This window comes from Somniosus microcephalus, chromosome 6 (assembly GCF_052327205.1).
Source record: "Somniosus microcephalus isolate GS21.2 chromosome 6, FLI_Smic_1.0, whole genome shotgun sequence".
NCBI classification, from domain to species: domain Eukaryota; kingdom Metazoa; phylum Chordata; class Chondrichthyes; order Squaliformes; family Somniosidae; genus Somniosus; species Somniosus microcephalus.
In genome coordinates, this window is record NC_140992.1 from 265,055,326 (window position 1) to 265,127,414 (window position 72,089).

General features: G+C 46.5%; 1 long non-coding RNA gene across 1 annotated transcript; it reads right to left on the bottom strand.

Annotated features, from left to right (window-relative positions):
* Positions 1 to 5,954: 5,954 nt before the first annotated feature.
* Positions 5,955 to 45,023, bottom strand: LOC147116714 (uncharacterized). Its single transcript, XR_015078618.1, has 3 exons — positions 44,967 to 45,023; positions 40,777 to 40,865; positions 5,955 to 6,164 (listed from the first exon to the last, which is right to left on the bottom strand). It is a non-coding gene; the product is annotated as an uncharacterized LOC147116714 (long non-coding RNA).
* Positions 45,024 to 72,089: the final 27,066 nt, after the last annotated feature.

Below are 72,089 nucleotides of genomic sequence, written 5' to 3' on the forward strand. Positions count from 1 at the left end.
ATAGATGCTCCATCTGTGAATCAAAAGGCCAAAACCGGCCACTTCAAACTGTCTGGGAAAAGGAGCTGCCATCAATCTCTGTCAATCCGCAGCCTGGCCGGGGCTGCTTAACCCTTCAGCATTGTGGAGCCAGTCAATGCGCAGACATGTATCACTGCGGCAGCTCCGAGTAAATCATGGTGACCTTTTGAATCCTGCTTTGAAATAACTTATCACTGGAGGGAAGAAACAAAAAAAAAAGCTGCAGCGAGAAGAGCAGAGCAATCGGCAATATTTACTCCTCCAAATGACGGAAATAATTGAAGAAATAAAAATTTGAGCTGGGAAATGCATTTATAATTGCATTTTATTTTCAGAGGTCACTCTGCACTTTCTTAAAAGATCTTTTGCAATCTCAACAGGGAGAGTTGTGGGGGTTGACTTACATCATAGAATGATACAGCACAGAAGGAGGCCGTTCGGTCCATCGTGCCTGTGCCGGCTCTTTGAAAGAGTGATCCAATTAGTCCCACTTCCCCCCCCCCGCCTGCTCTTTCCCCAGAGCCCTGCAAATTCTTTCCTTTCCAAGTACATATCCAATTCCCTGTGGAAAGTTACTATTGAATCTGCTCCCTCCACCCTTTCAGGTAGTGCATTCCAGATCATAACAACTCGCTGGATAAAAAATATTCTCCTTATCTCCCACCCCTCCGCCCCCATGATTCCTTTGCCAATTATCTCAAATCTGGGTCTTCTGTTTACTGATCCCCCTGCCAGTGGAGCAGTTTCTCCTTATTTGCTCTATTAAAACCCCTCATAATTTTGAACACCTCTATTAAATTTCCCCTTAAATTTCTCTGCTCTAAGGAGAACAATCCCAGCTTCTCTCGTCTCGCTACATAACTGAAATGGTGCAGCGTGTTTCCACGTTTGGGGAAAAAACTACTGGGTTGAAATTTTTTTGCATCTTTTGTGTGCAGGTGTGCATCAAATTGTTGTCTGCACTTTTGTTAACCTGCTTAGCATAGAGGCGATAGTGAGAAAATAATGCACAGAGGAATTTTAATGCATAGGATTACATAGGATATACGGCACAGAAACAGGCCATTGGGCCCAACCAGTCCATGCCGACGTTCATGCTCCACTCGAGCCTCCTCCCGTCTTTCCTCATCTCACTCCATCAGCCTATCCTTCTATTCTTTTCTCCCTCATATGTTTATCCAACTTCCCCTAAAATGCATCTATACTATTCGCTTCAACCACTCCCTGTGGTAGCGAGTTCCACATTCTCACCAATCTTTGGGTAAAGAAGTTTCTTCGGAATTCCCTATTGGATTTCTTGGTGACTATCTTATATTGATGGCCTCTAGTTATGCTCTTTCCCGCAAGTGGAAACATTCTCTCTGTATCCACTCTATCAAAACCTTTCATAATTTTAAAGACCTCTATTAGGTCACCCCTCAGCCTTAATTTTTCAAGGGAAAAGAGACCCAGCCTGTTCACCCTTTCCTGATAGGTATACCCTCGCATTTCTGGTACCATCCTTGTAAATCTTCTCTGCACCCTCTCCAGCACCTCTATATCCATTTTATAATATGATGACCAGAATTGTACGCAGTACTCCAAGTGTGGTCTAACCAAGGTTCGATACAAGTTTAGCATAACTTCACTACTTTTCAATTCTATCCCTCTAGAAATAGACCCTAGTGCTTGGTTTGCTTTTATGGCCTTGTTAACCTGTGTCGTTACTTTTAGTAATTTGTGTATTTTTACTCTGAGATCCCTTTGTTCCTCTACCCAACCTAGACTCGCACCCTCCAAGTAATAAGTGATTCTTCCTAACAAAATGTAATACCTCACATTAATCAGTGTTGAACTTCATTTGCCAATTACAGGAAACTCTTTGGTATCCGGCACCGACGGGACCGGGATGGTGCCGGTTGATTAAAAATTCCAGATAACGGAGAGGGCTATCTACCGAGGCTATATTTAACAAACAAAAATAAAAAATCAAGAAATGTGCAGTATACAGTAATTGGGTACTCACCTACAGAATGTTGTGTTAAATGGATGGTGGAAGATGCTTGATTAAGTACAGTACTGCTAGTTGAGGGTAATCCATAACTCTTTAATCGGAAGAGACTACCGGCAGCGTGGGAGAGTCAGACTCCTGTTATTGAAGTGTTCGGACTTCCAACAGCGCCAAGAAGCCGAGCAGTGGCAGTTTGGAGAACTACCCCCACTGACTAACTCGGCCACTGCGGGAGACTCGGACTCGGACTCGGCAACATTGCCGGTTATTGAGGTGTTGTTTTCGGAGTATGAATTTTGCCAGTTAATAGAGAATTCCGAATATTTAGGTGCCGTTTAAATGAGAGTTTCCTGTATATGCCCATTCTGCAAGTTTATTAATATCCTCCTGTAATTTGTTGCAGTCCTCCTCAGTATTGACTATCCCCCCAATTTGGTGTCATCTGCAAATTTAGAAATTGTGTTTTTGATTCCAAAGTCTAAATCGTTAATGTAAACTGTGAACAGCAGTGGTCCCAGCACTGATCCTTGTGGAACACCACTACCCACCTTCTGCCACTGTGAATAGCTACCCTTTACCCCTACTCTCTGCTTTCTGCCTTGAAGCCAGCTAGCTATCCATTCTGCTACTTGTCCCCTGACTCCGCATTCCCTGACCTTGTTCATCAGTCTATTATGGGATACCTTATCGAAGGCCTTTTGAAAATCTAGATAAATTACATCTACTGCATTGCCCTTGTCTACTCTCCCTGTTACCTCTTCAAAAAATTCAATGAAGTTGGCCAAGCAAGACTATCCCTTTTGAAAGCCATGCTGACTATTCATTACTATGTTTTTTGTTTCTAGCTGTTCTTCTATTTCCTCCTTTAGTAGGGATTCCATTATTTTTCCTACCAATGATGTTAAGCTGACTGGTCTATAATTCCCTGGACATGTTCTATCCCCCTTCTTAAATATCGGTATTACTTTAGCTATCCGCCAGTCCTTTGGCACTACACCTTTTTCTAACAAATTATTAAATATGTGCAGTAATGTCCCTGCCAAATTCTTTAAAAATGTGTGGATGCAATCCATCTGGACCAGGGGTTTTATCCTCTTTAAGTTTGATTAGTTTATGTAATATATCCCCTCTTTTTATTTTAAATGCACATATCTCATTGCTAATCTCATTATCCAATGTCATGTCCACCTGTTCTATCTCCCTGGTAAATACTAAAGCAAAATAATGATTTAGTATTTATGCCATCTCTCTATCGTTACCTGTGGTATTGCCCTGTCTGTCCCTTAATGGCCCTATTCCCATCCCAACCTTCCATTTTTTATTGATGTGCCTGTAAAATATTTTACTTTTTTGTTTTATGTTCCTTGACAATTTAATTTCATAGTTCCTCTTTGCCTTCCTAATTGTTTTTTTGACTTCTCTCTTAATCTTTTCATATTGTCCCTTATTGTGTACTCCCCTGCTGTCTATGTACTTAATGTATGCCTCTTTCCTTACTCTCAATTGTTCCCTTAAGGCTTTATTCATCCATGGAGTCTCATTAGTTTTTCGTTTGTTCTTTCCTTTTAACAGAACATATTGTTCCTGCACTCTGTTGAACACCATTTTAAATGTTTTCCATTGCTGTTCTGCATCATTGTTTGCAAATGTTATTGCCCATTTTATTTTCCCAGTTCTATTCTCAGCCCCTCAAAATCAGTTTTTCTCCAATCTATTACCCTGGGTTTTCATCATACTTCTGTCCTTCTCAATTATCATCTTAAAGCGTATTATATTATGGTCACTATTGCCTAGATGTTCCCCTACCTTTACTTCTCTTATCTGCTCTGGTTTATTCCCCATTACTAGATCCAATAGTGAATCCTCCCTTGTTGGGCTTTTTACCTATTGGGTTAAATAGGAGTCCTGTACACATTGTAGGAACTCCATTCCCTTATCCCCTTTAGCTACCTCTTCTGTCCAATTAATATCGGGGTAGTTGAAATCCCCCATGATTATTGTTCTATGTTTTTTTACTAATTTCCCTCATTTGTCTGCATATTTCTTCCTCCACTTCCCTTCCACTATTAGGTGGTGTGTAGACTACACCTATTAGTGTGATTGACCCTTTATTATCTTTTATCTCTATCCATATGAATTCTATTTTTGTCTTGCTGATAGCTGCGTCACTTTTTTTCTACTGCTATTATGTTATCCCTAATAAGTACAGCTGCTCCAACTCCCCTTTTCCCCTCTCTATCTTTTCTAAATACGTTATACCCTGCAATGTTTAATTCTCAGTCCTGATTTTTCTGTAGCCATGTCTCAGTAATCCCTACTTTGTCTGGTTCCTCACAATACACGATTGTCTCCAGCTCCCCTGTTTTATTACAGACACTGTGTGCATTGCTGTACAGACAGTTTAACTCATTTTAATAGCATTTCCTCTCACTTTATGTTTACCCATCTGCTCTATAACTCTATTTATTCTCTTGCCATCATTGTCATCCCTTACTTTATTCTTTCCTATGCTATCTTTTCCTGTTCTGGTTATAATTAGGCTGGTTACATTTCTTGTAGATACCTCCCCCCATCTTACGAGTTTAAAGCCTTTGCCACCTCCCTATTTACCCTTTCCACTAGGACACGGGTCCTATCCCGGTTCAGGTGGAGCCCATCCCATCGGTACAGCTCCTTCCTGTCCCAGAACTGGTGTCAATGTCCCATGAAAAGGAACCCCTCTTTCCCACACCAACCCTTTAACCACATGTTAATTTTCCTATCTGTCTGCTTCTATGTCAATTTGCATGTGGTTCAGGCAATAACCAGAGATTATTACCCTCGAGGTCCCGCTTTTTAATTTAGAGCCTAACTCATGATACTCTTTCAGCAGGACCTCCTCCCTGTTCCTACCTATGTCGTTTGTTCCAACATGGACCACGACAACTGGATTTACCCCCTCCCTTTCCAAGTTCCTCTCCAGCCTCCGTGAGATATCCCTTACACAATAGCAAAATACTGCGGATGCTGGAAATTTGAAAAAACAGAAAACGCTGGAAATACTCAGCAGGTCAGGCAGCATCATGGAGAAAGAAACAGAGTTAACGTTTGAGGTCGATGACCCTTCGTCAGAACTGGAAAAAGTTAGAGAAGCAACAGATTTTTAAGTAAGTGTGAGGCAGTGAAAGGGAGGAGAGGAAGAAAGACCAAAGGGAAGGTCTGTGATAGGGCGGAAGGTAGGAGAGATTAAAAGGCAAAAGGGATGATGGTGCAAGGCAAAAGGAGATGGTAATGCACAAATTAAGAAACAAAAGATGGGTCTAGATGAGGTGTAAATGGCAATGGCAGAATCATCAACAGCTCCCATGTGACTGAAAAAATAAAACATAGGGGCCGAGGTTATCATCTGAAATTGTTCAACTCGATGTTGAGTCCAGAAGGCTGTAAAGTGACTAATCGAAAGAAGAATTGCTGTTCCTCGAGCTTATGTTGAGCTTCGTTGGAACAGTGTAAGGGAAAGACAAGCCTTTACACCAGTGAATCATTCACACTGCAACAAGTCACAGTTCTGCATCAATAAGACACAAGTTTGAATTTGTCGGCACTTACGTTTAAGCACACTGAGTAGTATGTTTGCGTGTGGGAGTTTGTGGACAGCGAGACTGTACCGAGCGAACACGTCTGCAGGAGACGTCTCCATCTTTCCCCTACACAGACCTTCCCTTTTGTTCTTTCCTCCCCTCCTCCTTTTCCCTGCCCCCACACTTGCTTAAAAATTTGTTACATCTCCAACTTTTTCCAGCTCTGATGAAGGGTCAGCGACCTGAAACATTGGGGCTGGATTTTCTCAATGGAGACGTGTTGGAGGCGGGACTGCTGCTGGCCTCGTTTCAGTCCCGCCTCCATCAGCCTCTGGCTGTAAAGGAATAACCATATTTCAGAAAGACACACCATCCTATGAATGGAATTTTTGATTTTATTAAAACATGAAAACTGGGCTTAAAAATCTAAAAGCCTCAAAGACACAGGCTGTAAACAGCATACAGGCTTCTGAGATAAGATGGTTTGTTAACACAAAAGTTGTAAGCACCATAAAATCTTTTGCAATGGGAATCGTTTGTTCATACTAAGACAATAGCCCTGTTGAAACAGCAGGTCGGAGGTTCCTCTATGTCTGAACAGTGGAAGAAACACAATAACAATGCCAAAGTTAAATGTTATAAACCAACACTTCAGAAAGCATCACATAATTTAAAAAAAAACATGCGCCTTTGAAAAAATGACATCAAGTAAAAGAAATACCTGCCGTAAAATAGTTTTATGTTAAACTTAGAACAAGGAGACAGAAGTCTGCTTACAACCAATTGAAGTAAATAGGAAAACAATCAAGTACTCGATTGAAGTGTTTTTGATTTACATATTGTAAAAGGTACAAACAGAAGACTTTGTAAATATTACATCAGTAGATACACTAAGCAATCACATTGTTTATGTGTTGAACTTGGAACACCACAGAGACAGGAGTCTGTAATACAGCCAGTTAAGGTGTTCTAAATGTAAAAGGTACAAACAGAAGACTTTGTAAATATGACTTCAATAGATGCACCAAGCAATCACATTGTGTTTGTGTTGAAAATAGAACAGTTAGGAGACATGGGGCTAGATTTACGGGGAGCCGTCAGGCGGGGTTTCAGGCATGTGGGGGGGGGGGAAATCCTGAATTTGGGGGTCCCGACACCATCCCGCCCAAAACCCTGCCCCGCATAAGTTTCAGGGGCGGCGGGTACCCGCCCCGCACTGGGACCCGCCGAAACCAGGCGGGAAGGGATTAGTGCCAATTAACTGCCTGTTAACAGGTAGTTAACAGGCAGTTTTCAGCCTAATCCCTATTTTGAGGGGTTTCGTGTGGGTTTCCCGATGGCTCCAAACCACGCCAGGTTAGAGCAGGCGGGCCGTCAGGTTGAAGGAGTTGGAGGGGTTGCGATGTCGGTGCTCAGGTGAGTGATGGGTGCATGAGTGTAAAGGTAAGTGTTTTTGTAGTGTCTAAAGTGTGTAAAGAACTTTTACTTACCTGTACTTACCTTAACAGCCTTTCTTCCTGTAGCCGTCGGGAGCACATCACTCAGCCGGAACTGAAAGCTGAATGGCTGCGATCTGTCAAAAGTGACAGCCTTCAGCTTTGAGTGCCGGTGAGAGTTCTAACTGAGCCTGTGCAGAATGACTCAGCTTAGAACTCAGAGTGTTAGTGTTTCACAGCTTCAAACAGCTGTGAGACACAGATATTTCATCTGTCAAAGAACTCTTGACAGATGACATTTCAGTCTGTGACGTCACCTGTTGCCGGGTGGCCCTTAATTGGCCTGCTGAGCCCGCTGGGCAGGCACAACAAGGTCAATCAAGGGAAAATCGCGCGGATTGGCCGGACGTCAAAGTAGGCGGGTCAAAAACCCGAAAGGGGAAGTCCCACCTTCTTCCCGACAGGTTCGGCAAAATCTACCCCATGATGTCTGCTTATAAACAGCTAAGGTGATTTAAAAATTGAATGGAAGTTCTTTGTAAGAATGGCATCAAATAGATACATCAGTCATAACCATTTTTATGATAAAATTTGAACACCTAAAGGTGGAGACAGGATTCTGCAAGTTAACAGCTGAACTGACAGTAAGATTAAAAAGTCAACAGAAAGAATGACTAGAGATATTTAGCTTACATCAGCAGAAAACTTCAAAGGATATACCACTGAGAAAGGGTATAAAATATGGAACTTTCAGATAGAAAGTCAGAAGTCGCTGGAAGGGGCAAGCAATTCTCAACTTCAGAGGCAGGCTCTGTAAGTTTTTAACTCTTTGAGTCTCGGGGATCAAAAAGGTGCTTTTATTTGATTTTGGTGGATATCCTGGATTAAAAATAAGTAGAAATGTAAAAATGTAACGAAGTTAAGATTTGAGAATAAGGATTTCTGAGAATAAGAAATGTAAGCTATTTGTTTTTGAACTGTTAAAGTTGCGATTGACTCACCAGCTGTTAACTACATGTCGGTTCTTTAATAAATCTATATATTTTTAGAATTGTCTCACAGAGTATTTCTGTATCAAACTCGCGAACTCAGTCTCTGTACACTCTTTGGTGAGGAGTTACAGAATTCTGGGGGAGTATTCCGGACCCTCATAATATCCAGAAGGTTACAGTCTAGTTAAACTTATTAAAAGTGCTTTCTGGAGGATGGTAACATCTTCAAGTCATTCCTTTCCTTTAGGGAGAGATAGCCTGGACCTTTAGACCCAATTAAGCTTCTTATAGAATTCGGCTATCTTAAACTTTAGTTGAAGGTGAACGTCTGGGGAATACACCTGATCCGGGGTAGCCCGAAAAGGGCTAGGACTTGTAATTATCCCTTCAGTTGGTGCCCAACGTGTGTGTTAATGAGTTGATACAGAACCTATACTTATATTTATGTCTATATCATGTTGTAGATTGTTAAGTATAGAAGGAGTGTTTTACTGACAGTGGTACTAAGACCCAGATTTAAGTCTCTAGAGATGACAAGACCCTGATCAGGCCGTGTAGAACTTAAATCAGAACTCCCTCAATATACCATTGAGGTCTTATAAAGCTCATATTAAACCCTAACCGAGGTTAAGTCCTTATGAAATGGCAAACCCTGTCAGAATTGGCCAAGTCTTTTTATTAGGAAATTCAAACGATTGCTTTATTAGGGGAAATAATCCTATCCCTGTACCTCCACAAAACCAAGTGATAATTTTTTGAAATAGAAGGCTTTGATGCCAAAGGAACTGTTAGAACTCATGGCACGATTAATGTTGATCACCAGAACCAGGGGATACAGAATATCCTGTGGGATAATCAAACGAATACTCCAAATCCACTAAATTCCTTAATGATAAGGTGCACACCTGCATAATTGGGAGGCCTAATGAATGGTGCCCAACAAGGTGGTGGCAACCATGGCTGAATAGCAGGACCCGGAGCAGTCTATGCTCCTGGGGGCCATGGATTCCGGCTAAGGTGGCAAACTCATGATGAAATAAATGACAACAATCTTCGAGAAAACCAAAATTGGGATCAAAAAGATTCCTGGCAGAACCAACATCCACCCCAACAGGAGGATCATCAAGATAATAAACGGTCCAAAAAAAACCCTCAGGGATCTGGAAAACATGATACCCCCCAAGAGGGAGGAACAAAAATCAGTTAAAACAATTAAAGACAAAGCAGCAAATGAAACTCAGCATCCTGAGGATGAACAATCCCAGGATTGGAGGCCTGGTACCCAGCCAGGGCCTCTTGAATTCCCCTATGCCTTGGCAACCTTGCCCACAAACACACAAGTGAAGGCCCTGTTTGATACGGGAGCTGATTACAGTGTAATAGATCCTGCAATTATAAAAACTAAGTGGACAATTTGGGAAGCCCAATTTTTAAAAAATCATTCGGGGGATTCACACAAGGCAAAACCAAAATAGTTAATTTTTATAAAATACCTATTACTATATATGGAATCAGGGTGACCCTAGATGTAGGACAGGTACCACAATTGGCCTGTTCCCTCATTATAGAACAACCTGACATGAAACATTACCTTAAAATCTCAACCAGACCTGTAGAAGCATCCACAGACCAGGCTGACAGGGAAAAACATGTTCGGACACAGCTTGATCAAACTTGCCTAGAGAGGGGAGGCAAAAACCTCCTCGAGCAACTCATTAATAGATACTACCCTTATCTACAATGCCATCCAAATCAATGAGGAAAGATAGACATCAAACCCCACCCACTGGCTGGCACAAACCTAAAAAACAGTGGCCACAAGGGAAAAATAGATCTCCTAACAACGCTCCAAGAACTAACAGAACAAGGTGTCTTAATCAAAATGGCATCTAGAACTAATTCACCATTGTTTGGTGTTTCTAAACCAGAAGGGAGGTGGAGATTGGTGGTCGATTATACAGCCTTAAATAAGGTAACGGCCCCACATACTGCACAACAGCAAAATTCCACAGCCCTTCTCTCTGGAATCACGAGGGAAAAATATAAATCTTGTATTGATCTAGCAAACGGCTTCTGGTCCCGTCCAATCGAAAAAGCTGATTGGCCAAAAACTGCAATGGCTGGACCCGATGGTCATCAGTATTGCTGGGCCAGATTGCCCCAGGGATTTCAAAACAGCCCTGTTCTTTTTTCAGCCCACATCATTGACCTTTTAAAAGACCTACCTAACGTCAATTCTTATGTGGACGATATATATCTGTCACATGACAATCTCCAAGCGCACTTGAAAGCCATTGATAGTGTTTTATCCAGACTTACAGCTGCTGGGTACTTAATTAACATAAAAAAGAGTCAACTAGTTAGGGAAGAGGTAGATTTTCTGGGCCTGCGAATAACTGGAAATGGTAGAGGATTAACTTAATCCTATAAAGAAAAATTAGCCACCATTCAATATCCTAAAACTCTGCAAAATCTACAAGCCAGTTTAGGACTCCTGAATTTTGCTCGATCCTTTACGCCAACCTTTGCCGAGCTCTCAGCGCCCCTGTATGCTAGAGTGGGTGAAGCAGCAAAAGGACCAGTCATATTTTCACCAGACGATAACTCAAAATTGCAACAATTATGCCGAGAGGTAAAAAAGCCATAAACCTGGAACAGAGGGACTTACAAGTTCCCCTCAATATTCATCTCAGGTCATCACCTAAAGTGGCAGTTACCGTTTTCTATAATGAATAGAGCATTGTGCCCATTCAGTTCCATTCTTATAACTTTTCCAATGTCGAAAGGAGGTACATTAAAAAAGAAAGGGTCATGACTGTGGTGGTCCAATACCTCATCAAGGCACGAACCCTACAAGGGAAATACCCCATTACCATCTATACTGAGATTCCCGATTTAAGATCAGTGTTGAGGATGGCTTCTGATGAAAAAAGAGCCACCCAGATCTGATATGATAAATGGGCATCATTCTTGAATGATCCTACACTCATTTTAAAATTCCTCTCCCCGGACATGGACTTAGAGCATCTCCCCATCATGGAGGGTGATGATACGGAGGAAGGAATCAGACAAATACCTATGGGACCGCTTACAGAATACCACCAAGTTATTTACTGTGATGGACCGTCAATGACGATTAAAAAAGGGACATCCCAACAACCCTCAGCTGGGATGGGGATAGTAGTAGGGACTTTTCGAGATTCTTTGGGGGGAAAAATTCAGTTGTTTGCGCCTCCCGTTAGCGCCTTAAGAGGGCGCTAATGGGGTGCAAAGCAACTAGCGCCCGGGCACGGCGATGTTTGCGCCGCTTGTGAAATTAACCAGACATTTTGCGGCGATGCTAAACGCGACCGACACGATCTCCTGCGCTGGCAGATTGTGCGCAACACCCCGTTAGCGCCCCGGACCGGATATTGAGTGGTGCCCCCTGCCTTACCGCCTGCCGCTAGCAACGACAGGTTGAGGGGAGCGTTAGCTGTCAGAAAGGGACTAGGGGAGCGCTATTTAAAGGCGACCGCTTCCTGCCTTTTTTTGTCGGTGCCATTTTTGCACCACGCATTCTGAGAGAGAGAGAGAGAGAGAGACTTCTGGAGAGATTCAACGCTGTGTGAAGGAGTTTTGAGTACTGAGCAGCACTTTGCAAGTCTATTTTGATTTGCCCTTCCTTGCTTCGCCAGCGCTCTGAGGTAGCGCCTCGCTCCTCGGCCTTTGTGCCTTAAGACAGGTGTGAAGCACCTGATTTAGCGCTCCAATCACCTCCAGGGGCGATAAAAGCCAAGTTTGCTGTCAGAGGCAATAATTAGCGCCAGGTGCTAAACTTTGCGCACGGCCGGTAATGGCGCCCCAAATGTGGCGATACCAAATTTTTCCCCCCTATTCTTTTTATCCAGAAGAATTACTGTCTATACCCCTTGGCCATAAGACAGCGCAATATGCTGAAGCCGCAGCATTACGGTATGCTTTAGAGAAGGCAGACCCTATTAAACCCACATTAATCTGCACAGATAGTGACTACTGTAAAAGAGGATATAACCAAGATCTAGTTTTCTGGGAACAACAAATTTTACCAATCATATGGGTAAGCCCATAAAACATAACTCATTGTGGGAGGATATTCTCCGTTTGATAAGGGAGAAACAGAATTGTCAGGTAATTCATGTAAACGGCCATAGTACACTCAAAAGGAAACAGCCTTGCAGACGAACAAGCGAAACGTTCGGTCTGCATGACTCCCCCTCAAGAAGGGCCTGCCAATATTAGTGTAATCACTAGGGCAGAACGGGCATCTAATCAGGCTGAGGAACTGATTCAGTTATTAGACCCAACAAAAGAGAATCCACCAGGATATCCACCAAAGTACTTTTACTCAGAAACCCCTACAGGTATTGTACTATTTAAGTTGCCCAAGGGAAACCGAGAAGTACCCCCGAGACACAAACGAGAACAGCTTGTAAAAGAAGCTCACAAAGGCATAAGTCAAGCACATTGTGGTGCCAGAACAACATTCTGCAAATTGACCCCCTTATATTGGTGGCCAGGCATGCTTAAAGCCTGTAAAACATACGTGGCAAATTGTGAGCCATGCTATTTAACCAATAAGTTGTCACTAATTTAGCCACCACCATTGGCTCCTGTAAAAGCTGATGAGCCAATGGGAAAATTCTTTATTGACTTTATTGGACCACTTCCCCAGTCTTTGGGATATAGACATGTTCTCGTTTGTGTAGATGGATGCACTTCCTTCTGCTGGCTGGTCCCCACAAGAACTGTTTCGGAAAACGCAATTGCCAGGGCTATTACTGACATAATTACTGTAGCTGGTGCACCCAAAATCTTACACTCTGATCAAGGCGGAGCCTTTCTATCTAAGGTTTTCAAAGACTACTGCAAACAAAGAGGGATTGGGTTAGAGCACAGCACGCTACGTCATCCGCAATCAGCGGGGCTGGTGGAACATAAAAACCAGGAAGTAAAAAAGCTATTGGTCAAACTGTTGAGAATCAGGGGGAATAAGTGGACCGCCGTCATTCCGGAGGTGCAGCTATCACTCAATAATGTGCCCGCATCTGCATCAGGGACAGTGTCCCCTAAAACTCCATATTATCTGATGTATGAGGTTGAGATGCAAACACCGCTTACCTATAGTTCTTTTATTGCCTCTACACTCTCTGATTCCTTGACCCGACAGCGACAGTTAGATTTTAAAAAAGAACTAACAGAGGAGAATCATCAAATTGATCAGAGGATAAGGGAAGCAAATAGGCAGAAAAAATTGACAAATAAAGCATGGCAACCCCTAGTAGAAGAATGGGTACAGGAAAAGAAATTCGAGCAAAAACCTGGTTTAAGACCGAAGTGGAAAAAACCTGTTCAAATACATACTGTTATTAATGAAAGACCAGTTCAAATACATATTAACCAGCCGAATGGCAAGCATATTCTTAAAACTGTCTCCATAGACAATATCAAAAGATGTCCTGCAGGATACCGAAAAGGAGGAACAATACAAGGTGCAGTCATACACTGTCTTTCAAGTCCCAACTTGGAGCATGACACAGGAAATGGATTCGATCAAAATACTAACGACGGTCAGTCAGACGGTGTCGCCGGCTCTTCCACACGTTGCTTGGCAACGCCTCAGGAATTGGATTTGCGAAAAGCAACAACTGAAACCAGGAAAGATAAATAAGTTACTTCAGCGACGGAGGAAGACACAGCGGATGAAGAAGGAATCAACTGAGTGCCTGGCAAGGCCTTTACGACAACACGCATCTGTACACATGCTGGATCGAAGGAACAGCGTGTCAAGCTTCAACTAGTTTCAACTGACGTCTCCTTGACTCGTATGAATAACTCACCACTACGGAACGTACATCTGCCGATTGGACATTCTAAGTACATGTTGTTTCACTCATTGCATGACTATGTACTTATCATCCTTTTAAATTGTGTTCAATTTAAAATAAGGCAAAACATTGTCCTAGGATGACTTAAAAGGAATTTTCAAGTAGCACATGATTGTGCATCTCGTGAAATTAATATGCTATTGGAACGTTATGAGGAATATTGGCCAAACTCGATCTAGATGTTGTAGCTCATTTTTTGGTCAAGAGGGGGGCGTAAAGGAATAGCCATATTTCAGAAAGATACACCATCCTATGAATGGAATTTTTGACTTTATTAAAACATGAAGGCCTAGAAATTCAGTTGGCGCCACGCCAGGGCTTTAGCGCCGGAAAGTTAGCGCCGGCGCTATGTCCCCCTGCGCGCGCCAAAAATTCAGTAGCGCTGCGCCCAAACGGCTGCCGGCGCTACTGAAGGGTGTTTGCGCCTGAAAACTGGCGCTACGCGCCGCATTGCGGCGCTATTCCGGCGCTGCGGCGCCCGATGCGGTGCGGCAGGCTCAGGAAGTGCAGGCCTCCTCCTTCAGTTAAGGAGGAGCTGCCTGCACCCGCCCGCTGGCCGGTAAAATCGCCACAAAAATGAGCCCGGCACCTCGGGGAAGTGCCGGGCTCGCAGCCGAGAAGCATCTGTTCCGCGGGGGGGGGGGTGGGGGAGTCCGGGGAGGGAGGTGCGGGCAGGCGGCCGGCGGGAAAGCGGCCAGCCGCCGCTCCACCTTTATGCGCCGGCGCAAAGTCGTGTAAGACTCTGTTGCCAGAGTCTTAGTTGCGGCTGCCACGGGCGAGGCGGCCGCAACTGAATTTCGGCGCTGGGGCCCGTCGGCATGGCAACCGGGACGCTGCGCACACCGATGACGTCATCGGTGCCGGCGCAGCGCTACCGGTCTACCGCCGATTCCAGGGCCCCAGGGAATTTTTAAACTGGCCATAACTCTGGCGCTAGTCCCTCTAGCGCCTCAAAAGCGACGCTAAGGCTAGTGAATTTCTAGGCCGAAAACTGGGTTTAAAAATCTAAAAGCCTCAAAGACACAGGCTGTAAACAGAATACAGGCTTCTGAGATAAGATGGTTTGTTAACACAAAAATTGTAAACACCATACAATCTTTTGCAATGGGTATCGGTTGTTAATACTAAGACAATAGCCCTGTTGAAACAGCAGGTTGGAGGTTCCTCTATGTCTAAACAGTGGAAGAAACACAATAGCAATGCCCAAGTTAAGTGTTGTAAACCAACACTTCAGAAAGCATCACATACATTTAAAAAAAAACATGTGCCTTTGAAAAAATGACATCAAGTAAAAGAAATACCTGCCGTAAAATAGTTTTATGTTAAGCTTAGAACAAGGAGACAGAAGTCTGCTTACAACCAATTGAAGTAAATAGGAAAACAATCAAGTACTTGGTTGAAGTGTTTTTGATTTACATGTTGTAAAAGGTACAAACAGAAGACTTTGTAAATGTGACATCAATAGATGCACCAACCAATCACATTAAAGGCCCAGAAATTCGGGTCTCCACGGGTGAGTACGCACGGGGTACTCACGCGTGGGCCCGATGGAATTGCCGGTTTCCTGCATGCACTGCGCATGTGCGGGAAACCGGCACTTCCGTTCCTCTGAAAGCAGGGGTTCAGAGGTCGAATGCGTGGCGGGGGAGTCTGCATGTGCACTTTGAACTTACGTTTTTTTTACAGGTTTCTCCAGGAGGGTAAGTCTTTAGAATTTAGAAATGTAAAAACCAGGCGTAAGGCCTGCTTTTTACAAGGTAAGTGGTCAATTAATTAAAATTAAAACATTTTTTCCACAGGTTTATTATTTTTAAATGCTTTAAAGCAAGATAGGTTTATTTGTAGCCCTGTTAGAATATAAAATTATTTTTTCAAAAATTTAAATTATTGTTTAAAATAGTTATTTAATGTAATTTATAGTTTATTTAAAAAGTGTGTTTTTTTTAAAATTTATTTGAAGGTTTACTGCTATTTTGGGGCTGTAGTATTTATAAGTCTTGACAGCACTTCCTGTCAGACTTATGAATGGGCATTTCCTTGCTCCGATTGGCTGCCCATGGCCCACGTGATCCCAGGGGACGCATCAAACTAACTGTGCCCCTGGGACACGCAAGCACTGCGTGCCGGCAGCTGGGCCAGGCCCCGGATCGGAATTCCACGGGGCCCTACAGCTCAACTGCCGGCGTGCAAGGTAAGTGCAGGTCGGGGGCTTACACCCGCGGGAAGCCCCCGACCCGAATTTCTGGGCAATTGTGTTTGTGTTGAAAATAGAACAGTTAGGAGACACAATGTCTGCTTATAAACAGCTAAGGTGATTTAAAAATTGAATGGAAGCCCTTCGTAAGAATGGCATCAAACAGATACATCAGTCATAACCATTTTTTATGATAAAATTTGAACACCTAATGGTAGAGACAGGATTCTGCAAGTTAACAGCTGAACTGACAGTAAGATTAGAAAGAAGTCAACAGAAAGACTGAGTAGAGATAATTAGCTTACATCAGCAGAAAACTTCAAAGGCTATACTACTGAAAAAGGGTATAAAATATGGAACTTTCAGATAGTAAGTCAGAAGTCGCTGGAAGGGGCAAGTGATTCTCAACTTCAGAGGCAGGCTCTCTAAGTTTTTAACTCTTTGAGTCTCTGGGATCAAAAAGGTGCTTTTATTTGATTTTGGTGGATTAAAAATAAGTAGAAATGTAAAAATGTAACGAAGTTAAGATTTGAGAATAAGGATCTCTGAGAATATGAAATGTAAGCTGTTTGTTTTTGAATTGTTAAAGTTGCAATTGACTCACCAGCTGTTAACTACATGTCGGTTCTTTAATAAATCTATATATTTTTAGAATTGTCTCACAGAGTATTTTAGTATCAAACTCATGAACTCAATCTCTGTACACTCTTTCGTGAGGAGTTACAGCATTCTGGGGGAATATTCCGGACCCTCATAATATCCAGAAGGTTACAGTCTAGTTAAACTTAATAAAAGTGCTATCTGGAGGATGGTAACATCTTCAAGTCATTCCTTTCCTTTAGGGAGAGATAGCCTGGACCTTTAGACCCAATTAAGCTTCTTATTTAATTCGGCTAGCTCTAACTTTAGTTGAAGGTGAACATCTGGAGAATACACCTGATCCGAGGTAGCCCGAAAAGGGCTACAACTAGTAATTATCCCTTCATGGCCAACCAGTGGGATTTTCCCCTGATTGACCTTGTTAAGCCTGCCCGGCGGGCTCAGCAGGCCAATTAGGTGGAAGTCAATGACAGAGCATGTTAATGTAAGAAGGGTCATCTGTCAAGAATTTTTGAAAGTGGAAATGTCATCGTTTGACAGCTCTGTGAAGCTGTCAAACACTGACATTCTGTGTAGTTTGATAAATCTTTGTATTCAGGACTCATCAAACCTTTCTACTTTGTAGAAATCAAATGACTGTTGGATCGGAGGATCCAACAGCCAGACTGTAATCTCTACAATGGAGATGTCGGTGACTCTGGCTCCTCAGCGGCTGAAGGCTGTAGGCAGAAACAAAGGTAAGTGAACATTTTCTAACACTTTACACTCACCTCACATACTTACCACTCCACACTTGCACCCATCACTCACCTCTACATCGCACTTTCAGACTCCTCCGACCCCCACAGACCTCCTACTCTGCTCCTACACCCTGGCGGGATTCCCCGTTGTCGGCAAGCCTGCACTTTGGATAGAAAAATGGGGATAATCCTATTTTCAGCCTGTTAACTACCTGTTAACAGGAAGTTAATAGGCTTTAATCCCTTTCCCGCCTTAAGGAGACGAGACCCGGGGCAGGACGGCTACCCACCTCCTGGGAAGATGGCACAGAGGCGGGTTGGGGGTGGGATGGGCATCCGCCCCCAAATTCTGCAACTTTACCAGCAGTCCCGCCTCCATACCTGCCTCCTCGGGGCTGAAAAAATCCAGCCCATTTATGTCTGTTTCTCTCTCCACGATGCTGCCTGACATGCTGAGTGTTTCCAGCATTTTATGGTGAGATATCCCTTACTCTGGCACTGGGTAGGCAACACACCCTTTGGAATTCTCGTTCTTGGCTGCAGAGGATGCTATCTATCCCCCTAATTATAGAGTCCCCTATCACTACCTTATTTCTATTCTGCTCTTCCCCCATTGAACAGCCTTCTGATCCATGGTGCCTTGGTCTGCATTGTGGTTGTCCTCCCTGCAGTCTTTCTCCTTGTCCTCACAGGTAGCGTGTACTTCGTACCTGTTGGACAGGACCAATGTCTGCAGGACCTCCTTCTCAACCTCTCGTAAATCCCCGCTACCCGGCTACCTAGCAATCACACCCTCCCCTTCCTGAACCTGTGCTTTCCTCTGAGATGTGACTGCATTCTGGATAAAACTGTCCAGAAATTCACCCCCCTCCCTTATGTGTCAGAGTGTCTCCAACTCGCACTCCAGCTCAATGACTCTGAGCCAGGGAGATTCAAGATGGAGACATCTCCTGCAGACGTGTTCGTTCGGGAGAGTCTCGCTGTCCACAAACTCCCACACGCAATCACGCTACTCAGTGTGCTTAAACATAAGTGTGCGGAGAAGTGTGAGGTAATGCATTTGGGGAGGGCTAACAAGGCAAGGGAATACACTATAAATGGTAGGACACTGAGAAGTGCAAAGGATCAGAGGGACCTTGGAGTGCATGTCCACAGATCCCTGAAGGTAGCAGGACAGGTAGATAAGGTGGTTTTTTTTCTCTCTCCCACATGGCAGCTGTCTCTCATTCTGCCAGAACATTTCACACCTAATCTGAGCCATCTTTTGTCTCCACTAGTCCTATCCCCATCTCGTCTCATTTTGAATAAATCTTAATGTCTCTTCACTTCTTTTGTTCTGTCCCAGCCCTGCCTTTCGATCTATTTCATTTCCTTTCCAGTTTTGAAAAAGGGTTTTGACCCGAAACGTCGACTCTAATTTCTCTCCACGGATGTTGCCTGGCCTGCTGAGTTTTTCCAGCAGTTTCTGTTGTTATACGGGATACTTGCCTTGATTAGCCGAGGCATAGAACACAAGAGCAGGGAGGTTATGCTTGAACTGTATAAAACACTAGTTAGGCCGCAGCTAGAATACTGCGTGCAGTTCTGGTCACCACATTACAGGAAGGATGTGGTTGCACTAGAGGGGGTGCAGAGGAGATTTACGAGGATGTTGCCTGGGCTGGGGAATTTTAGCTATGAGGAAAGATTGGATAGGCCGGGGTTGTTTCCTATGGAACAGAGGAGGCTGAGGGGAGACCTAATTGAGGTGTATAAAATTATGAGGGGCCTAGATAGAGTGGATAGGAAGGACCTATTTCCCTTAGCAGAAGGTTCAATATCCAGGGGGCATAGATTTAAAGTAATTGGTCGGAGATGTGAGGGGAAATTTTTTCACCCAGAGGTTGGTGGAGGTCTGGAACTCACTGCCTGAAAGGATGGTAGAGGCAGAGACCCTCATCACATTTAAAAAGTACTTGGATATGCACTTGAAGTGCCGTAACCTACAGGGCTACGGACCAAGTGCTGGAAAGTGGGATTAGGGTGGAGAACTCTTTGTCGGCCGGCGCGGACAAGATGGGCCGAATGGCCTCCTTCTGTGCTGTAGATCTTTGTTATTCTGTGAAATTCAACCCTTGTGTCTTATTGATGCAGAACTGTGACTTGTTGCAGTGTGAATGATTTACTGGTGTAAATGCTTGTCTTTCAGATCCGTGATTCTAGGAGATACTTGGTAATTACTTTAGCACCCAATGCCTGATGAGATGAAGATCAACCCCCCCACCTCTCTCTGTCTCGCTGATGGCTGTAAGTTTACTTATTTCCTGATTGCGTAGGCCCACAGGGGAAAAAATTCAGTATCGCCCCGTTTGGGGCGCGATTATCGGCCGTGCGCATAGGTTAGCGCCTGGCGCTAATTATTGCCTCCGACTGCAAACTTGGCTTTTATCGCCCCTGGAGGTGATTGGAGCGCTAAATCAGGCGCTACACACTTGTCTTAAGGCGCAAAGGCCAAGGAGCGAGGCGCTAACTCAGAGCGCGGGCGCAGCGCAGGTGATGTCAGTTAGCGATGGAACACAGACACAATGGCGCCGGACAGCTCTTAAAGGGGAGGGTCGATCTTGCTCTCCAGCCACACCCTGCTCATTGGAGCCTTGAATCTCGGCCTGGAGAGACCTGTGCCTAAATCTTCCAGCCAAGGACTATGGAGAGGGTGAGAGAACGAGCTCAGCGCTTCAGCGCTTCAGCGAGCGGGCCTTGGAGGCTCTGGTTGGTGCGGTGGAGTGCAGAAGGTTTATACACTACGCAGAGAGTGGCAGGAGGCCTTTGCCGCGTGAGTACAGAAGAGTATGGAGGGAGGTGGCTCAGAACGTCTCCTCCAGGAGCATGGTGCCCAGGGCCCATACTCAATGTCGAAAAAAGTTCAACGACCTCACTCAGGTCGTCAGGGTGAGTGGCTTTTTTTCAATACCTCTCCATCCTTCCATCTCAACCTCACTCTATGGCCAAAGGGTCTTAAAACCCCAATGCCCAACACTCATCCAACACCTATGGCCCTCTCATGAAACACACACGCGCATTCCACACTTTGCATACAGTAAGGGCTATTCACCTATGGGAGGCACATCAGGCAAGACCATGGCTGCATACAGTAAGGGCTATTCAATTATGGGAGGCACATCAGGCAAGACCATGGCTGCATACAGTAAGGGCTATTCAATTATGGGAGGCACATCAGGCAAGACCATGGCTGTATATTTACTCAGACGCTATCTTTTTTCTTGCAGGCCAAGCTATCTCATAATAGGAGACAACAGCAACGGATGGGTGGAGGGCGGCCTCAGCTGCAACCCCTCAGCCATCTTGAGGCGCGCGTCCACAGGATTGTGGCAAGCCAGGTGATCGGTCCCGTTGCCCCTGGAGAGGCTGACCCCGTTCTGGACAGCAATGGTAAGGTCATCACCTTTTTGTCCTCTCTCCTTCCACTTGTCCCTCACAACACCAGCCTTTGACACTTTCAATCAAACTTACTAAATCGCTGCACTCAATCCTCCCTTACTGCCCCCCTGTCCTCACACTAAAGCCACTCTTGTACCTCCCTGTTTTCAGATGGTGATTCACCAGCTGAGGAGACGGGCCCTCAGGCTGCCAGTGGGAGTGAAGCTGCAGGCGAGGAGGAAGAGGAAGCCGGAGCATCAGCGCCACCCTCTCCCGAGGAAGCCCATGCCCACACAGGGAACATTTCTTCCCTGGAGGGGAGCAGGGGGGAAGGGTCTGATGAGGGTAAAGCCGAAGGACCCAGCGGGCTGCAGCAACGCAATGGGGGTAGGGAAGCTCGGAGGTCTTCGCCCTGGAGGGAGAGTAGGCCAGTGAGTCCTGCTGCACTGGACGCAGAGGAAGAGTGGCTCATCGCTGAAATGAACACCCAGGCGGTGGACATGCACACTGAGCTAATGGGTGCAGTGGGAAGGGTGCCCGAATGCATTGAATCACTGGCAAGGAGTGTGGAGCACTTCGCTGTAGCACAGGCGGATGCCACGCTAATGCTTTGTGCTGCAATGCAGTCACTGTCTGCCATGACCCCATCTCAGACAGCTCTCATGCAGACTCAGATTGAGGCCACGCAAGCACTGACTGCTGCCATCGTCGCTGGTTCGGACACATTTCCCCGGGGCTCTCACTGCGCCGCAGCAGGCCAGCAATCTGTGCTCCAGCAGATTGCTCCGGATGCTGATGTGCTGCCCCGTGGGAGTGCCAGTGTGTCGGTCGAGCTGGGAGTTGCTGTCCTCTCTCAAGATGACAGCATTCCTGCTGCCACCACTGTCACTTCCCCATTGCACTTGCCACCGCCTGTAGCCCAGACTGCTGCTGCCCATGCAGAGTTGGTGCAGTCTGCAACCGGGCCTTCCAGGCCCAGAGCTGGTCGAGGCCGTCCTTCAAGGACATCTGCAGTCTCAGGTTCTGACAATCAGCAGCCTTCCAGCAGCCTTGCTGCAGCCGCTGGCGTCCCATTACGGAGGAGCAGTAGGGTGGGAAGGGGGGAAGTGCGCAAGGGAAGGAGATCACCCTCGAAGGGCAAAAAGTAGGAGGTGTGACAAAAGTTGGTCAACTTTTTATTAAAGGCCGAGGTTCGTGTTCAAACTTTTGTTTAGTGTTTTGGACATTATCTCCAGGTTGTGAGAATCAGTTATGTTAATGACTGTTTTTTTGTGTTTGTTTCTATTAGTTTGTCATGAAGAAATGACACACACAGAGTTTGTAAAATAAATCCGTTTTTGTATTCAAAATGTACATTTTTGGTCTTTGGAATCTTTGCTGCCTTGGCCGGCTTTGGGGTTGCGGGTTGGTTTCATTCATGTTGTTCTCAATGGCAGAAGCCATTTCCTCAGCAGGGGCCTAGAAGCGGCTTGCTATCAGCTGTTGACGGACGGCCCTTGCAGTTTCAACATTGTGGGCCTCCCTCCCACCTTGGTGCTACTGATGATCATCCTCTTCCTCTTCCACCTCCTCCTCCGGTGGTGCTCCAGGGCCTGGTGGCATTGGCTGGGTCCTGAGGATTGCCAGGTTATGCAGCATGCAGCACACAACTATGAAGAGGGAGGCTCGCTCAGGCGAGTACTGCAGGGCTCCTCCTGAGTGGTCCAGACAGCGGAACCATTGCTTGAGCACACTGATTGTGTTATGTTCATTAATAACTAGTCGCTTTTATTAAGAACAGCTAGCTTTTGCTAGACACTTTATTGAGCACATGTGGACTAGGTACAGTATCTGTAGAGGCCTCCATCTTGACTGCTGCCTTGTGGGTAGCCTGCTGCATCATGGGTAGCCCACTCTTATATACATACAGCACCACCTAGTGTACCATTCCAGAATGACAGGTTACTGATCATTACATCCCCCTTTTTTGAGGTTAAACAAAATCAGTATCAATCAATATCAATCAATAACAACATAAACATCTTCAACAGTCAATACATTTTCAATGTAGTTCTCTTTGTACTCAAAGATTAAGTCTATCGGGCTTTTTTACTTCATGTGTGGATCTTCTCAGCACAGGTAAGTCTGATGTGTTTTCATGAGAGCCTGTATGTGTATTTGTGTTAGATTGTTCTGGTGGTGAGTGACAAGATTCAGTTGCGGCATTGTCATCGATTTGCTCTTCGATAGTCTCTTGTGTTTTTAGGAGGGAACGGCGGTTCCTCCTGAGAATCTGTCCTTCCTCAGTTCTAACAGTGTATGACCTTGGTCCTACTTCCTCAAGAACTGTAGCTTTCCTGTTCCATGCATCTGGATCCTCAATCCTGACAACATCATCCCTTGTCAATGGTTTCAGAGTTTTGGATGACTTGTCATAGTATGATTTCTGTTTCAGCTTTAACAGTTGAAGTCTCTGTCTCAGTTCCTTACTCTGCTTTTCTTTTGCACAGCAGGGTAGCGTGGTACACAACTTGCGACCCATTAGGAGTTCAGCAGGTGAAGAACCAGAGTCTAAAGGTGAGGCTCGGTAGCTCAGCAGGGCGAGATAAGGATCAGACTTGCTTTCTGTCGCTTTCTTCAGTAGCTGCTTGAGAACTTGAACACCTTTCTCTGCCTTACCATTCGACTGAGCATACAAAGGACTGGATGTGATGTGTTGAAAGTCATAATGTGCTGCAAACTGTTGTCACTCCTTACAGTTGAAGCACGGACCATTGTCGCTAACGGCAATCCTGGGAATTCCATGTCTGGCGAAGATGGATTTCACATGCATTATGACACTGCTTGCTGTGGTGCTTGAGAGCAGCGCCATCTCAGGATAGTTAGAATAGTAGTCAATCACTATTAGATAGTCTTTACCATTTAAATGAAAAAGGTCCATACCAACCTTTTGCCATGGTGCTGTTGGTATGTCAGCTACTATCATTGGTTCCTTTGCTTGTTTGTTTTGGTGTTTCTGACATGTCTCACATTTGCCTATCATGTTCTCAATGTCCTTATTTATGCCAGGCCAATAAACAGTGTCTCTTGCTCTCCTTTTGCATTTTTCAATTCCGAGGTGTCCCTCATGAATCCTTTTGAGCATGTCTTGACGTAGAGCCTGTGGAATGACTATTCTGTTCTGTTTTAGTAATAGTCCACTTGCGACACTCAATTCTGACCTTATGTGAAAATATTTTGGACAGGAACCTTTTGGCCAACCATGATGAATGTTCTCTATTACTGTTTGTAATACTGTATCTTTTACTGTTTCTTCTGCTATTTGCTTTGATTTTGTGTCTGACACGGGCAGCGCAGCAGTGACCATACTCACATGAACATCCACGTCTTCTTCAGTAGAGCTCACATGACTCATTGTGGATGCTCGGGATAGTGCATCTGCTATCACTATGTGTTTGCCTGGTGTGTAGATCAGTTCAAAGTCATATCTTTACAGCTTCATCACGAGTCGTTGAATCCTTGGTGACATCTCATTCAGGTTCTTTTTTATGATGGCAACCAGTGGGCTGTGGTCTGTCTCAACTGTGAAGGTGGGAAGTCCATATATGTAGCCATGAAACTTTTCTAGTCCAACTACCAAGCCTAGACATTCCTTTTCAATCTGGGCGTATCGACACTCAGTATCAGTCATAGACCTGGAGGCATAGGCAACAGGCTTCCAATCTTCACCCTCTGCTTGTAGCAAGACCGCACCTAGGCCATCTTTTGATGCATCCATTGACACTTTGATTCTTTTTGTTGGGTCAAAGAAGGTGAGTACAGTTGTGGTTGTCAGCACTGTTTTGAGGTTTATCCACTCTTGTTCATGTCTTTCTGTCCATGCGAACTCATTTGTTTTACGTAGCAGGTCTCGCAGACAGGCTGTCTTGGCTGACAAGTTAGAAATGAACTTTCCAATGAAGTTTATCATCCCCATGATGCGTAGCACTCCTTTTTTGTCAGTGGGTCGGGGCATTTTGAGTATGGCGTTTACTTTTTCCATATCTGGCTCTATTCCTTTACCAGATAGATTATCTCCTAAGAAAGTGACTTCCCTGACGCCAAACTGACACTTGGCTTTGTTGAGCTTCAGTCCATTCCGGCGTATGCTCTGTAGCACTTTAGCCAGTCTCTCATTGTGTTCTTTCAGTGTGGAGCCCCAGATGATGATGTCATCAACATAGACCCAAACTCCTTCCAGACCTTCAATTATGTGTTCCATCGCTCTATGAAAGATTTCAGATGCAGATATTATCCCGAAAGGCATTCTGAGGAAACAATACCTGCCAAATGGTGTGTTGAAGGTACAGTATTTGGTGCTCTCTTCATCCAGTTTTAGTTGCCAAAATCCTTGTGAGGCATCGAGCTTTGTAAAGTATCTGGCACCTGACATTTCACTGGTGATTTCTTCTCGCTTGGGAATCTGGTAGTGTTCACGTTTTATGTTTGCATTTAAGTCCTTTGGATCCATGCATATTCTTAGATCATTGTTCTTTTTCTTTACACATACAATGGAGTTAACCCAGTCTGTTGGCTCTTCGACTTTCCTGATGACTCCTAGTGTGGTCATTCTGTCCAGTTCATTCTTGAGCCGGTCACGCAGGGGTGCTGGAACTCTTCGTGGAGCATGTACCACTGGCTGAGCATCCTCCTTTAGCTGGATCTTGTAAGTGAATGGTAGAACTCCAAATCCTTTGAACACATCCTGGAAATTATTCACTACAGAATCCACCGAGTCATCTGGTCTGCTTATGGCACAGTTTATCCGGTAGACTCTCTTGACCAGTTCTAAGTCCTCACAAGCTTTGTCACCCAGTAGTGAATTAAGTCCTTCAGCCACAACTGAAAACATGAGATGATGCACTTTGTCTTTGACTGTCACTTTAAGTCTGCATACACCTAAGCTATCTATTTTCTGTCCATTATAGTCCTTCAGTAGTACTGACTTTTTCTGTATTTTGGGCTTTTCTTTCATATTGTTAATGTCACTCATACTGATTAAGTTTGCTTTTGCCCCAGTGTCTAGTTACAATGTAACTAATGCTCCATTTACCTGCAGTGGGATCATCCATTTGTCCTCTTTTACTGCATTAACTTTATGTTCAGCATTGTTAATTCCTGAGGGCTGCACATTTTCTGTATCCTTTTCTATATTGTCACATGACACCATTCCTACAAAAAATGTCTCACTTAAATCAGTGTCCTCAATCACATTAACTCGGACTTGTTGCCCTTTCTTTGTTTTTACTTTTGCAAAGCATTGTTTGGCAAAGTGATTCTTTCCATGACATTTTGTGCACATTTTTCCAAACGCTGGACATTGTTTTAACTGGTGTTTGTAACCACAGCGTTTACAATTAAAAATTCCTTCCTCCGATTGCTTTTCACTTCTGTTTTGCCCATATTTCTTCCCCTTGTAGGACACAGCACCGACAGCAGCACTTACTACAATCGCATCATTATTGATTTCACTGAAAGTCTTCGCATGCTTTTGAGCTAGCTCGCTGGCTTGGCATATTTTCACAGCATTTTCCAATGTTAATTCGGTTTCTCTCAACAGACGTTCCCTGACCTTTTTATCATGAATACCAAACACAATTTGGTCACGAATCATGGATGATTTCAAATCAGAGAAATTACATGTCTGTGCTTTCAGTTTCAGATCGGTCACAAAGCTATCAAAAGTCTCATTTTGCCGCTGTGTCCTAGAACAGAACACATATCTTTCATAGGTTTCATTCTTTTTGGGAGAACAACGTGTATCAAATTTCTTTAGCACATCATCTAAATTTTCTCTGTTCTCCTCTGGATTAAATACAAATGTATTAAATACCTCTATCGCCTGTGGGCCTGCAACCATGAGCAGCAACGCTATTTTCCTTGCGTCTGGCTTCGTACCATACCCGAAGACAGCAATGTAGAGTTCGAATTGTTGTTTAAAAGTCTGCCAATTGTAGTCGACATTTCCTGTGAGTTTCAAACGCTCTGGTGGCTTCAAATTCTCCATGTCGCATTGCACAATGTTCAGCAGATCTTAACAGTCCTGGTACCATGTTATGTTCATTAATAACTAGTCGTTTTTATTAAGAACAGCTAGCTTTTGCTAGACACTTTATTGAGCACATGTGGACTAGGTACAGTATCTGTAGAGGCCTCCATCTTGACTGCTGCCTTGTGGGTAGCCTGCTGCATCATGGGTAGCCCACTCTTATATACATACAGCACCACCTAGTGTACCATTCCAGAATGACAGGTTACTGATCATTACAGATTGTGTGTTCAACGATGTTCCTGGTGGCGAGATGGCTCTCATTGTGCCACAGCTCAGCAGGGGTGTTGGGGTTACGGAGCAGTGTCATCAGCCAGGCGTAGAGTGGATAACCCTTGTCCCCGAGGAGCCAACCACTTGGGTGATGTGGTGCCTGGAAAAGTTCTGCCACAGCAGTCTGGCGCAGGATGAATGCATCGTGGCTGCTGCCAGGATAACAGGCATTAACAGCGAGTATCAGCTGTCTGTGGTCACAGACCAACTGGACGTTTAAGGAGTGGAATCCCTTTCGGTTGCAGAAATCCTCTGCATTCTCATGCGGTGCACGCAATGCCACATGCGTGCAGTCAATGGCGCCCTGCACCATGAGGAAGCCCGCTATCCTCGCAAAGCCCAATGCGCGTTCATGCTGTTTGGCCCGGGTCATCAGGAAAGAGATGTACTGGCGTCTCCTTTTATAGAGGGCATTTGTGACCTGACAGATGCAGCAATGGACCGTGAACTGGGAGATATTGGCGATGTCCCCAGTAGTTGCTTGAAAGGAGCTGGTGGCATAAAAGTTCAGAGCCACTGTGACCTTCACTGCCACCAACAGAGACGTCCTGGTCCTCAGTAGAGGCTGCAGATCTGGCTACAGTGGGTGGCAGAGCTCAGTGACCACCTCCTTGCTGAAGCGCAGCCTGCACAAATACTGCTCCTCAGACAAATTAATGTAGGAGAATTGTTGCTGAAATACCCTGGGAGTTTAAGGTCTCCTGTACAGAGGCCTGTTGGCCCTCCTCCGTCTGGCCATGATTGCCACTCTCTCTGTGTCTCTGTGGCCACCGATTCTGCAGGTGCAGGACGACATCCCGAATCAGTGCAGCCCCCACAGTCTCTTGGCAATCAGAGTAATGAAGGTCAAAAACAAAAGCACCTGCAAAGTGATGCTCAGTAGCCAAAACTATTTCACACAGCGTTGAATCTATGCAGAAGTCTCTCCTTCTCTCTCTCAGAATCTCTCTCTCTGTCAGAATGAGTGGTGCAAAAATGTCTATCACAGAAAAAGCCAGGAAGAGGCTGCCTTTAAATAGCGCCCCTCCCCAGCCCCTCACCGACTGGAAAACGTTCCAGTCTACCTGTCGTTGCTTGCGTCAGGCGGAAAAGAGGGGGGCGCCGCTCAGTATCCGGTCCAGGGCGCCACAAGGGCATTGCACACTCGAATGACGCCAAGATCTGCAGGCGCAGGAGATCGGGGCGGTATTGTTTAGCGCCACCGCAAAATGTCTGGTCAATTTCGCGAGCGACGCAAACATCGCCGCGCCCGGGCGCTAGTTGCTTTGCGCCCCATTAGCGCCCTCTTAAAGCGCTAACGGGAGGCGCAAACCAACTGAATTTTTCCCCCATAGAGTCATAACGGCGCAGAAGGAGGCCATTCGGCCCATCGAGTCTGTGCCGGCTCTCTGCAGAGCAATCCAGTCAGTCCCATTCCCCCACTCTATCCCCGTAGCCCTGCAAGTTTATAGAGTCATAGAGAGTTTATAAAGTAATAGGGCAGGATTTTCATTGGGCCGTGGAGGCGGGATTGGAGGCATGTGGGGGGTTAAAATCCCAAAATTGGGGGGCACGAACCCATCCCGCCCCCAACCCGCCTCCATGCCAGTTTTAAAGGAGGCAGCTACCCGACCCGCGCTGGGACCCGCCTCTCTGAGGCGGGAAGGGGATTAGTGCCAATTAACTGCCTGTTAACAGGTAGTTAACAGGCAGTTTTTAGCCTAATCCCTATTTTCATTGGTGAAATGTGGGATTCCCGATGGCTCCAAACCACGCCAATTTAGCGAGGAGGGCCGTCGGGATGAAGGGCTTGGAGGGGTTGAGATGTCCAGTGTTCAGGTGAGTGATAGGTGCATGAGTGCAGAGGTAAGTGTGTTTGGTGCATGTAAAGTGTTTAAAGAAGTTTTACTTTCATGTACTTACCTTTACAGCCTTCCTTCCTTCAGGTCTCAGGAGTCCCTCATCTCACCGGCACAGAAAGCAGAATGGCCGCGAGCTATCAAAAGTTCCAGCATTCAGCTTTCTGTTCCGGGGAGATCTCTAAATCATCCTGAGAGGAAGGAATTAACCTGGAGTACAGATTGTCAGTGTTTGACAGCTTCAAACAGCTGTGAAACGCTGATATTTCATCTGTCAAAAGGTCTTGACAGATGAAATATCAATCTGTGATGTCACCTGTTGCCGGGTGACCCTTAATTGGCCTGCTGAGCCCGCTGGGCGGGTTCAACAAGGTCAATCAAATCTAAATCGCTTGGGTTGGCTCGAACTCGATGGAGGCGGGACTACAACCCCGAAATTTGTAGACCCGCCTCCTACATGCCTCCTCAATGAAAATCCAGCCCATAGAGTAGATTGTCCATTATTACACTCAGAGATGCCACAATGATGACTGATGTAAGAAATGGAAATATCACACTGTTGGAGGTGGGCTGGTCTTCAGGAGTTTGAGTTAAGGCATCTTGGGAGGCGTTTTCTGATTTTAGAAGCTGGCATGCTGCTCTTATCGTGTAGTATTATTTTAATGACAGTGATTAGAAATGCTAATTACTTCATTTTTCCGCTGGATTGTGTTTGCTCCATAGAAAAACAGGATCAGCCTGCAATAATGCACATTCTGAATATCTCAAGTAGCTTTGCAGCAGATTAGATAGGTGAGGATTTCAAACCACCTCCAGAGAGGGGAAAGGTAGAAAATTAAGCAGAACAGTGAATTGGTGTGTCCCGATTCATTGACACGTCCAATCTCCAGATTTTGAAAGACTGATTTATAGATCCAAGGCATTAGGACCAAAGTATTTCCTCTCATATGTGCAATACAACCCCTGGGTTTGAAATCAGACAACTAAGGTTAAATTGCAAGGGAACTGAAAGGAAATTGCTAGGGTAACGGTTTGATATTGTGCACCTGGCGGAGAGACTCACCTGCCGGGAGCTTGTAGCAAAACTCCGGTGTACGCTGTACGTGCCCAAATTTCCAATACGTGCTCCCAGAGGATGAGGCCCCCTGCCAGGAGAGCAAAGTCGGAAAATCAACCCGTATTCATCAAGCTTTAAAAATTCCACCCATTGTTTGCCTGCATAGATTGTATTGAAAGTTACACTGAGACTAATTTATCGATTAGTTCCAGCCTTTCCTTGTATTTGTACATTTTACTGACTATGAATAGGCAATAATCCACTCATAATGACTCATTTAGAAAAGAAAGTCTAGTATTTCTACAGCGCCTTCCACAACCTCAGGACAACCCAAAGTGCTTTACAGCCAATTAAAGGCTTTTGAAGTGTAGCCACTGTTGCAATGTGGGAAACGCGGCCGTCAATCTGTGCACAGGAAGCTCCCACAAACTGCAATGTGATAATGACCAGATCATCTGTTTTAGTGATGTCGGTTGAGGGAAAAATATTGGCCAGGACACATTTAAAGAGTGAGAGTTTTACTGTCATTGTGGGCTTTCAATGACTTGCTGCTTAAAGTGCTCCCAGCGGCGGGTGCTGCTCGGGCAGTGAGTGCAGTGCAGTGAGCCCGTTTCAAAAGCCTGGTGGTAGTCGGTGGGGTGGGTGCTTTGTCTCCGATGCCGCCCCGCATTCCCGCAGCTCGCTCTTTCCAGCTGGGTCACCTTGCTATAACAAGCACAGCGACATCCACATTGAGCAGTTGATTTGTTTAGCTTCTCCACCATTGAACCAACTCCAGTTGAGAAAGTGGGCTAATCCCTCATCTGGTTCATCTAATGACACCCTTCCTCCCCCCGCACCGCTCACCGCGCCCCCCCCCCCCCGCCGAGTGGAAAATTCCCACATCTTTCATGAAAGCTCGTTAACAAGCAAACATTGAAAACAAATTGTTACCAGTTTCACACCCTTTTTGTGGGGGGGGGGGGTGGTGAGAGCAGGGAGCAGATTACTAAAGAACATTGATGTCCTTCAACTTTTAACACAGCCCTGCCGTTAAGCAATAGCAGAGCATGTTCCCATTGTCAGGGTATAGTGCTATCTTCTACATTCAAATCTTCTTGCCCGTTGGGCTTGGCTCAGTGGGTAGCACTCTTGCCTCTGTGATTTGCAAAGGTTGTGGGTTCAAGTCCCACCCCCAGATACTTGAATACATAATCCAGGCTGACACTCCAGTGCGGTACTGAGGGAGTGCTGCACTGTCAGAGGTGCTGTCTTTCGGATGAGATGTTAAACCGAGGCTCTGTCTACCATCTCAGGTGGATGTAAAAGAACCCATGCCATTATTTTGAAGAAGAGCAGGGGAGTTCTCCACTGTGTCCTGGTTGACATTTATCCCTTAACCTAACACCTAAAACAGATTATCTGGTCATTTATTTCATTGGGGTTTGTGGGATCTTGCTGTGCGCAAATTGGCTGCTGATTTTCCTACCTTACAACAGTGACTACACTTGAAACGTTGGCTGTAAAGCATGTTGGGACATCCTGAGGTCATGATAGGCTGTATAAATGCAAATCTTTCTCTTTTTATAACTATTATTACAGGCTGGTGGAGTGACTTAAGTAAGTCCTTCCGCATTTACATCGCAATACTGCTGCTGGTCACTGTATGAACTGGCTGCAGAGTGCATCTTAATGTCGTCCACGCGTGGAGACTGACTGCGACAGTTTGGACAGTCCGTCAGTGCGAAGTATTGGCTTCATGGCATCAGCAACAAATGACACCATGCAAGAGAGTCACTGTGCATGCATGATGTCATGGCGTCACTCTCGAGATCACACTCTCACCATCAGAACAGCAACCTTTACTGATCTTAGGAAGACTGTAGCAGTCAGGAAGACCAATTAAAAGAAATAACAACAGGAGACGCTGGAAAAACTCAGCAGGCCAGGCAACATCCGTGGAGAGAGAAAAATAGAGTCAACGTTTCAGGTCGAAACCCTGCTTCAGAACTGAGAACTGAGAAAAAAAGGCAGGAAATGAAACAGATTAAACGAAGGTCTTCTGGGCCACAAGCCTTGACAAAAATGCTACTTTTCAGTTGCCGTTAGCAATTGGCAGCACTGATGTAATGTAGGAAACGCGGCAGCCAATTTACACACAGCAAGCTTCCACAAACAGCAATGTGATAATGGACAGATAATCTACTTTTTTTTTAGTGATGTTGATTGAGGGATAAATATTGACCAGGACACCAGGGAGAATGCCCCTGCTCTTCTTCAAAATAGTGCCATGGGACCTTATACATCCACCTGAGAGTCCAGGCGGGGCCTCGATTTAACATCTCATCCAAAAGACGGCACCTCTGACAGTGCAGCACTCCCTCGGAGTGTCAGCCTAGATTTTTGTGCTCAAGTCTCCAGAGTGGGACTTGAACCCACAATCTTCTGACTCAGATAGGTGAGGGTGCTGCCCACTTTTTAAATTTTTTTTATTATACTTTATTGAACATTAAGAACATTTACAACATCGTGATCATTACATTGTATGATACAAATCAATTCCACCGCCCTGCACAGCCATTCCGCCACCACATTTTAACATCAAAACCTGAAGTTTAATTTGTCACCTGTAACATATATTAATCGATTGTACTTTAAAAATTGGTTGTAAAATACTGTCCTTAAATTCCTTTCTGAATAAAACATCCACAGAGCCTTATAATGGTCTTTTAGCTTATATTTAAAATACTCTTTTAGATTGATTCTCCTCCCCTTAAAAAACAGAGCATTCCTTCTTTGCACAATCACGAATCTAGCCAAACTGAACATTAAATTAATTGCCGCTCCGCTAGACTCTGGCAGACTCTCCTGCAATCCCCATCTCAAAATTGAGTCCCACGGGATTCCCATTCTCGCTGTTCGGTCCCCACCCAGCAAAAAAGCTTCACACAACTGTCGAACATAGTACTTAAAGTCATTTAACTGCGGACATAACACAAGTAAATGGGACAGAGTCTCACCCTGTGTCCCACACATTGGGCAAGTTGCCGCCTCCACTCATCCAATCTTGCACAAGACCGTCATGGTAAAAATCCGGTTATGAGCCAATTTGAAATCCAGTTCAATCCATTCTGGGCATTTAAAATTCGCCCACACTCCCTTCCAAATCCTGTTGAAGTCCAGCTGTGGGTATATACTCTGCCAAAACTCCTGACCAACAGGTGTCTTGAATCTCCATTCTCTGAATACCTCATAGAAATCTCGAGTATTACAGTTGTCAAATTGGACTAACTCTCCCCCTTTCTCCAGTACAAAGCTTGGAAAAGCGGGACGCATTTTACTTCCTTTGGAGATTTCCGCATTTATTTCTTCCATCCAATCCTGTGGCATTGCCCTCACAATCTTCTCATACATGATTCCTATTGCTTTTCCTTTTACCTCCTGATCCTCCTCCCACACCATGTCCCTCACTATCGCTTCCGGCAACCAACCTGGAATCACCTCGTATAATACATCTTTCACCGATATAATCCCAGCTTTTATAAAAGCTTGATTAAATAAAACCTCTCCTTCGATGTTGACCCACCTGTTCAAAAATAAGGGCTGTTCTAAAAATTCCTCAGCCCCCTTGGGCATAAACTGCACACTTTTTAAAAATTGAGCCCAAGTCTCTACAACCCCCTTATAAAACCTAGGGACGAGCATAATCGATTTCAAAAACATACTATTGTATTCCATATACAATATCCCCTGCCCTCCTATCCCACTTCGTTTTAAAAAATGCTCAAAACAACTCTTCCAAAAACTTGAATTTGACTTCTGAAGAAATCTCTTCACCCATTTGATTCTAAAGGATTTTGGCCTAGAAATTAGCTATAGCCCCGCCAGCTCGCTGGCGGCCAGAATTTACCGCTGGGCGTGGAGCCACTCGCGCCCAGCTGATATTCAGTTTCAGCGCCCAAAGTCGAGGACGGCCGCTGTTCAAGGGTGTGGCCGCCCCCGCTTGGGGCGCTGAAACTGAATATCGGCGCGCTAGTGGCCGCAGCGCCACCCGCAGCGGAGCGGCAGGCTGCGGTACTGCAGGCCTTCCTCCCTCTCTTAAGGGGGAGGTGCCTGCAGCAGCCGGAGCCCCGATCGCGAGTGCCGGCAAAAGAGCCCAGCACAACGGAGAAGTGCCGGGCTCCCGGAAACCAGCCGGCAATGCCGCGGGGGGGTGGGGGGGTGGAGGAGGCCGGGGAAGGAGGTGCGGGCAGGCGGCCGCCGAAAAAGCGGCTGGCTGCACCTCCACCTTAAAGCGCCCCACTAAGGCTGCTGTACGGACCCGGTCTCCGAATGTTATTAGCGGCCGCCACGGAAGAGGCGGCCGCTACTGAAGATGGGGGTCGGGCCGGTGTCGGGGCGGTACCGGGGCGCTGCGCACACCGATGACGTCATCGGTGGCGGCGCAGCGCTAACGGCCACCGCCGCAATTAGCGCGTCAATGAAGTTCGCCCGAAGTTTGCAGACTGGCGCAGAAGCCCTCTTTGGGCAGTAACTGGGCGCAAAGCCCACTGAATTTCTAGGCCTTTTTCTTCAAATCAATATCTGGGAAGTTGAGTTCTCCCTGATTTCTCCATCCAATGATGGTATTGTAAGCCACCAAGGCTGGTTTCCCTTCCCATAAAAACCTCACACAAGCCTCTCGGATGGACTTTTCTGCCCACTCAGGAATATCCTCCACCGTCAATAAGTACCATAGCTTAGATAGCAGGAGAGCAGACACCACTGTCGCTCTTCCTTGCACTTTCAACCACCTTCTTTCCCATCTTCCCAAAATCTTTTTAATTTTCATAACCTTCGGTTCCAAATTTAATCGATCCACTTCTTCCCTGTCTTTCTTGCACCCCATATGCACCCCCAGAACTTCCAAAACCTCCACCACCTTAAAGGGACATTCCCCCAACCATTCCCCCCTACCCCTCCCTGCAACCAGGCATTGGGACTTACTATAATTCACTCTGGCACCTGAAGCTCTACAATATTCCTCCACTACCTCCATAGCTTTCCTCACTGACTCCCCATTTCTCAATGTTAAGGTTGTGTCATCTGCATATTGGTGTATCACCGACACCAGCCCAGAACTGGGTACCACAATCCCAACACTTGTTTCCTTCGCATCATGTAACCTAACGGTTCTGCTACCAATGTGTACAGCAGTGGGGACAGGGGACAACCCTGTCTCACTGATCTCTGTATCGGAAAATACTTAGATAAAAAACCATTACATTTAACACAGCTAAATATGTTTGAATAAAAAATCCTTATCCACTGAATGAAATTTTCCTTGAAACCAAATGCTTCCAAAACCTTCAATAAAAACTCATGAGAGACCCTATCAAAGGCTTTCTCTTGATCTATCTTTAATACATAAGCCTCCCTCCCACTCTCTTCCATGAGTTCTATCGCATCTCGGATTGAGACCACAGAGTCTGCGATGTCCCGGCCTAAGACTCCATAGGACTGAGAGGGCCAAACTATCTCCGGTAACACCTCCTTCAAACGATTTGCCATAACCCTCGCCAAGATCTTATAATCCACATTTAATAGTGTGATGGGCCTCCAATTCTTCAGATCCCGTCTATCCCCTTTATTTTTATAAGCTAAGCTTATGATACCTCTCCTCATAGATGGGGCCAGGCTGCCCTCAATTTTAATTTCCTTAAAAACTTCTAAGAGCAATAGACTTAAAATCTCGAAAAATTCCTTATATAATTCTGCACTTAGTCCATCGGACCCTGGGCTTTCCCCCCCCCTTCATTCCACTTATTGCTATTTTTATTTCCGCTAATCCTACTTCTTTATCACACATGCTTCTCTCATCCTCCTTTAAACCATTTTCAATAAAAGCAGTAACCTTCTCCATCTCCAAATTGGAAATGACTTCTTTTGTATATAGCTCTTGATAAAAGCTGCTAGCTGCCTCCAAAATCTCCTCACTTTCATGAATGATCTTCTCCCCAACCTTCAACTCCTCAATTAATGATAATCTCTGTCGCAGCTTCTCTTGCTCCAGAAAATATCTAGTGCATCTTTCGCCCTCCAATGTATCTCTAGCCTTTGCACAGAGAATGGCCCCCTTGCATTTCTCAGCTTGCAATAATTCCCACTCTTCCTTTAGCACCCGGAACTTAGTCTCAGCTCCCTTATCCCCTCCGTCAACTGCTTTACAGACATCCGTAAACCTTTTGTTTATATTCTCTTCTCGATGCCGGTTAGCTGCCGCTCTCTTTTTCCCATAACGTACCGAAAAAACTTTTACCTCATATTTGAAATTGTCCCACCAAACTCTTCTTTCTTTCAAGAACAAAAGTTCCTTCTGAGCATTCTTTATTATATTTATAATCCCTTCTCTATAAGCACTTTCCTTCAGGTATTGATTGTTTAAAATCCACACCCCTGAACCGATCTTAACTCTGCTGTTCCTAATTCTAAGAACCAAAGCCGAGTGATCACTAAAAAATACTTTTTTATAATAAATCTCCATCACCTCCGAACTTAATCCTTCCCGCATTAACACAAAATCTATTCAGCTCTGTTTTAAAACATCACCCACCCAACCTGCTCTGGGGAACTCCCTTTTTATGGGGTTCCGGTCCCTCCATAAGTCTCTCAAATTTAAATTTGCCATCATTTTTATAATCATCCCTCTGGAGTTATCCTCTTTAAAGGTCATCTCGGCTGAAATGTCCATCCAAGATAAAAATACATTAAAATCCCCCACTATACAAGGATTTTCCACCTCTGCCACTTCAGTGAATAACCCCCGAAAAAACTCGCAACGCTTGCAATGGTCGTTCGGTGCATAGATATTAAAAAGATCACAATGAAATCCCTCCAATTTTACCCTTAGCCGTAAAAATCTCCCCTCAGTGTCCTTGTCCACCAAGGCAACATTCTCTTCTATGGACGGACTCACCAAAACAGCCACCCCTCTACGGTTATTGTTTGCACAACTTGCAAACACCTCTCCCTTCCAAACCTTCTGAACTCTTTCTAGAATATCCTCATCCCAAAAGGTTTCTTGCAGACACAACAAGTCTGTGCCTTTAAAACCCTGCAACAACTGCTGCAATTTCTTCTCACCCCTCAGTCCGTTCACATTGATCGAGACCAATGTAATCATGGCTCCAAAGAAGGGAAGTATGCCCAATAATCTCCCCATCATTTAATCTCTGGCTCTTCCCTCCTCTCATGCTCCTTCTCAACTTTTCGGGCAGCTGTTGCTTTTTCCTGCAGCCTCCGGCTCTTTTTCCCCTCCTGTTTGACCTCCAGCCTCTTCCTTGCCTTAACTTTGGGCCCAGGAGCTGCCCTTTCTCCCTCCTTCTGCCCCTCACTAACCTTTCCCTTTCCACATGATGCCACCCCATCCCTGACTTCCATGTCTCTGTCCCCCTCTAATTCCTCACACTCAAGCTCTTCTGCAACCCCCTGTGCCTGCTCCCCGTCAGATACATAATCCTGCTCCCCATCAGATACTTCATCTCCCATAGAGAGTCTTCCTGCTATCGCAGTTTCTCCCACTGTGCCGCCCCCTTCGACCACGTCTCTACCTCTGACCCTTGCACCTTGTTCCCTCACTCCATGGGACAATGGCGCACCTAAATTGTTCCCTTCTGACGTCTCTATCTCGCCGATCCCATTCTGCTGTCCCTTTAAGGCTCTTGCCTCTTGCACCCTCTCCCCGCCCTGCCCCCTCCCGCTCACCAAAATATCCGACTCCCCGCCTTTCCCCGGAGCATTCACTTCCACCACACACCCCGCTCCTGCCTCCTCTCCCCCCGCAGACACCAGACTCCCCAGGGGGAGCCGAACTGCACTAAGGCTCGAGTCTGCACTCGACCCTTGCTGCCCGCTGCTGTCTTTGTTCCCCTCCATAGCACTCGCCGTGTTTTCCGCCATCTCCATCTCGATCTCCGCTCCGCCAACCTCTGCCTCTTCCTGTGCTCCTTTTTCCTTCATTTTACCGGCTGTGTCCTCCGACTGCCCCGCACCTCCGGCCGTTCCACACTCCTCTCCTGCTCCTTCTCCCATCTCCTCATCACTCATTTCACTCCCTTCTGCCACATACTCACAGCGGGCAGGGCCTTTACGACACACCCCACAGCTCTCCGCCTTGCAGCTCTGTGCGATATGTCCCGACTCACCGCAATTGTAACAATACAAATCAGGACAGTTTCTCACGAGATGGTCATGTCCCAGACAATAGTAACACACCTTTACTTGGTTATCGTGCAGCACACGAAAGTATTGTACTCCTTCCAGTGTCTCGAACTTCATACTGTAAGGCAAAGACCTCACCCCCTCTGGGAACAACACCTTTACATACCGGGTTCCGTCTGCTACCCGTGTTCCCGGATAGTACCTCCTCTTTATTTCGGAACAGATTTTAATGTCCCACGACTCCAACTTTTTGCTCAGCACTTCGTCCTCGATGTACACAGGCAAGTTCAAAAATGAAACCACCACCTCCTCTGAATATAGCAGAGTCACCTCCAAAAATTTCTCCCCAACTTTCAGACTGAGCAGCAGTTTTTCCACCTCCTCACGGCCACTGACCGTCACCTCAAATCCCACATTTGGTTTTGGTCGGCAGGCAAAACAGCTTCCCTCACCACAGTCCTCATGAACCGCCTGGATTATATCCCAGGCTCGAATCTTCTTATCTTCACATTGCACCACCACCGTATTTTCTTTACCAAACCTCCTGAGGTCCCGGCCCAAATCTTTGGGCCTTTTTTTTCCCCTTCCCACCACAGTTTCTTCCCTAATAAAATTCCTCTCGGGAATATTGTCCTCTGAGGGGCCCGGCACTCCGGACCCCTCAGCAGCCACCTGGCTGTTTTTTGTGGGCCAAAAAGGCGCTAAAACCTGAAAACAACACCCCAAAACCCTCCACCAACTTTTTACAAAACTTCCTCCAACACCCAGCTGCAATTAGGCAACCAGTCACACCTGGCTCACTCCTAGCCCCTCCCACCTAGAGAGTGCTGCCCACTGAGCCACAGCTGATGCTGTGCTTGACTTTTGAGCGCTTGATGCTGATATTGGAAAAAAAATATTTGACTTTCCCGCATATTAACTTGGCAAGCACAGGAAAGGTCCATCAGGAATGAGATACTTGAACCTGAAATTGTGCTTACAAACAGGACAAGATTTTTTCCCCCAAAACAACGCATCCCCTGCAAGTCTTGCAGTTATAAAGCCCTGAGCCTTTGGGTTAATGTTCCTGACGTTAGATTTAAGTGCGGGATTTCTACATGTGGTTCTGTGCCCTGGCACTTGTGCTCCCAGCTGTAACTTGCTAATAACTCCCTACCTCTTCTGCACTCGATGTATCTTTTGCCTCCTTCTGATATGATTGACATGCATAATGGTGAATAAATCTGCGAGAGGTTTCATTGCCGCTGATGCGACTGATGCATCCAAGCCATGTGAGTAATGTACAAAAATAATAACTACACTGATGATTGGCAATTTAGTAATGCTCAACCATTAATCCAAATTGTGCTGAACGTGTACATTTTTCACATGATTTATGGGGCCATTAGCTATATCTCATATAAGCAAAACCAAAACAGACTGCTCATGCCAAAATCTAAAAATGCCTCCTGTAACATATTGCAGTTTTAATTTAAGAACATGATAAAGGCTGGTTGAACAATACCAAAAATGTAGTATTTCCAATGGCTGAAGGGTCGATAACCAGAAGGCACAGATTTAAGGTGATTGGCAAAAGAACCAGAGACGACATGAGGAAAAACCTTTTTACGCAACGAGTGGTTAGGATTTGGAATGCGCTGCCTGATAGGGTGGTGGAAACAGATTCATTAGTAGCCTTCAAAAGGGAGTTGGATAAATACTTGAAGGAGAAAAAATTGCAGGGATATGGGGTGACGTAATAAAACTCACTACACACTTGGCTTGAGTATAAGCAAGGCTTTAATCAACTTGTTTCAGAACATGGAGGTCTAGTTGTACTTCACTAGTTCCTTGTCTTACAAAATGTCCCTGGCAGGCTGGGGCCGACGCCCGAGTAGTTATACTCCTTGGACGGCGCCACCAGCTGGCCGTCCAGCGTTATTTCACGAGTAGTTTCTTGATGAATGATGAGATTTATAACATGGGGAAAGAGCGGGGGGAACGAGACTGACTGGATTGCTCTTCGAAAGAGCCGGCGCAGACTCGATGGGCCGAATGGCCTCCTTCTGTGCTGTGCTATTTTATGATTCTATGATTCTATGATATTACACCGGTAGCGATCGGCACAAGAAGCCGGAAGCTTTCAAAGGCTGCCTCTGAGAGATGGTGCAGTCCAGAGATGGGAGAAAGCAGCCCTGTTTGTAACTGAGAACCCGCACCTGTATTCCTGCAAACCGAGTGAAGTTCGGTGCAGATTGCAGCAGGACGGGCAGGGAGAATCAGCAACAGATCCCAGGTCACACAGCTGGGCAGCAGGTGCAACAGCGGCAGAAAGACAGGCCAATACTTGGACTCCGTTGCAGCAGCTCTAATAAATATTGACGCTCGCATCGTATTGCCAGCCTCGTTCTCTTTTCATCCGAGCAACCGCATTAATCAAGAAGTACACACAGTGAACGCTGGAAACGCACAGCAGCTCAATCAGCATCTGAATGAAAGACTTGTGGGGGGGTGATGGAGGATCTCACCTTAAAGCGCGGATCTTTCTCTTCCAGATGCTGGCCGGCCAGCTGCACCTTTCTCGTTTCGTTCCAAACTTCTGGCGTTCATGTTTTTCCTGCAGAATAATTTGGGTTTGATGTGTTAAAAATAAAGGCTTAGACAGTGCTCTTGGCATTATTATCGGAAGGACCTTTAACACGTTCGGATGGCATTCCTCTGCTATTTTAGTGCAGGCATGCTGACCCAATCAAAATAAACAGATTAGCACCTCCACTAAATGGAATGTCATACAAACTCGTTAACCCTTCGTCCGTAAGAACATAAGAACATAAGAATTAGGAGCAGGAGTAGGCCACATGGCCCCTCGAGCCTGCTCCGCCATTCAGTGAGATCATGGCTGATCTTCGGCCTCAACTCCACTTTCCCGCCCGATCCCCATATCCCTTGATTCCCCTAGAGTCCAAAAATCTAACTATCTCCGCCTTGAATATACTTAATGACTCAACATTCACAGCCCTTTGTGGTAGAGAATTCCACAGATTCACAACCCTCTGAGTGAAGAAATTCCTCCTCATCTCAGTCTTAAATGGCCGACCCCTTATCCTGAGACTGTGACCCCTAGTTCTAGACTCTCCAGCCGGGGGAAACAACCTCTCAGCATCTACCCTGTCAATCCCCCTCAGAATCTTATATGTTTCAATGAGATCGCCTTTCATTCTTCTAAACTCCAGAGAGTATCGGCCCAATCTACTCAATCTCTCCTCAATATTATCCCCATTCGCAATTTCTAAGCTAACGTCACATGGTCGTGCATTTTTTGGTCTGTATATGTGTGTGCCACTCAATTATAGAAACAAAAAAACATTCACATCTATGGCAGGACAGCTATTTACACTGTAAAAAAAACAAGGCTTGACAAGGTTAGGCTTAAGGGTGGAAAACAGCAGATGGATTTGAAGAGGAAATGGAAAACTGGAATGGAGAGAGATTGGAAACAAATATTATCTGGGGGAATTTTTCATCCTGGGAGGCAATGACTCTCTTGGGGATCACTCTTTACATAGAGACATAGGAACATAGAAGATAGGAGCAGGAGTAGGCCATTCGGCCCCTCGAGCCTGTTCCGCCATTTAATGAGATCGTGGCTGATCATCCAAATTCAGTACCCTGTCCCTGCTTTCTCCCCATATCCCTTGATTCCTTTAGCCTTAAGAAATATATCTAACTCCTTCTTGAATATATTTAATAAGTTGGCCAACTGCCTTCTGTGGTAGAGAATTCCACAGGTTCACCACTCTCTGGGTGAAGAAATTCCTCCTTATCTCAGTCCTAAATGGCTTACCCCTTATCTTTAGACTGTGACCCCTTGTTCTGGACTCCCCGACCATCGGAACATCCTTCCTGCATCTAGTCTGTCTAGTCCTGTTAGAATTTTATAAGTTTCAATGAGATCCCCTCTCATTCTTCTAAACTCTAGCGAATATAAGCCTAATCGACCCAATCTCTCCTCATATGTCATTCCTGCCATCCCAGGTATCAGTCTGGTGAATCTTCGCTGCACTCCCTCCATGGCAAGAATTCTTCTTCCTTACCATTTCCCTCAGTGACGTTGAAGAGGGAATTATACATCCGCTGTATAAATTAGCAGACAATACTAAATCATGTAGGAAGGCAAAGTGTATAAAGCATGCAGTTATGTTTCGAAGCAATCGAGAGAGGATTGGGCAGACAGTTGCCAAATGGCCTTTAATATCGTTAATGTAAGCGAGTATGTATTGGGACCAGCAACATTAAATGTGCCCATGCAGCGAGGGACAAACCTTACAGAGAGTGGAACGGGAAAATGAATTTGGAGGTCATGGTTGACCAGTCATTGAAACTCTCTCCACTGTGTGACACAGCAATTAAGAAGGCAAATAAAATGCTCAGATGTACAGCCAGAAGCATTGAGCGCAGGTCTGAGGAGAATAGAAGTAATATCAACTCTGTATAATGGAACACAATGTAAGTTCCCGAGCCTTAGGCAATCTTCATTCCGTAAAGATTAATCCAGTCACCCAGGAATAACTTTTAACCAACTTTATTCGTGGAGGCACAATAGGCTCAAAGCACAGGAACTGGATTAGGTTTCCCGCAGTGCTGCTCCGTCTCACTGCCGCACCACTGTTACATTACACAGGCAATAGCTTGTGATTAGCTGTTGCGTGCTTTAAGGAACTGTGATTACCACAGCAAGCCCTTCTTAAAAAATGGAATCATTGTTTGGGGGAATAAGGTGGTGTGGTGGATAAGCACCCTGCCCTTCTCCTCTAGAAGCTGGTCAGAATCCAATCCAGAATGAGAGGGTGAAGGTCCGCAGATATCTGCGCTCCTCTGATTCTGGCCCCCTGAGCAGCCCTGATTTTAATTGCTCAACCACTGGTGGCAGTGTCTTCAGCTGTCAAGGCCCTAAGTTCTTGAATTCCCTCCCTAAGCCTCTCCACCTCTCTTTCCTCCTTTAAGACATTCCTCAAAACCTACCTCCTTGACCAAACCTGCCCTAATATTGGCCCAGAAATTCGGGTCTCCACGGGTGAGTACGCACGGGGTACACACCCGTAGGCCCAATGGAAGTGCCGATTTCCTGCATGCACTGCGCATGCGCGTGAAACCGGAACTTCCGTTCCCCTGAAAGCAGGGGTTAAGAGGTCGAATGCGTGCGCGGGAGAGGCTGCGTGTGCGCATCGAACTTACGTTTTTTTTTACAGGTTTTCCCGGGAGGGTAAGTCTCCAGAATTTACACATTTAAAAAGCAGGTGTAAGGCCTGCTTTTTACAAGGTAAGTGGTGAATTAATTAAAATTAAAACATTTTTTCCACAGGTTTATTATTTTTAAATACTTTAAAGCAAGGTAAGTTTATTGTTAGCCCCGTTAGAAAATAAAATTACTTTTTTCAAAAATTTAAATTATTGTTTAAAATAGTTATTTCATGTAATTTATAGTTTATTTAAAAAATGTGATTTAAAAAAAAAATTATTTGAAGATTTAGTGATGTTTTGGGGCTCGTAGTATTTATAAGTTTTGACAGGTCTTATGAATGGAGCATTCCCTGCTCCGATTGGCTCCCCATGGCCCACGTGATCCCAGGGGCGCATCGCACTAACTGCGCCCCTGGGATATGCAAGCACTGCGTGCTGGCAGTTGGAGCAGGCCCAGGATCGGAATTCTACGGGGGCCCACAGCTCAATGGCCGGCGCGCAAGGTAAGTGCAGGTCGGGGGCTTGCACCCGCGGGAAGCCCCCGACCCGAATTTCTGGGCCAATATCTTTTTAGGTGGTTCAGTGTCAAATTTGTTTTACAACTCTCCTGTGAAGCACCTTGGGACGTTTTACTACATTAAAGGCGCTATATAAATAGAAGTTGGTGCTGTTGTTTCTTCCTCTCTGCCAGTTGTAAGCGCACCAGGTGAAACAACTTTGTATCTTCTCAATTATAGTGAGCATAAAGCCAAGGGATTCAATGCCCATAATGTGTTAGATATTGGCATTTAATTACAATCGCACTGTAAAGTTATAGGGATGGACCAAAAATGTCACTTTGGTGTCATCAGAGGTTTTCTTCTGAAGCAAGGGGTAAAAGTGCATTGTTGCTCCACCGTCTGCATATGGTTGTGCAATAGCTCATCTGGGAGCATTTGTTGGTCACGCTTGGGGGGGTAGCTCTTGACTTTGTGTGACCGTGTATTGAAATCATTGGAAATAAAATTGGGGCGAGCTGTAAAACAGGCTGCCGGCTCGCGATCACCCGTTTTACACAGTGGCACAGAGTCGCAAGCTACCCATGGTGTCCAAAGTGGAACGATGTCCCCTGCAACAACTTGATTAGAAACTGAAAGCTGATGGGTGGGGGGATCTAAAATAAGTTTTCAAAATGATGAGAGCCTCCGGGTAGTGGTTTCGAGGTTGTTTTCACTGGGTTGGGGAAATCAGTAACAAGCGAGCCATCGACTGGCGATTATCACAGGAAGAGTGAAAGGAGCAGCTGATAAAATGTTTTTCACACAGCATGTTAACAGAACAGGGAATGGTTTACTGCAAGTGGCAGTGACAATACAATCATTTAAAAAGGAATTGGATCAATATTTGGAAAGGAAGAATACAAAAGCATACGGGGAAGGAGCGGGGAAGTGGGAATAGAGTAGACAGTACCAGCTGAAGAGCTAGCAGCTGTACAAACCTGATGGGGCGAATGGCCTCCTTCTGTGCTTTTCTTTCTATGATCCCATCCTGAAACACAGGAACCTTGACATCATTTTAAGAACAGAAGGACATAAGAAATAGGAGCAGGAGTAGGCAATTTGGCTCTTCGAGCCTGCTCCGCCATTCAATAAGATCATGGCTGATCTTCGACCTCAACTCTACCTTCCCGCCCGATCCCCATATCCCTTAAGTCCCTTTGTTCCCAAAAATGTATCGACCTCTGTCTTGAATACACTCACCGACTGAGCCTCCACTGAGTTCCCACTCCTGATCTCTATCCAGAAAGCCTTGCTAGAAATGATATGTGTGTATGCATCAGGGGCGGGGGGGGGAGGGATTTTACAAGAAATTGGATTCTAATATTGCTCTACCAAGTGCAACAGAGGAAATCTTCCCCCCTCCTCTTCCCGGATAAGGACCGGATTGAATGCCTGCATAGTTGAATAGCTTTGTCGGCATTCACTGTCTGGGCCTCTTGTATGAAGAACGGGTACCTGGGCAAAGTACCAGAGGGCGCCTGGCACCCAGCAAACCCAACCCAGGCACGAGTCAATGTCTGCCGGTGAGAAAACAGCAGAGAGAGCTGGCCAAAACAACCGAAGAAAGGCATAAATCGACAAAACGGATATGCGAGTTGTAGGGTTCTCAAAATTCCCACATTCCCCGAGTTATTAATAAGGGTACCATAAACAAAATGGCTTCTGGACCTCGTGGCAGAAGCCTGCAAGATTGGAAAGCAGGGCCCTGCAAAAACGGCAGGTCAAATGACATGCCGGGGCCTGTGATTTCTGAAGCCAGACAATAGATAATGCAGAATACGCATTCTTCATTTTGAAACCAATCAACTCAGGAAAGTCTTAATCTTGAACCCATCAAACCTTTGCATAAATAATCGCTTACAGTTTAAACTGGCTGCCGAGCCAGGAAGATACCAATTCACATCATGAATAACAAACACCGAGACATTAAAAAGCATTTAACAACGGGGCAACCACCCGAAAAGCAGTTAAGTTGAACGGCTATAATCACTTTAACGAGCCCGCCAAAAATCGGACAAAGAACTAACCCTGATTTGGCGCGCAGATAACGAACCTCCGAAATAGTGTAATAGTAGGCCCACCGGTAACCGAAAGCACAGGACACACGGGACAGCAAGCGGGCAGGCGAGACGAGGCGAACGGCAAGGCCGATAAGCAGAGAAGGGCAGCATGGAGAAGCATTGGGGACGATCAGGTACACACTCTGGTCCCGAGATACTCGAAACTCAATGAAGCAGAAATGACCACGAGCACCGCGGTAACAAAGGTCCGGGTAAACCATACCTTCAGATCATTACCACTGCACAGGTAGTGATCTAGGCCACCACGACGAGCTAACACCGAAGACTGCCGGCCGAACCCCAACCGCAACAAAACTTCAACGACCAGGCCACCACCAGAAGAATGAAACCCGAAGTTTTTTTCCACTCTACAAGGTAAAGTACCCAACAAAGACTTTACTCCCTATCTCTAACGGAGAAGTGAGGGTACTTTACTCGGACGACCCCACCATCACGCCCTGAGACCATGTGGCGACGGCAGGCCCCAAAGGACGCCAAGAGCGAACCCCAAAACCGCAGCCAGCTTAATCGACAGGATCCGACCTGTCCAGAAACCCTTATTGGTGAGCATAATCCCTGGCCCCTCACAGCACAATTAGTTAGATATTGGGGGGTGGGACAAGGGTAAGGGATTAATACTGTGATTTTTCCCTCAATGTGCCGTGTGTTCCCCATTCCTAATTAAGTGTACTGTTGTAAGCCTGTAACTATTCCAGTAATTTTTCAGTGTTGTAATTTTATTGTGCCTTTTAATAAAAATACAGTTTTCTTGTACCAAACCAGTTGTCTACTCCAATTCTGTATCGCCACCTGTACCTAAGTCCGGTGTCTAGAACCCAGGGGTGTGGGAGCGATTCGAACCGCTCAGAGACAGTCAGAGGCAAGCTGACTGCACACACGCCACCCCCTACAGAGTAAATAATGATTCTTTGTAACTGGTTAATTTTTAAAAAGTGTGCCCATAGTATTGGACAACTGTCTTTTATCTAATTTATTTATTGACTATTCTGCCCAGTAAGCAAACTCCCTGCTGATGTCTGGTCATTTAAAGACACCAAGCACATTCCATTCAGCATTAATTCAAGCCTGGGCAATATTATGTTACATCCAACATTAGTCTCTGTGTGCGGGAAGGAGTAAGATGTAAATGTTTCGAAGAAGGAAAGAGAAAGTATGCAAGTTAACAATGCTTGTGTTCAAAGGTTGGTCCTCTGTATTTAAATGATGGTGTCTCCTCTTTTATGTCTTTCTTATAAAATTCGCATCCTTGTGTTCAAATCCCTACGTGGCCTCGCCCCTCCCTATCTCAGTAACCTTCTTCAGCCCTACAACCAATGTTGCCCCTAAGGTGCGCAGGCTGCTCACCAGCTGCGACCGTTGGGAAAAGATAGCGCGTATGTGACTGCGCAGCAAATTTAAAGGGACCGCGCACCAACAAAAAATGATAGGGAACATTGCCTACAACCCTCCCGAGGCCTCTGCGCTCCTGCAATTCTGGCCTTTTTACACATCCTCGATTTTCAGCACTCCACCTTTGGCGGCCATGCCTTCAGCTGCCAAGGCCCTAAGCTCTGGAATTCCCTTCCTAAACCTCTCCGCCTCTCTGCCTCTCTCTCCTCCTTTAGGAGCATAAGAAATAAGAGCTGGAGTGGGCCTTACAGCCCCTCGAGCCTGCTCCGCCATTCAATAAGATCATGGCTGAACATCGACCTCAACTCCACTTTCCCGCCCGATCTCCATATCCCTTGATTCCCCCAGAATTAAGTTGCTTCTTAAAACCTAGCTTTGTAACCAAGCTTTTGGTCATCTGCCCTAATATCTCTTTATGTGGTTCGTTGTCAAATAACACTCCTGTGAAGCGCCTTGGGACGTTTTACTACGTTAAAGGTGCTATATAAATGCAAGTTGTTGTTGTGCCACTCCTCAGCTGATAAGCAGCCTGCTCCCAAGTGTCACCTGTTGCTATGGTCACTCACTCTTCAACATTTTCTACTGTCAATCCTTGCCTACCTCCAACTGCAGGCCACCTGCGAGTGAATTATCAAACGTTCAGAAAGCCAAAGATCGACATTCGGGTCTGAAATGGATGGCGTGGACAGCTCTTCCCAACCAACGTGTAAAGTGTTTGACTAGGCATGTTATTTTGCCCAGTGCCCACGGCAATTCTAGGGAATAGTACGTCCTAGAAAGGAGGGACCCATATTGGCACATAAAAGGTTACTTGACTTGAAACTTAAAAAACAATAAACTTTTCTCAAATAATGCAAAATGGACCATGGAAGTCTATAAAGGATCTACCTCCTCTAATGTAACATGTTGTCCTTGTGACAACTGCAATAGTCCAGGAAAGGGGCAACCAGCACTTACCGTGTCAGCCGTGGCTCAGTGGACAGCACCCTTGCCTTAGTCAGAAAATTATGGGTTCAAGTCCCACTCCAGAGACTTGAGCACAAAAATCTAGACTGACGCTCCAGTGCAGTGCTGAGGGAGTGCTGCACTGGTGGAGGGTGCTGTCTTTCGGATGAGACGTTAAACCAGCACCCGGTCTGCTCTCTTAGGTGGATGTAAAAGATCCCATGGCACTATTTTGAAGTCCTGGCCAATATTTATCCCTCAATCAACATTACAAGAACAGACGATCTGGTCATTATCACATTGCTGTTTGTGGGAGCTTGCTGTGCGCAATTGGCTGCCGCATTTCATACAACACAACAGTGACTACTCTTCAAAAGCACTTCATTGCCTGTAAAGCGCTTTGAGGTCGTGAAAGGCGCTGTATAAATGCAAGTCTTTCTTTCTTTCTTTACTCCGTGTCTTGCTATCCTGCATTTACTGCAGCAGCCTTTCCTGATTGGTACCCAAATGTTATCCTCCGCTGACTGATACAAGCCACCCAGCTGATTGACTGTGGGAGTTTAAAATAATCACGCAAATGATAGTTTCATACACTTTCAAATCTGTTCCGGGTGCAACGTGGACACTAAAAGTGTCTCAATGCGATGATGCATTAGTGCAGAATGACCTGGCATACGCTAGCACAGCTTTGCAATGCTAATAATGCAATCTCACACATTCATACCCTTTCAGTCCTGAGAGGCTGCTAATTGGAATAGAAACCAGGGAGCTTTAAAGGACTATCGCAGGCCTGGAGGTATCGGTATATCATGCATAGCTGGGGTGATTTTAACTTTGGGCGAGAGTGTGAAACGGGCGATGTCGGATCAGCCACCCGTTATACATCCCTTCCGATTATCATTTAACTTCAACGGGAGTTTAACACTTATTGGCCAAATTCAAAATGACCCCCGGTGTATGACTGAATCCTTTCAATTCTAGGGAATATGTTGACACCCTTACGTCTTATTTCCTTCCCACCGACACCTGGGAATCCCTGGTCCAAGACCACACAAAGTGGAGGAGAAGCATCCGAGAAGGCGCCGAACACTTCGAGTCTCTTCGCCGGGAGCAAGCGGAGGCCAAGCGCAGGCAGCGCAAGGAGCGCACGTCAACCCAAGCACCCCACCCACCCGCCCCTTCAACCACCGTCTGCCCCACCTGTGACAGAGACTGTCGGTCCCGCATTGGACTCATCAGTCACCTGAGAGCTCATTTTTAATGTGGAAGCAAGTCATCCTCGGTTCCAAAGGACTGCCTAAGAAGAAGAGAATGCCTCATTAACATAACATACTAGGCATTATATTGGAACAACTTTTCTTTTGGCACACCTTTTGCTCCTGGAGGTGAGGTTTTTCAGTGCTGGGGAAAGGCACCCAGTAACAGCATCAAAGCATGCCCCGGTCATGGGTACGGTAGCGTAGTGGTTATGCTGCGGGACTAATAATCCAAAGGCTAGGAATAATGATCCAGAGACATAAGTACAAATACCCACCATGGCAGCTGGGGAATTTAAATTCAGTTAATTAAATAAATCTGTAATAAAAAGCTAATATCAGTGTCTGTGAAACTACCAGATTGCCGTAAATGACCATTTGGTTTACTTAATATCCTGTAAGGCAGGAAATCTGCTTTCTTTACCCGGTCTGGTCCTAATTGTGACCCCCGACCCACAGCAATGTGGTTGACACTTAACTGCCCTCTGAAATGTCTAGCAAGCCACTCAGTTGTCAAGAAATAACAACAGAAAATGCTGGAAATACTCAGCAGGCCAGGCAGCATCCGTGGAGAGAGAAACAGAGTTAACGTTTCAGGTCGATGACCCTTCGTCGAAACTGGAAAAAGCTGGAGATGTAACAGATATTAAGCAGGTGCAGAGACAGGGGGGGGGGCGTTGGGAGGGGAGGAAGGAATGAAAGAACATGCTGTGCTTATGTAAGAGGCAGGAAAGATAAAATGTTGCAAATGGAAAAATAATACAGCATGAAAAATGCGGCCGGGGTTATTGTCTGAAATTGTTGAACTCTGTGTTGAGTCCGGCAGGCTGTAAAGTGCCTAATCGAAAGATGAGGTGCTGTTCCTCGAGCTTACGTTGAGCTTCATTGGAACAATGTAATAGGCCGAGGACAGAGAGATCAGAGTGGGAGTGAAGTGGAGAATTAAAGTGACAGGTGACCGGAAGCTCAGGGTCACCCGTACGGACTGAACGGAGGTGTTCCGCAAAGCGGTCGCCCAATCTGCGTTTGGTCTCCCCAGTGTAGAGGAGACCGCATCGTGAGCAGCGAATACTGGCTGACCACCAAAGGCAATTGGGAAGGGGCAACAAATATCCATAACCTGTGAATGAATAAAAAAAAGTATAGTAGGGAAAAGCTTTCTCTATTGCAGTGTTTATCATGTTTCCTGTGTGGGAGCCACCGCATGCAGGTACTGACACTCTCCCAGCGACCCCTGACAATACTGACATACAGCCCATGACCCCTGACAATACAGACATACTCCCAGTGACCCCTGACAATACTGACACACTCCCAGCGACTCCTGACAATACTGACACACACCCAGTGACCCCTGACAATACAGACATACTCCCAGTGGCCCCTGACAATACTGACACACTCCCAGTGACCCCTGACAATACAGACATACTCCCAGTGAGCCCTGACAATACTGACACACTCCCAGTGACCCCTGACAATACAGACATACTCCCAGTGACCCCTGACAATACTGACACACTCCCAGCGACCCCTGACAATACTGACACACTCCCAGTGACCCCTGACAATACAGACATACTCCCAGTGACCCCTGACAATACTGACACACTCTCAGCGACCCCTGACAATACTGACACACACCCAGTGACCCCTGACAATACAGACATACTCCCAGTGATCCCTGACAATACAGACATACTCCCAGTGACCCCTGACAATACTGACACACAGCCCGTGACCCCTAACAATACTGACACACTCCCAGTGACCCCTGACAATATTGACACACACCCAGTGACCCCTGGCAATACAGGCATACTCCCAGTGACCCCTGACAATACTGACACACTCCCAGCGACCCCTGACAATACTGACACACTCCCAGTGACCCCTGACAATACTGACACACTCCCAGTGACCCCTGACAATACTGACACACTCCCAGCGACCCCTGGCAATAATGACACACACCCCGTGACCCCTGACAATACTGACATACTCCCAGCGACCCCTGACAATACTGACACACTCCCAGCGACCCCTGACAATACTGACACACTCCCAGCGACCCCTGATGATACTGACACACTCCCAGCGACCCCTGACAATACTGACACACTCTCAGAGACACTGGACAATACTGACACACACCCCATGACCCCTGACAATACTGACACACTCCCAGCGAACCCGAACAATACAGACACACACTCAGCGACCCCTGACAATACTGACACACTCCCAGCGACCCCTGATGATACTGACACACTCTCAGAGACACTGGACAATACTGACACACTTCCAGAGACACCGGACAAGACTGACACACTCCCAGAGACACCTGACAATACTGACACATGCCCAGTGACCCCTGACAATACTGACACACTCCCAGCGACCTCTGACAATAGTGACACACCCTGGGCACTCTGACAAAACTGACAAACTCCTAGGGACCTCTGACAATACTGAATCACTTCCAGCGACCCCTGACCATACTGACACACTCCCAGGAATACCTGACAATACTGACACACTCCCAGGAACACTGGATAATACTGACACACTCCCAGGAACACTGGATAATACTGACACACTCCCAGGAATACCTGACAATACTGACACACTCCCAGGAATACCTGACAATACTGACACACTCCCAGGAATACCTGACAATACTGACACACTCCCAGGAATACCTGACAATACTGACATACTCCCAGGAATACCTGACAATACTGACACACTCCAGGGACCTCTGACAATACTGACGCACTCCCAGTGACCCCTGACAACACTGACACACTCCCAGGAATACTTGACAATACTGACACACTCCCAGTGACCCCTGACAATACTGACACACACCCAGTGACCCCTGACAATACAGACATACTCCCAGTGACCCCTGACAATACTGACACACTCCCAGTGACCCCTGACAATACTGACATACAGCCCGTGACCCCTAACAATACTGACACACTCCCAGCGACCCCTGACAATATTGACACACACCCAGTGACCCCTGACAATACTGACACACAGCCTGTGACCCCTGACAATACAGACATACTCCCAGTGACCCCTGACAATACTGACACACAGCCCGTGACCCCTAACAATACTGACACACTCCCAGCGACCCCTGACAATATTGACACACACCCAGTGACCCCTGACAATACAGGCATACTTCCAGTGACCCCTGACAATACTGACACACTCCCAGCGACCCCTGACAATACTGACACACTCCCAGTGACCCCTGACAATACTGACACACTCCCAGTGACCCCTGACAATACTGACACACTCCCAGTGACCCCTGACAATACTGACACACTCCCAGCGACCCCTGACAATACTGACACGCACCCCGTGACCCCTGACAATACTGACATACTCCCAGCGACCCCTGACAATACTGACACACTTCCAGCGACCCCTGACAATACTGACACATTCCCAGCGACCCCTGATGATACTGACACACTCCCAGCGACCCCTGACAATACTGACACACTCTCAGAGACACTGGACAATACTGACACACACCCCATGACCCCTGACAATACTGACACACTCCCAGGAATACCTGACAATACTGACACACTCCCAGGAATACCTGACAATACTGACACACTCCCAGGAATACCTGACAATACTGACACACTCCCAGGAATACCTGACAATACTGACATACTCCCAGGAATACCTGACAATACTGACACACTCCCAGGGACTTCTGACAATACTGACGCACTCCCAGTGACCCCTGACAACACTGACACACTCCCAGGAATACTTGACAATACTGACACACTCCCAGAGACACCGGACAATACTGACACACTCCCAGAGACACCGACAATACTGACACACTCCCAGAGACACCGGACAATACTGACACACTCCCAGAGACACCGACACTACTGACACACTCCCAGAGACACCAGACAATACTGACACACTCCCAGAGACACCGACAATACTGACACACTGCCAGAGACACCGGACAATACTGGCACACTCCCAGGGACCCCTGACAATACTGACACACTCCCAGGAATTTCTGACAATATAGACACACTCCCAGCGACCCCTGACAATACTGACACACTCCCAGAGACACCGGACAATACTGACACACTCCCAGTGACCCCTGACAATACTGACACACTCCCAGTGACTCCTGACAATACTGACACACTCCCAGGAATTTCTGACAATATAGACACACTCCTAGCGACCCCTGACAATACTGACACACTCCCAACAACCTCAGACAATACTGACACACTCCCAGGGACCTCTGACAATACTGACAGATTCCCAGGGACCTGTGACAATACTGACACACTCCCAGCGACCTCTGACAATACTGACGCACTCCCAGAGACACCGGACAATACTGACACATTGCCAGGGACCCCCAACATATATTAACACACCCCCAGCGCACCCCTGCAAACACTAACACACTCCTTGATTCGTCACCAGGCTTGGGTGTGGATAAGGTCACAGCCACAATGTGCCCACAGATTTTTGCCCATGATTTATGTGTGCAGACAAACGTAATCCACTCTCAGTCCCCAGGGGCGTATTCATTGATGTTGGTCATTCTGACAGACAACTTACAAAGTGACCTGGCTTACCTTTGCTCTTGATTTTCCCTGTTCCATGTGGATAATGGGGAGGCACGGTTCAGACACAGGAGAAGTCATGTTTAAACAGTGTGCACCTGAGACGGAGTTGGATTGTGTGAGAGAGAGAGAGAGAGGGAGAGAGAGAGCAAGATCCAGATACCAATTCTAACCCATTAAAAAAAAACTTTAAAAATAGGGGAATAAAATCCAATTAGTGAATGGAGCTCCTGGGAGACTTATGTCGCCTCCATTAATAGACTGAGTGATCCATGGAACTGATCTGAATATTCAAATTGACCACATTACAGGAAAGATGTGATTGCACTAGAGAGGGTACAGAGGAGATTTACGAGGATATTGCCAGGACTGGAGAATTTTAGCTTTGAGGGAAGATTGGATAGGCTGGGGTTGTTTTCTTTGGAACAGAGGAGGCTGAGGGGAGACTTAATTGAGGTGTATTAACTAATGAGAGGCCGAGATAGAGTGGACAGGAAGGAACTAGTTTCCCTTGGCAGAGAGGTCATTAACCAGGGGGCATAGATTTAAAGTAAATGGTAAGAGGTTTCGAGGGGATTTGAGGGGAAATGTTTTCACCCAGAGGGTCATGGGGGTCTGGAACTCACTGCCTGAAAGAGGCACATTCAAAAAGAACTTGGATGTGCACTTGAGGTGCCGTGGCCTACAAGGCTACGGACCAAGAGCTGGCAGGTGGGATTAGGATGGATAGCTCTTTGTCGACCAGCGTGGACACGATGGGCTGAATGGCCTCCTTCCGTGCTGTAAATTTCTATGAGTCTATGATCTGCATATCCTCTCAAATTAGGGACCACGAGAATGTTTATCTTTCAAAATGTGCGGTGGGCAACCGTGGAGTAGAAATTCGAATCCTTGAATGTTGAACTTCACTCTGAAAATGCCCACTGGTCTGTACACTGTGACAACGCCCGGATATATTGAGCTTTGCAGCTCTGAGAGAAAGGGTAACTGGCTCGGGTAAACCTGGCTTGTGAACGTGTTCAGTTACACATACAACCCCGAGTCCTTGTATCGAACCTTGATTAGTCCACACTTGGAGTACTGTGCACCGTTATGGTCGCCATATTATAAAAAGGCTAAAGGGATCAAGGGATATGGGGGGAAAGCAGGGACAGGGTACTGAGTTTGGATGATCAGCTATGATCTCATTAAATGGTGGAACAGGCTCGAGGGGCCGAATGGCCTACTCCTGCTCCTATCTTCTATGTTTCTAAAAAGGATATAGAGGCACTGGAGAGGGTACAAAAAAGATTTACAAGGATGATACCAGAAATGCGAGGTTATACCTATCAGGAAGGGATGAATAGGCTGGGTCGCTTTTCTTTTGAAAAGGGAAGGCTGAGGGATGACCTAATAGAGGTCTTTAAAATTATGGCAGGTTTTGATAGAGTAGACTCAGAGGGGGCGAGATTTGGTTATGCCCCGTTTGGGGGCAGTAACTGAATTAGCGCCTCGCATTTAGCACCCGGAGCTTACTTGGGGGTTACCCTGGGGGCTCCACTTCCTCTCAGGGTGGTGCATGGGGCACAAAGCGCAGTAGTGCTGGAGCACTGATGCGTTTCAGCGCCCCTCCTCTTCCGTTAAAGAGGAGGGCTGCTGCGCACTCTGCAGGCCGTTTGATAGCCTCCATTAGCCCACCAGGGCGGCGTGGTGCCGTGGCCGCAGCCTGGCACTGAGACGCGGTGCCGGACGGTGTGATGGTGGCCACGGACCATGCCAAGGGCCGCCAACAGGGGCCAACCTGAAGGTCGGCCAAAATAAAAAATGTCGGCGCGGGGGCGCAGCCATAACGCCCCTTTAATTAGTGCCCCGCCAGCGGTATGCCGCCCGGCTCGCGGGGCGCTAAGGGGTCGTGTCGCTCGTTGATGAAGTCATCGCCGGCGGCACAGTGGCCCGGGGCGCTACTGGAGGGGGCATGGCGCTATTGGCTAGCGCCTCAGTAGCGCCCTGCCGAAATTCTCGACAGGCGCTATTAGCGCCCACGCCCGGGTGATACACCCTTTGCACCCCGTTAGCGCCCCCAGGAGGCGCTAACAGTGGGCGCAAAGGAGGCGAATTTCACCCCAGAGAGAATGTTTCCACTTGTGATGTAAAGCAAAGCTAGAGGCCAACAATATAAGATAGTCACCAAGAAATCCAATAGGGAATTCAGAAGGAACTTCTTTACCCAGAGAGTGGTGAGAATGTGGAACTCGCTGCCACAGGGAGTGGTTGAGGCGAATAGTATAGATGCATTTAAGGGGGGGCTAGATAAGCATATGAGGGTAAAGGGAATAGAGGGTTACGCTGACAGAGTTAGATGAGGAAAGACGGGAGGTGGCTCGAGTGGAGCATAAACTCCGGCATGGACTGGTTGGGCCGAAAAGCCTGTTTCTGTGCCGTATATCCTTGTAATCCTATGTAATTCCTATTGATCCCATTAAAGGACTTATATAGAATTACAAAGTATTTACAGCACAGAAACAGGCCATTCGGCCCAACTGGACCATGCTTTAAGCTTATGCTCCACACATGAGCCTCCTCCCACACCTCGTCATCTCTCCCTATCGGCCTATCCTTCTATTCCTTTCTCCCTAATGTGTTTATCTCGCTTCCCCATAAAATGCATCTGAGCTTCTGGAATATAATTGCTTGAGTGACATTTGCATTTGGACATGTGAATAACTGTGGTTCCACGGGCTAGAAATTCGCCTCCGACGCTGGTGCAAAGCGGGCGGTGTCGGATCGGCTGCCCGTTCCACGCAGCGTCTAATATTCAAGTCCAATGCAGACAATGGAATTCAATATCAGGTGCCACTGCCTGAGACAAATCTCTAGCCCGATGTCTCTGTCCCAGTCTCATAAATTCTGGTGTTGTTGGCCAGTGTAGGAGCAAGGAGCTAGACAAGGGAACTAGATGTAATATCTCCAAGTTTGCAGACAACACAAAGCTGGGTGGGCGTGTGTGCTGTGAGGAGGATGCAGAGAAGCTCCAGTACGATTTGGACAGGTTGGGCGATTGGGCAGAAGCATGGCAGATGTAGTATAATGTGGATAAATGCGAGGTTATCCACTTTGGTGGCAAAAACAGGAAGACAGATTATTATCTGAACGGCAATAGATTGGGAAAAGGGGAAGTGCAACGAGACCTGGGTGTTCTTGTGCACCAGTCGCTGAAGGTAAGCATGCAGGTGCAGCAGGCGGTTAAGAAGGCAAATGGTATGTTGGCCTTCGTAGCGAGAGGGTTCGAGTACAAGAACAAGGATGTCTTGCTGCAGTTGTACAGGGCCTTGGTGAGACCACATCTTGAGTATTGTGTGCAGTTTTGGTCGCCTTATCTGAGGAAGGATGTTCTTGCCATGGAGGGAGTGCAGCGAAGATTCACCAGGCTAATACCTGGGATGGCAGGAATGACGTATGAGGAGAGATTGGGTCGATTGGGCTTATATTTGCTGGAGTTTAGAAGAATGAGAGGGGATCTCATTGAAACTTATAAAATTCTAACAGGACTAGACAGACTAGATGCAGGAAGGCTGTTCCCGATGGCAGGGGAGTCCAGAACCAGGGGTCACAGTCTAAGGATAAGGGGTAAGCCATTTAGGACAGAGATGAGGAGGAATTTCTTCACCCAGAGAGTGGTGAACCTGTGGAATTCTCTACCACAAAAGGCAGTTGAGGCCAATTCATTAAATATATTCAAGAAGGAGTTAGATATATTTCTTAAGGCTAAAGGGATCAAGGGATATGGGGAGAAAGCAGGGACAGGGTACTGAATGTGGATGATCAGCCATGATCTCATTAAATGGCGGAGCAGGCTCAAGGGGCCGAATGGCCTACTCCTGCTCCTACCTTCTATGTTTCTATGTAACCCTAGTGGAGCAGTGATCTGAGGTACTGGAATCCCTGAAGCTGGAATCACCGGGGCCCTGATCAGCAGTTAGACAGTAAAGGCGTTCTGCATTACAGAGCTGGTTCGTTGTCGAGCTCCTGAGTTCAGCCTGTGTCACTGTGTTCTTTAATATTCAGCAGACACTCTGGGGGGTAATTTTAACCAGCTCGCCAGGCGGGAAACCCACGGGAATCGGGTGGAATGCCGGTTTTACACCCCGTCAATATTGCTCTCCATTGACTTCAATTGAACCCCGTGTCGCACCCGAACCTGATGGGCGGGTTAGGCTAAGATTAACCTGCCCCCCCTCCCCGGAGATTCAGTATTATTACACTAGGGTTTACCAGGAGATGGGGCAAAGGCGGGTAGATGGAGTTAGGTTGCAGATCAGCCATGATCTCATTGAATGGCGGAGCAGGCTCGAGGGGCTGAATAGCCTCCTCCTGTTTGTGTGTTGCTCATCAGGGGGAGGACAACCTCACCTGATTTTTTTGGCCCTCCTTAGTCTCAGGGAACAGAAGCCAATGAGACGCTTGTAGTGCCATCGCAGCCCAACACAGATCTGTAAGACATAGTTACAATTAGCAATGGAGCCATGAGCAAGCAGACTATCAAAATATAACTAACAACGATTGAGTTCGATAGAGGGTGCAGATTTAAAAAATGATTTTCGGTTCCATTCACCTGACTTAAATATTCATTTTGCAGGTAATCACTTCAAATGGTGTTGTGTCGACTATAGTAAAACAAGAAAAGAAATTCACAAATGAGAAAAGATGCAAACAGTATATTACCGGTGGATGATTATTAGTGTGAGTTTTATTATGTGGACACAGCACCCCTAATTAATATATTCATTGACAAAGAGCTGCCAAATCATTAAATGTTCTTGAAAATGATAAAGTGATTTACATAACACAAGAAATATCTACTGCTGGTTTGTAGAGGTTAATATCAGGGAAATAATTAGACTTGCATAATATGTTATGGCGGTCGCATATTAATGCGGGCCACGAGCCAATTAATCATCGGAACATCAATATCTAATTTGCATAAAATTATCCTCGTTAAGGAGTCCACGTTTCAGCTGACATGGTTTCCTCATCAATAATGTAAATTTGGATTCTAATGCTCGGAAGTGAGAAGGACAGCCTATAGAAATTCAAGCGGTGACATGTTGAAGAATAGGGTATAATCTCCGTGCCTTTCACTCTCGTATCAGTGAGCTACTGCAATCCTTTGGAAATATTCAGCAAAGTGCATTTAAAAACATATATCGGCAATAAATGTCATTGACTGGTTTTTGCAACAAACAAAAAAAACTAGTTTATCCCCTTTCCCTCCAAGTAAAAGGTTAAGTCCTTGGGGCAGTAGTTCCAAGGACACACATTTTTAAGTTAAATAATCTGCCTGCGTGGGGTGGGAGAATTGGGCGGGGAACATGCCTGTTTGGCTCAGTAACTCCCGGCCAGCACCTTGTATCAATGACTGTACTGAGGCTCATTTAGCTCCCTCACATTGTCAGGCCCAGGAACTCATAGCTGGTTCCCTCAAGTAACAATTAATAAAGAAAGAAAGAACTTGCATTTATATAGCGCCTTTCACGACCTCAGGGCGTCCTAAAGCGCTTTACAGCCAATGAAGTACTTTTTGAAGTGAAGTCACTGTTGTAATGTGGGGAAATGCGGCAGCCAATTTGCACACAGCAAGCTCCCACAAACAGCAATGAGATAAATGGCCAGGTAACCTGCTTCAGTGATGTTGGTTGAGGGATAAACATTGGCCAGAGAAAGCAAAATGCATGAATGCATTTAAAGAACGCTGTTTCTTAATGCCCAGTGTTATGGTCTGCTCTGCTGAGTGTGCTGGGGTAGGGGCTCCATGGGCACGATCCATCCTCTGGTACCTCTCCCAAGTGACCACTCTTCACGTACGAGCTGAGACAGTGATCGCCAGTTTGACCATGCGAGTGACCTCACGGCTAACCCTGATCCGCCCCCCTCTTCTGACATTCACATATGCCCGTTCCTGCTGGGGCCATTGGATGAAAAGCAGGAGCGGGAATTCTCTATAGATCAGGGGCACTGGGCCCAGCTCCAGTACAGTGACTCCCAGCTGAGGTAAGATCATAGAATCATACAGCAGAGGTGGAGGCCATTTGGCCCATCGTGTCTGTGCCGGCTCTTTGAAAAGAGCTTTCCAATTAGTCCTACTTACCCCCCCCACCCTCCGCACTTTCCCCATAGCCCAGCAAACCTTTCCTTTTCAAGTATATATCCAATTCCAATTCCCTGAGATAACTAATGTCAGGAATGAAACCCTGGGAATGATGCCCCTTTGAAATGATGCGTTTTTAAAAAGTTTGATGAGGAGGATGGATGATAAGTTCAAACAGGCCAGACTCTGCCTGACATAAAAGGCATCGCTGGTATAAAAATACATAGCCCACCTATGCGACTATTAAAGCATCAACGTAACTTCCCCTGTGCATTAGGTATGGAATGTATGCACTTGTAAGACGTGTGTATAATGATGCCTTTAGTCACCTATGTAGATGTTACAATGACAAATGGATTGAACAGCTGGCTTGGAGTGTGTTGCAAGGTTGTAACACACTCAAGGGGTTTAGATGACGTCATTCAGGTGGGTCACAGAAGTCACCTGATCCCAGCGTGCCACAACCAGCTCGTGCGGGTTTTATTAACGTTGCCAATTGTGCTTCAGTAAGATATTTCACTACTACTGTGACTTCTCCCTGTGAGCAGGTGAGACAGGTACTATCTATCAGTGGGACAGCAGTGACGTAGGCAACGAGCGTGCGTTTCTGTACAGGAGGTAAGAAGGACACTTACTCAAGAATATATGTTGCCTTGTTCCCCCCCTTCCCACCTTTCATATTGATATTTTGCCTGGTTTGTGCAATTGTAAATTATACAACAGAATACCATACATTTCAATGCATAAATATATAGGAAGTTAAATTAACCCTTTAAAAGGTATAAAGCTACCTTCTTGTGCTGGGGTGAAGGTCTATTAAAATATATGCTACACTCTAAATTCTCTCCACTTTAGAAATGCTAAATAATGCCTGCGCACCCTGGGTTATTCATCAGTAACTAACTATGGGTTTCATCTAGTTAAACCTGCAGTGACTGAATCATAATCCTTCATCCTTCAATGTGGCAGCCATCACCAGCACATCTGCCCTGGCAACAGCATGATACACGGGTAAAGAACTGGGTTCTGAAGCTGTACTTTCCAATCTAAGACTTGGGTTGTGACCGGCCCTCATGAATAGGATTAGTTGCTGCTAAGGTGTCAGTCATGGCCCAGTGGGCAGCACTCTTGCCTCTGAGTCAGAAGGTTGTAGGTTCATAGTCCGACTCCAGGGACCTGAGGAAAAACATTTCAATTGACACTCCCAGTGCGGTACTGAGGGGGTGCTGCACTGTCGGAGGTGCCGTCTTTCGGATGAGACGTTAAACTGAGGCCCCGCCTGCCCTCAGGTGGACGTAAAAGATCCCATGGCACTATTTTGAAGAAGAGCAGGGGAGTTTCCCCAGTGTCCTGGCCAATATTTATCCCTCAACCAACATAACAAAAACAGATTATTTGGTCATTATCACATTGCTGTTTGTGGGAGCTTGCTGTGCGCAAATAGGCTGTCACGCTTCCTACATTTTTAAAAATTCATTGATGGGATGTGGGTGTCGCTGGCTAGGCCTGCATTTAGTGCCCATCCCTAATTGCCCTTGAGAAGATGGTGGTGAGCCGCCTTCTTGAACCGCTGCAGTCCATATGGTGTAGGTACACCCACAATGCTATTAATTACAGCAGTGGCTACACTCCAAGCACATTGGGACGTCTTTCTTTCTTTCTTTCTTTCTTTCTTTCTTTCTTTCGCTCACCTCATTCCATACAAGGTATACGTCCATTGCACAGAACTGTCTGCAATTCAACATTAAAGTGAAAGATGGGCCATAAGATTGGCTGCTGTGGGGGAATGGAAATGTCACACTGGTGCATTGCTCTTCTGATTTTAGCATTCAGGTGCATTGTTGGGTCAACGTAAAGGGAGCTTTAACCTGCACCCAAACCTACACTGTGCCCAACCTCGGACTGCTTGATACCAGGCACCAGATGCCAAAAAAGTGGGAAAATTATCCTTTCACCAGCCTGAACATCCGTCATAGAATCCATCGAGGTTTACAGCACAGAAGGAGGCCATTTGGGTCATTGTGTCTGTGCCGGCTCTTTCCTAAAGCAATCCACTTCCCAGAGCCCTTTATCGTCGCTTCAAATACTGATCCACTTTCTCCTTAAAAGATGCTTTGGTCTCTGCTTTCACTTTGATGGACACAAGAATTTAACATAAGAAAACTTGCACAGACTGTTATATGCGTCGTCTCTGTATTTAGCTTTTATATTGGCCCAGTAATTCCGGTCCCAACGCGTGAGTATGGACGGGGTACTCACGCGTGGGCCCATTGGAAGTGCCGGATTTCAGCATGCACAGCGCATGCGCGGAAAACCGGCATTTCCTCTCCTCTGAACCAAGGGGTTAAGAGGCGGTTCCCTTGCGACGTTGGCGGCAGCGCGTACGCGTTGAACTTCGTTTTTTTTGACAGGTTTGTCCGTGCGTGAAGGCCTCCACTTTTTACGAATGTAAAAAGCAGACGTAAGGACTTAGTTTTATAAGGTAAGTGGTCTAATAATTAAAGTTAGAATTTTTTTTCCACAGGTTTATTATTTTTAAAGAATTTACAATAAGGTAAGTGTATTTTTGGACCCGATTTCTTGAAAAAAAATTTTGGCAGAAATTTGAATAATTGTTTAAAATAGTTTTTTAAAATTATTAATAGTTAATTTAATTATTGGAATGTTTTTTTAACTTTTATTTAAAGTTTAAGTAGTGTTTTGGGCGCTCGGACTTTTCATGAGTTTGACAGGTCTTATGTCTAACTCATGAATGGACTTTTCTAAACTCCCATTGGTTGCCCAGTGCTCACGTGATCCCAGCCGGCTCATCGCACTAAGTACGCCGCTGGATCACGCACGCACAGCGCGCCGGGAGCTGAACCGGGCCACAGACCGGAAATCCACGCAGGCCCAGTCTTCAAATGTCAGCGCGATATGTAAGTGTAGGTCGGGGGCTTGCACCCGCGGGAAGCCCCCGACCCAAATTTCTGGGCCATTATGTCATGTGGAGGGACTGGAGAAGCTGGGGTTGTTCTCCTTAGAGCAGAGAAGGCTAAGAGGAGATTTGATCGAGGTGTTCAGAATCATGAAAGGTTTTGATAGAGTAAATAAGGAGAAACTGTTTCCAGTGGCCGAAGGGTCGGTAACCTGAGGACACAGATTAAAGGTAATTGTCAAAAGAACCAGAGGCGATAGGAGGAAACATTTTTTACGCAGCAAGTTGTTGTGATCTGGAATGCGCTGCCTGAAAGGGCGGTGGAAGCAGATTCAATAGTAACTTTCAAAAGAGAATTGGATAAATAGTTGAAAGGAAAAAAATTACAGGGCTACGGGGGAAAGAGCAGGAAAGTGGGACTAATTGGATAGATTTTGCAAAGAGCCAGCACAGGCTCGATGGACCGAATGGCCTCCTTCCCTGCTGCATGATTCTATGATTCTACACACACATACAGATTGTTTTTGTATGTTTAATACAATAGCTGAATGGTTTCATTCACCAAAGCACAAAAGATGAATCTGATTAACAGGGAAAACTGTTGTTAAATAAAACAACATATAAATATGGATCTTGAACATCTACAAACAATACATGTCCTTATTTTCTTTCCTTCTCACTCTTGTTAAACCCGAACAATCACCTCTGTCACAGCCCAAGCCATGGATATCAACCACGAGAGACCTCCCAACATTTTTGGAGGGTGAGGACTCTGACACTTGCAACGAGACCTTAATCTCCCACCAGATTGTGAGTCTACTCTAGCATTTCCAATCTGAATGTGTTGTCAGTTGGTTGGACAATAACAGGCTCTGTGTTGCAGCATAAAGGGCTATGGAGCATAATGCTGGGAATCAATCACATGCCTACAAAGTGAAAATTCCTGCAAGTTATGTTAATGTAAAGTAGAGAGCAGTGCCCCTGACACATTTTTAGTGGGTTAACCCCTTCGATGTACAACGGTTTGATTGAGACACGCTTGGTTCTGTCTGCCCTGAGGTTATAGTACAAGTTTGCTTTAGTTAATGATCCAAGTACATTAGAGATTGGTTAATATCAGCTTTGATCACATAGAATCCATGATAAAGATACAGTGAAAGATAGAAAGACTTGTATTTATGTAGCACCTATAATGACCTCAGGACATCCTAAAGCAGTTTACAGCCAATGAAGTAATTTTGAAGTGTAGTCACTGTTGTAAAGTAGGAAATGCAGAAGCCAGTTTGCGCACAGCAAGCTCCCACAAACAACAATGTGATGATGACCAGATAACCCCTTTTAGTGATGATGATTGAAGGATAAATGTTGGCCAGGACACTGGGGAGAACTCCGCTGCTCTTTCTCGAAATAGTGCCATGGGATCTTTTACGTCCACCTGAGAGGGCAGACAGGGCCTCGGTTTAACGTCTCATCAGAAAGCCAGCACCTCAGACAGTGCAGCACTCCCTCAGCACTGCACTGGAGTGTCAGCCTAGATTTTTGTGCTCAAGTCTCTGGAGTGGGTCTTGAACCCACAACCTTCTGACTCAGAGGCAAGGGTGCTACCCACTTTTTAAAAATATATTATTTATTGAACATTAAAAACATTTACAACATCGTGATCATTCCATTGTATCATACAAATCCATTCCGTCGCTCTGCACAGCCATTCCGCCACCACATATTAACATCAAAACCTGAAGTTTAATTTGTCTCCTATAATATATACTAATCTATTGTACAGTAATCATGGCTCTGGATAAGGGAAGTGTGCCTGATAATCCCCCATCATTTAATCTCCGGCCCTTCCCTCCTCTCATGCTCCTTCCCAACTTTTTGGGCAGCTGTTGCTTTCTCCTGCAGCCTCCGGCTGATTTTTCCCCTCCTGTTTGAACCTTCCCTGCAGTTTCAGCCTTTTCCTTACATTAGGTTTGGGCCGAGGAGCTGCCCCTTCTCCCTCCTTCTGCCCCTCGCTAACCTTTCCCTTTCCACACGACGCCACCCCACCCCCCACTTCCATGTCTCTGTCCGACTCTGACTCCTCACTCTCGAGCTCTTCTGTAACCTCCCGTCCCTGCTCCCCGTCAGATACATAGGGCTCGATTTTAATAGCCCTGAGGAGGCGGGTTTGGAGGCGGATCTGTTGGGAAAATCGGGAAAAATGGCTTCAGACACCCAACCCACCTCCATCCCGCCCCCACCCAATTTTCGTGAGTGTCTGTTCGGCCGCTCCCAAACTGAACCGTTTCCAACCGGTGGGACAGGTAGTTAAGGCAGTTAACAGCCTGCTAACTGCCTTGCTAACCCTATTTTCATAGTGGTTTCCCATTTTCCTGCTTCTGGCTCCTGTCAGAAACAGGCCAGGTTCAAGGAGACGAGTTGCTGGAGGACATGATTTGTATGCATTGGTGGAGCGCTTTAAAAGTGCCCTGAAACATGGCTGACATTTAAATGCAACAACTTTGCTGTTGTAGGTATGGGATAAGATTTTGCACATCTACTGACCTTCTGACTGTTCAAGCTGACATCCATCTGCAGTGTGTCATGAATGGAAATTTTTCAGGCCACTTCGACTGTGCGCTTGCAAGATTGTTGCCTCAAATGAAATCTATAGCAAGGGGATGGGAAACATTTATGCCCTCTCATCCTGGTCCTCATAATCGGGGGGGTAGCAGCCGTGTGGCTCAGCACAGATCTTCCTGGGAAGAGGAGTAGGAGGAGGACGAGGGGAACCTTGTATACCCTGTTGTGACCAATGCAGCATCCCTCCAGTTCACTGCTGCCCATCAACCGGGGTATGCACACTGCCATGCCGCACTAGCATAAGCTTACTCTTCAACCATAGGTGGCCACCATATGGCTCTGTAATTGCAGGCAACACTTGTCCAACATCATACTTCATCTCTGCTATACCCTCTTATTTCCTATCACTTTTACCATCAGCATTACAAATGCAAGTTGCTCTGAGCCCTCAATGTGCTTTTGCCATTTCCCATAACACATAGGCCACACAATCAACTGTTTGACATCATTTATCTTTAACACATGACAAAAGGATAATAAACCAGCAAGAATCAGAAAAAAATAGAAACATTACCCAAGTGACTCCCCTTGTGACTATAGGTGCTTAATCTTTCTCTTACGTGTGCTTCTACGTGATGCCTCCTCTGCGGCTTCAGCAGATGTAGAGGCACCTTGCTGACTAGGATGCTGTGCCTGCTTAGACACCTTTGGCGGGCGTCCTCTGGGTTTGGGAGCCTGGGAGGGCTCTTCAACAGTCTGCTCATCTTGTGGCTGTGCAAAGGCTGAAACGGCCATCTCAGTTGGCTCTGCAAAGTGGGTCTCTGACCAAGGGCTCTGCAGTGGCATTATCGTGTGAGCACTTTGAGAGGAGCCCACACTTCCTTCTGTCCTGCCAACAACATCCCGCTCATAGATCAGCTGCACCTCAGTGCTGGCAAGTGGCAGGAGAGCACCTTGCTGCACTTCAGGGGGGACCATGAGGACCCGTATCTGCACTGGCAGTCCTCCTCAAAAGGACATCCATGAAGCTCTGGTCTCTCTGCTCAATAGCTGCCCATCGCTCTTCCAGAGATGTCATTCTATTCTGAACAGTCACCATGTTTTCCTGACTCTGGCGACTTATTTCCTCCATGGCCGTAGCCATCCTTTCCACTGAGGTAGCCAGCCTTTCCACGGAGGTTGCCATCCTATTCATGGTGGTGCATTCATGCGCTATTGCCTCCACCATGGCAGTGCTGATGTTAGAGATGGAGTCCTCCATTCTCTCCACACTCGCACTAACCCTGGAGGCAAACCCTTCCAGAGACACCTGCACTTGTTCCTGTATTTCACGAACCGCTCTTTCTCTGGATGGCCCCAGAGGCACAGCGTCTGCGTGCAGCTCAGTAGAGCTAGGACAGTCCTGCGAACTCCGCTGAGAACTCTCCACTGCTGTTGCTGTCTCCACCATCTGCTGATGCTCTGTGCACTGTGATAAACCAGGTGGCAACACTACTCTAACTCACGAAGGCCCCACTGAGGTGTGCGTTGCTGCGCTGGTGCTGGGTGCACTGAGTCCTGGTGACGCTGGTCCCTCAGAGGCTTCAGGTTCCTCTGAGGAGATGTCCGGGTCTTTGTCCTGGATAGTGGAGAGGGGGGTGCTCGATGGTCCTGTGGGAGAGTAAAGGCATGATTTAGACATCTGATATTGATGTAGCAGACACATCCTTTTGAGCAGATGATACAAAGCGATTCTCTATGAACATCATATTCCATTGCATTCTGAGAGGGTTGAAACTCTATTATGTCACCAGCTTCCTCTAGTGTGCCCGTCTCTCCATCGCCCACTTCCAGGTCCTCGCCACCTCCAACAATCTCGTTTGCAGCCTCCTCAGCACTGGTCAATGATGCAAGGGAAGCTGTTTCTCCTCCAATCATTGCTCTCTCCCTCTTATTGTGGGCTATCTCTTCCTGCAAGAAGGAACACAAGCGGTGTTTCAGCCACAGTGATGGAGTGAGTGTGATTAATCCCTACCATAGAAGCTTTGAGGGAGACGAAGATGGGGTAAAGTGCCAAGAGGAAGCTAGCTCCCTGTGCGTTGTTAGTTGTTGTCACTGTATGACAGTGAGAGCGAGTCTAAGGGGTGCATAGGCAGGATGCTGAAGTGATTCAGTGCAGAGACAGAGATGGTGAGGAAAGGGTGCAAGAGAAGTAAGAGTACGGTGGGATGTGAAGGAGGAGGCTTACAATGCAGAGTGCTGGTGATGAGAAGAGAAGGGAAGCAGAGCGAAGGCCAGTGAGATGGGATACTCACTTTTGATGTTTGCACAAGATCATTAAATCTTTTTCGGCACTGGATCCATGACCGTGCATAAATGGACCTTGTGCTGACCTCCTACATAGAAACATAGAAGATAGAAGCAGGAGTAGGCCATTCGGCCCCTTGAGCCTGTTCCGCCATTTAATGAGATCATGGCTGATCATCCAAATTCAGTACCCTGTCCCTGCTTTCTCCCCATATCCCTTGATCCCTTTAGCCTTAATAAATATATCTAACTCCTTCTTGAATATATTTAATAAGTTGGCCTCAACTGCCTTCTGTGGTAGAGAATTCCACAGGTTCACCAATCTCTGGGTGAAGAAATTCCTCCTCATCTCAGCCCTAAATGGCTTACTCCTTATCCTTAGACTGTGACCCCTGGTTCTGGACTCCCCCGCCATCGGGAACATCCTTCCTGCATCTAGTCTGTCTAGTCCTGTTAGAATTTTATAAGTTCCAATGACTTGGTCTGCTGAGGAGGCTTCCTCAGGCCTTCAGAAGGGAAGAGAATCTCCCTGCGCTCTATGACAGCATCCACAAGAACTTGGAGGGACTCAACAGTAAAACAAGGAGCTGCCTTGCCTCTGGAAGAAGTCATAACGTTTAAATCAGGTGTAAGAAACTACAATAGTAAGGCTCAGGCTAGATGGCAGCTTTAAAAACAACGGCAATTGTGACGTCATCAGAGGCGGCCATTGGAACCGATCCCACTCATTGGGCCGGCCAGCGCACCTCCATGAAATTAACAAGCTCATTGAATAAAAATCGCAAATCTGCAGCTGTTCCCGCCGGAAGCGGCTCCCGAACCCGCCCACCACGCAACCCGACTCCAGCCTGCCTCAGGAGTTAAAATCGAGCCCACAATCTCCCTTAGAAAGGCTTCCTGCTATCACGGTTTCTCCAACAGTGCCACTCCCTTCGGCCTCATCTCCACCGCTGACCCTTGCTCCCCATTTCTTCTCTCTCTGGGTCAATGGCGCATCTGCACCTATCTTGCTCCCTTCTGGTGTTTTTGTCTCCCCGCTCCCATCCTGCTGCCCCTTTAAGGCTCCTGCCTCTTGCAATCTCTCCTTGCCTTGCACCCCCCCTTCCTGCTCCCCGAGATGTACGACTCCCCGTCTTTCTTTGGAGTACTTACACTTACCACGCACCCCGCTACCGCCTCCTCTCCCCCCGCGGGCACCAGATTCTTTAGGGAGAGCCGAGCCATATTGTGGCTCGACTCTGCCATCGACCCGTGCTGTCCGCTGCTGTCTTTGTTCTTTTCCACTGTACTTGGTGTGTTTTCTGCCATCTCCATCCTGTTCTCTGCTCTGCAATTTTCTGCCTCTTCCTGTGCTCATTTCTCCTTCCATTCACCAGCTGTGTCCTCCGCCTGCTCCGCTCCTCCAGCCACTCCATTCACACCTCCTGCTCTTTCTCCTTCTCCCATCTCCTGGGAGGGGCCTGGCGCAGCGGGTCCCGGCGCCCAGCTGGGCCACCGGGGATCGGGAGTGCCGATAAAAGAGCCCAGCACTCAAGAGAACTGCCGGGCTCACGGAGCACAGGGGGCACTCCGCGGGGGGGGGGGGGCTGAAGAGGAGGCCGGGGACGGCAGCGGGGGTAGGTGTTGGCAGGCGGCCAGCATCAAAAATGGCCGCGCAGCACCTCGCCTTTAATTCGCGCCGGCATGGCCACACGTAGGACCCCCTGACCCCGTTGGACATAGCGTCCAGTGGTAAGCCAAGGGGCGCTACCGAAGATCGCAGCCGGGGCGCTGCGCATGGCGATGATATCATTGCCGGCGGTGCAGTGCCGCGGGGCACTAACAGTTATCGCCGCCGCTAACCTCCCGCTGAATTTTGCGGGAGGCGTTGGCGGCACCGTGCCCGGGCACTAGTTGCTTTGCGCCCCGTTAGCGCCCTCTTAGGCGCAAATCAACCAAATTTATCCCCCCTGTTAAGTCTGTGTGTCCCAGTTATGCTTATTATAAATCACTGGACACAGACCACAAGAATAACTTTAACAGGTCTTTACTATTCGGAGGTCAGGGCTGAACTGCCCAGTAAATCACTACACAACGCTTATATACTCCACAAATGTTTCACCCCATTCTTCTTCATGAATTTCTGGAATTCTTCTGACACGAACTGCGGTCCGTTGTCTGAACATATTTGCTCTGGCAATCCATTTCTTGCAAATATCGCTCTTAGCACCGCAATCGTCTTTTCCGAGGTAGTGGTAGTCATCTTAATCACTTCTGGCCATTTAGAATGTGCGTCCACCACAATTAAAAACATGGAGTCCATGAATGGACCAGCAAAGTCAATATGTACACGTTGCCATGGGGTTGAAGGCCATTCCCATGGATGCAGCGGTGCAATCGGAGGTGCATTTTGCACTTTTTGGCACCCTGAGCAGCTTTTCGTCAGATCCTCTATCTGTTGGTCGATACCCGGCCACCACACATAAGCCCTAGCAAGGCTTTTCATCTTGACTCCCCCCAGATGACCTTCATGCAGTTCCTTTAGAACTCTCTCTCTTAACTTAGGAGGAATAATCACCCTTGTTCCATACATCAATGTTCGTTGACAGACGGACAGCTGTTCTCGTCTTGCTGAGAATGCCGGTAACAGTGGATCACCATGTGCTGGCCATCCCTTCACTGTCACTTCATGGACCCGGGACAGTGTCGGGTCGTTCCTGGTTTCTCTTTCAATACTTGCATTGGTGACTGGTAGACATTCGATGATGGTCGAGTGAAATAACTCAACAGGGTCAACCGTCGGTGCCTCCTCCTCTGTAGGTAGTGGCAGGCGCGACAGCCCATCAGCATTACCATGCTGCTTTGTACCTTTGAATTCGATCTGATATTGATGTGCCCCTAGGAAAAGGGACCATCTCTGGAGTCTCTGTGCTGTCATCACCGAAACACCCTTCTTAGGGTTAAAAATGGATACCAACGCCTGGTGGTCTGTCAGAAGCGTAAACTTTTGGCCCTGCAGGTAATGATTAAACTTCTTTACTCCCCACACAAGGCTGAGAGCCTCCCTATCTATCTGAGCATAGTTGCGCTCAGCGGAGGTCAATGATCTGGATGCGAACGCAACTGGCCTCTCCAGGCCATTTGGCAACTTGTGTAAGAGTACTGCCCCAATACCATATGGAGAAGCATCACAAGCCAAACGAATAGGCAGCGTTGGGTTGAAGTGAGCCAACACTTCCTCTGAGGTGATCAATGCCTTGCTTTTGCGAAAGGCCCTCTTACAGTCCTCGCTCCACTTCCATGGTACTCCCTTCTGCAAAAGAGCGTTCAGCGGGTGCAGCACCGTGGATAAATTTGGCAGAAACTTATGGTAATAGTTAATCAACCCTAGGAACGACCTCAACTGGGATACATTATCCGGAGCGGGAGCCTTCACAACAGTTTCGATCTTGTCAGGAGACTTATGAAGCCCCTCCTGGTCAATGACATGACCACAGTACAAGATCCGCTCCTGAAAGAACTCACATTTCTGGCGATTAACTCGAAGTCCATATTCTTTCAATCTGGTGAGCACCAGTTCCAAATTTGCAAGGTGTTCCTCGTCATCATCTCCTGTAATCAGAATATCGTCCAGGTAACATTGTGTGCCTGGAATTCCCTGTAATACCTGCTCCATGGCCCTCTGCCAAATTGCTGGAGCCGATGCCACTCCAAAAACCAGTCTATTATACCGGTACAAGCCTCTATGCGTGTTGATCGTGAGATACTGGCGTGACTCTTCCTCAACTTCCATCTGTAAGTACGCCTGCGCCAGGTCTATCTTGGTGAAGTGTTTCCCGCCAGACAACAAAGCGAAGATATCCTCAATCCGCG